Source organism: Muntiacus reevesi, chromosome 13 (assembly GCF_963930625.1).
Source record: "Muntiacus reevesi chromosome 13, mMunRee1.1, whole genome shotgun sequence".
In the NCBI taxonomy this organism is placed as follows: Eukaryota; Metazoa; Chordata; class Mammalia; order Artiodactyla; family Cervidae; genus Muntiacus; species Muntiacus reevesi.
The window spans coordinates 53677127-53738074 of NC_089261.1; the positions used below are offsets into that span (position 1 = coordinate 53677127).

Consider the following 60948-nt stretch of genomic DNA (forward strand, 5'->3'; position numbering starts at 1 on the left):
ACATCTTATTCCTTGGTTCCTGTGAGTGTTACCTCACATGGCAGAGGAGGCTTCTCAGATGGAACTAAGGTTGTTATCTAGCTGACCTTAAAACAGATTACTTTGGATATGCACGTGGAGCCAATACAATCACACAGGCCCTTAAAAGTGGAAGAGGAAGTCAGTGAGAGTGGGCAGAAGAGATCTGAAGAGTGAGAGGAACTCCACCCACCAGAGAGATCTTGAAGATAGTGGAAGGAGGGGTCATGAGCCAAGGACTGTGAGTGGGTCTAGAAGCTGAAAATCACAACCTTCAGCTGATAATCAACAAGGAAACAAGAACCTCAGTCCTACAACCAAAAGAAATTGAATTGTGTCATCAATCTGAATGAGCAAGGAAGAAGAATCTCCCCAGAGCTGCTAATAAGGAATGCTGCCTTGTCAACACCTGATGTCAGCGCAGTGAGACCTGGGTCAGACTTCTGACCTATAGAACTGTGAGAAAATAAATGTGCGGCACTAAGCTGCTAAGTTTGTGGTAATTTATTAGGACAACAATGAAAAACTAATACTTTTATTATTCCTGTACTTGATTCTAGCTTCTTTGAAACAGTTTCCATCAACCAAATCTTACTTGGTAAGTGCAACAGCTTTTTTCAGTCCTATTGCCTATGGCTGTCTGTCGACCTTGCTGACTGCTTCTTCGAAGCTCTCTCCTTCCTTGCTTTCCATGATGCTATTCCTGAGTCTTGACTCCCTTCATCTTCTCTGCCCCCCCTATGGGGTCTCTCTAATCTCCTGTAAGTGATGCTGCTCCTTCAGGTTCTGTCCCCAGGCTTTCTCCTTACATTTCATACACTCTTGACCTCTACCTAAAAGACTAACTAAAGACTCCCAAGTGTTATCCACAGCACAGAAGCCACCACTCTAGTTTCTTCAAGGATGCATCAAAGTCTCTATCAATTTGAGGCTCATCTTTCCACCCAAACCGGTTCTCTAATCTCAATTCCCCTCCTCCATTAACTGCACCTCTGGTCAACCAAATCAGCCAAGTTACTCTGTCACTATCTTAAGATTATTCTTTGCTGATATTCTCTATCATTGGTAGCTAAACCTGTTTGGGTGTTTTTGAATGTGTCTTTCTATATCCATGCCACAGCCTTAATTTAGGAATCCAGAATTTCTGAAAAGCATCAGTAAAGTCCCACTTTGCTTCTTCACTTGCAGTCTTCCCAATCCATCTATCTGCCACTTTCTCTCCAGCATGAATTTTCTAAAGAACAAGTCTAATGGTACTATCTGTTCATAAACACGTTCAACAGGTTGTCTACAGTTCTCAGCATAAATTCTGCCCTTTTAAGACTCATTTCTTACTCTTAACACTCACCTATTCACTCTCATGCTTTCTATCTGCTATTGTAACTGAGATGTTTCTGGTATTCAGTTTTAATGGCTGACTGAGGACTCACCAGCACGGCTAAGCCTCCAAAGCAGTGTTGGAAAAATCACTGAAGTTTTAGTTGTCATGTAACTTCAGTAGCTCAACTACAAAGTGATAAGATAGAAAGTACACTGAGTCTAGCACCATCATACCAAGTTTCATATTCTATTACTAAAAAGGAAAGGGCTAAAACTGTTCTAAACCTCTCCCCTCCATTTATCAAGTGAAAGGATTAAGCTGGATGATCTAAAGGTCTATTAGAGTTGGCAATTCTAGCTTTCCAGTTAAGAGCACTAAAACTTACTAGGAACAAGCAATAAGGTTAATTTATAGCACTTGAAAACCCACTCCAGTATTCTTGCCTGGAGAATCCAGGACCCAGGAGCCTGGCGGGCTATATAGTCCATGGGGTCACAGAGAGTCCATCTAACACGACTGAAGTGACTAAGCACAGCACTGTTCAGTTTCTGAGGATCTATAACATACACCATCCATACACAATAATCAACTTTATCAACTAGATGAGGGCTATCTTCCATGGATTTACAGATAAGTTCTAAATGTGACTGGAAAGCATTAATCTCTCAGTCATATCTGACTCTTTGCGACCCCATTTGACTGTAGCCCGCTAAGCTCCACCGTCCATGAGATTTTCCAGGCAAGAATACTGGAGTGGGTTGCCAGTTCCTTCTCCAGAGAACCTTCCTGACTCGGATATTCCTGACCAAGGGATCGAACCTGGGTCTCCCCATTGCAGGCAGATGCCTTACCATCTGAGCTACCAAGGAACGGCCTTTAATGTGATTGGAAGATCAAACCCATTGCATGTGAAGACAAAACTGTAAACTGAAAAGAAGTCAAACAATTGCCAAAAGGAAGGTTACGTTCAGTAATCAAAATACCTAGAGTGACGTAAAAATTTTAGAGCAAGCAAAATCGCAAGGCTAGATCAAGGTTTTGATGGCTTTAAAGCATCAAAAAGTTTCCATACAGACTAACTTTCCTAATCCAAGAGTTCTTCCCATGGCCACTCGATTGATCTGCTTTCTCCCTTCTGGGCGTCGTTGCCATTTGCTTATACATCCAAATCAAACGCCTCGGATCCCTGTTGCTCCGGCAGGTGCTATAAATAAAATCAGCTAAAGTATCTGACCGTAAACACGCCGTGGGCGATAATGAGTCTCAAGTCATTAGGGCTCCGTGGGATTCACCACAACCCTCCCTCCCCAGCGGCGCGCACCGGGCTCCAGGCGGCGCGCCGGGGAAGCGGCCGGGAGTCGCGGGCCACCGGCGCCCTGAAGTCAGGTCCCTTCGCCTCTACAGATCCTGGCGGGCAGGGCGTGAACTGAGCCTAGCTGGGTTTGACTCGCCTGTCGGTGCGAAGGAGCGGGCGGAGTGAGCAGCGCGGAAATGAGACCGGCCCCCTCGCCATCCCTCGGGAGCGCGCACCGCGCTCGAGCGTGGAACGGGGCTGAAATGGCAACCGCTGGAGTAACGGACCCGGCTCCCCGGGGCCTCTGAGCCCTCCGGGACAGGCCGGGCTGAGGGGCCACCTGGCCCTGCCCGCGCCGGCCCCAGCGCCGCAGGTGGCCATGCACACAGAAGTTCCGGGGCCCCCAACCGACCCCGAGGGGGCATCGCCCCGCCGCCGCCCGCCCGGGCCGGCCTCCCTTCCCCCGCGGCCCGGAGAGCCCGCCCGAGAACCTCGCTGGCCGCGTCCCCATCCCCAAACCCCACACCCACCTCTTCGCGGGTCCCTACCGGGTCCGCCCGGTGGACGCCCAAGAGAGGGGCGCAGCAGGAGCCCCCGCCCTGCGGGGGAGAGCTAGGACTCGGCTTCCTCACCCCCGGCTGCAGCGCAGAAGGACGCGGAAAAGTGACCTACCAGTGCCCACGCACCTGGCTTGCGGGCCCGTCTTCGGGAGGGGCAGCTCCGATGTCCGAGCCGCTGCCACCTGGTCCCCGCGTCTCCCCCAGCTCAATCCAGCCGCCGGCCGCGCAGCAGCGACTGCTAACCGCGCGTGCGCGTGCGGCCGCGGGCGGGGAGGAGGCGGCGGCCGGGGGCGCGTGCTGCGCGCACCTGCAGCGAGGGGCTCAACCGCCGCCGAGGGGCCTTCCCGGCCGCGCGCCGCGCCGCCCCCGCCGGCCGGCTGCTGCGTGCGTCCGGCTCCTGGGATGGCCCGGGAGGCATTCCTCGCTGTCCATCCGAAGACCCTTCCCTCCCGCAGAGCGCCTGCTCCCTGCAAACAGTGAGGTCCTACCTCCTATTGCACATAATTGGGCCCTGAATTTTGAGTAAATCACTTTTTAACAGCGTCCGGTTAGTACCCCAGGCCTTCCCTAGGGTTCTAGACGTTCTGATGAGAGGTCATTGTGGTCAGCAGGGAGCTATTCTTCCCTGAAAGTGTATGATGGAGATATAGTAAATATTAACATAATAAATAGTACCACATGGTTACATGGTGTCTTTTTAAATGCTACTGACACCAATTGTTAATCTTTCGTTGTTTACTGGGCTCTAAACGAAGAAAGCTGAGCGCCGAAAAATTGATGCTTTTGAACTGTGGTGTTGGAGAAGACTCTTGAGAGTCCCTTGGACTGCAAGGAGATCCAACCAGTCCATCCTGAAGGAGATCAGTCCTGGGTGTTCATTGGAAGGACTGATGCTGAAGCTGAAACTCCAGTACTTTGGCCACCTCATGCGAAGAGTTGACTCATTGGAAAAGACCCTGATGCTGGGAGGGATTGGGGGCAGGAGGAGAAGGGGACGACAGAGGATGAGATGACTGGATGGCATCGACTCGATGGACGTGAGTTTGAGTAAATTCCGGGAGTTGGTGATGGACAGGGAGGCCTGGCGTGCTGCGATTCATGGGGTCACAAAGAGTCGGACACGACTGAGCGACTGAACTGAAACGGTTTTATTATACATTCGTTATGTTATCAAACGTCCCAACAACCCTGGTGAAAAAACCTGAAGAAAATTACTTGCCTTTGGCTTGAAATATTAATAAAGGGTGGAAATGGAGTTCAAATCTTTTCCAGAGCCTGTCATTTTAACTCACACTAAAAGTTAAAATATAGCATAAACGTAGTAGTGAATCACAACTTTCTTTGCCCCATAGATGTTGGATCATATAAGTATAAGCCCTTACTGCTTATACTTGATAGTAAATTTTGACTTTGATTTTGGTATTATCATGCTTTAAATTTTATTGGAATAATAAAATATTTAACTTGTGATACCTCTGTTAAAGAGTCTCAGATTAAGGGCATTGATGGAGCTCCATGCATAAAATGTGATTATTGGTTAGATATCAAGATCGCTGAACATTTTTCACATTGCATGCATAATAAGACCACTGTATCTAGACTTTTGAGACTGTCATCTTCTATGTCAAAGATGATATTTTGGGTATTTGGATGGTATTTATGGGTTTAAAAAAAACACATTCTTTCCAGGTACTTTTAACAGTATTATGCTCTTCTTTTCTTAGGCTTTGCAACTTCTGTTATTTGACATAATTCTGTGGCCCGCAACAAATTTGACTTGTTAGAAAAGAATTTCTGAAGGATCCACTCAAAGTTTGCAATGAAGAAGCTGAAAGCTTAAACTTTAGGAACAAGGAATCTGAGCTAAATGAGCCCTTAATCTGACCCACTGATGTGAAGATTTATTAAAACTCCAAGATTCAGATATATGCTTAATATATGCTTAATACTTATTCAGTTTAGAATGTTGTTTGAGGGAGTACCTATTTATCTGTTATTTTAAAAAGAATTCAGAATGAAAAGCTAGTGTTTCCATGTTCCTGTCACTGAGAGGCTTACCAGACATTTATTGAATATTTATCTTCTGTCTGCTAAACTATGAAAATACTGATAACTCAAAGATGACAACTATATGAGCTCTGCTTTCAAGTAGCTAATAATGTACTTAGAAAAACAGACATATAACCTGTTGACCACCATTCTAGAAAGAGACCCAACTGAGATAAAAAGGCATTTATCTGGGGTCTGTTAGGACTCCAGTCTGGAGACACAGACTCAAGAACTACCTGAATTGTGTTCTTTTTGGACTACAAAATGAGGGAGGCTTATAAAGGCAAAAATCGAAAGCTTAAAGTTACTTGAGTGGTTATCAAGAATTATAATTGGAGCTGGCAAGAAGTAAGGGTGCTTATTAAGTGAGGATTGGTGGGGGTCCCAAATGGTTGCATAGTTACAAGGGGAGAACTTGAGACCATAAGGTTGCAGCTGACAGGTGCTGTTTTGAATACAACTGGTGGTGGTCTTCAGTCTCGCATCGCTCAAAGAAAGTTCAAGTTCTCGGTGGTGCAGAGACGTCTCTGAGACCTGGTCCTCATTGGCCACCCAACTCCATTTTTGTATGCCTGATCCATGATTACTCCATTATAATTTTAATTTATCATCAAATTAAATATCCAATAATGCGTAAGTTACATAATAGAACGGACAAAATGCTGGGAAAGAGTGTGTTGCCATTCATTTTTCCTAAAGGAAAGTTTTATCAGAGAAGTACTATTGGACCCATCCTATAAAAGCCAAGGAAGTGGGCATTCTTGGTATCATGGTTGACATTTTCTGTCTCTACTTGTTATCAATTTGGGTAAACTGTATTACCCTAAGAAATCACTCATTTTTATCTAAGCTTTCAGAAAGAAAATATCAGTAAAACAAAAATCTTTCATCTCATGATTCACTCATTACCTATGAGTAACTACTAATATCAACACAGCATCTAAAAATATATGCTAAGGTAAGTAAGGAAAAAAAAAAATAAGATGATGGTCTCCTTGGGAAAATGCCTGCACAGATTTAGCTCCCATTATTTGTTCATAATTATTTCAATTCTGTCACCAGGTAGAAGATCCATAGAGGAGAACACAGCAAATCCCTAGATAATTTACACACTTACGTTAGAAAAAAGTGTCTCTTTTCCTTCTACCAGGAGTATACCACATTTACTATTACAACTACTATTAGTAGTACTACCATACAACCATTTACTTCCACAGGATTTAAAGCAGATGATGGTGGCTATTATCAATACTTAAGAGACATTCTGGCAAGAGACTTTCACTTACCATGCCTCCAATGTTTACAGAGCTATTCATTTAAAAGTAATGTTGAAAAAAAAAGTCTTATCTGAATCTGGCTTTTACAAACTTATCTGATATATTGAGTCAGGTGCTTAAATACACAATTTGCCTCCATCTATATGTTTGAAGAAAAGTGATTTTTTGAAAAGCAAAATCAGCATGTTCTATAATGAATGCCCCAACCAACCAGAGATCACTATTTGCTCTGCTGTACTTTCAGATAGGTGTCTAAGGTTCTCCAAATCTCCCCTTCCCCATACACTCAGACCAGAGGCTGTGGGTGGTGAATGAGACCCTCCAAATAGCTACCATTTGGGAGCAGGAGGGATGGGAATGGAAGATGGGGCATCTCTCCTGGCTACATTAGAAACATCTTCGAGAATTGCTTTGTGCTGACCACTGAAACCCTCTTGTTCTGGAATCATTCCCTTAAGGACAGCAATCCCTGGGTTGAGTCTTTAAGGCTGTCTTTTAACTTCCTTCTCTGTACCATGACTCCCAGCATCTGCCATGCCCAGGGCGTATCGGTCAGTGTTCAAATGCCTCTTCCTGAATGTCACAGCCGAGTCCCTTGGAATCATCTGGGATCATTCAGGCTTTTCAACAACAGCCAGTGGAATGCTGGACAGTCTCATTTAATACTATTCCAGTTTATTCTATCAACCCTTCAGGTATTTCGTTCCAATTCTGGATGGTGAGCTAAGAAGTCTAGTGGGTACCTTTACAAGGAATTGTGCTGCTTTTTCAGAAATGCTCTACCTGGAATTAGTTGTAATTTTTCATATTAACCTGGAATATGATCTGGTAGATTTAATTTTAAAAGCTCAAAACTGAAGTCAAATTTTAAAAATATATGTCTTTTATTTTTCTTCCCAGCTTTACTGAGGTAATAGTTGACATATAGCTCCTTTCTTTAAAGAAGAAAGTGAAATGGGTGCATATGAATAGTTCATTGCTCATATTCACTTTAGTATGTGACATGGTTCATGTTGATGTAAATGTGCAAAGTTTTGACAGTCAAGGATAATACAGCAGTGTGAATTAAGATTTTCATATTTTATGAAGGATAAGAAAGAAGGAATACCTCATTATTTCTCAAAGTAAAACTCAATAGAATAACAAGAGGAAAAATAGTAGATTTTAATAGATTCCTACACACAAAGGGATTCCTATAAGGATAACAGCTGATCTATCAATAGAAACCCTCCAGGCCAGAAGGGAATGGCAGGACATACTGAAAGTAATGAAAGAGAATAACCTACAACCTAGATTACTGTACCCAGCAAGGATCTCATTCAGATATGAAGGAGAATTCAAAAGCTTTACAGACAAGCAAAAGCTGAGAGAATTCAGCACCACCAAACCAGCTCTTCAACAAATGCTAAAGGATCTTCTCTAGACAGGAAATGCAGAAAGGTTGTATAAACGTGAACCCAAAACAACAAAGTAAATGACAACGGGACCACACCTATCAATAATTACCTTAAATGTAAATGGGTTGAATGCCCCAACCAAAAGACAAAGATTGGCTGAATGGATACAAAAACAAGACCCCTATATATGCTGTCTACAAGAGACCCACCTCAAAACAAGGGACACATACAGACTGAAAGTGAAGGGCTGGAAAAAAATATTTCACGCAAACGGAGACCAAAAGAAAGCAGGAGTCGCAATACTCATATCAGATAAAATAGACTTCCAAATAAAGGATGTGAAAAGAGACAAAGAAGGACACTACATAATGATCAAAGGATCAATCCAAGAAGAAGATATAACAATTATAAATATATATGCACCCAACATAGGAGCACCGCAATATGTACGGCAAACACTAACGAGTATGAAAGAGGAAATTAATAGTAACACAATAATAGTGGGAGACTTTAATACCCCACTCACAACCATGGATAGATCAACTAAACAGAAAATCAACAAGGAAACACAAACCTTAAATGATACAATGGACCAGCTAGACCTAATTGATATCTATAGGACATTTCACCCCAAAACAATCAACTTCACCTTTTTCTCAAGTGCACACGGAACCTTCTCCAGAATAGATCACATCCTGGGCCATAAATCTGGTCTCGGAAAATTCAAAAAAATTGAAATCATTCCAGTCATCTTTTCTGACCACAGTGCAGTAAGATTAGATCTCAATTACAGGAAAAAAATTGTTAAAAATTCTAACATATGGAGGCTAAATAACACGCTTCTGAATAACCAACAAATCATAGAAGAAATCAAAAAAGAAATCAAAGTATGTATAGAAATAAATGAAAATGAAAACACAACAACCCAAAACCTATGGGACACTGTAAAAGCAGTGCTAAGGGGAAGGTTCATAGCATTACAGGCACACATCAAGAAACAAGAAAAAAGCCAAATAAATAACCTAACTCTACACCTAAAGCAATTAGAGAAGGAAGAAATGAAGAACCCCAGGGTTAGCAGAAGGAAAGAAATCTTAAAAATTAGGGCAGAAATAAATGCGAAAGAAACTAAAGAGACCATAGCAAAAATCAACAAAGCTAAAAGCTGGTTTTTTGAAAAAATAAACAAAATTGACAAACCATTAGCAAGACTCATTAAGAAACAAAGAGAGAAGAACCAAATTAACAAAATAAGAAATGAAAAGGGTGAGATCACAACAGACAACACTGAAATACAAAGGATCATAAGAGACTACTACCAGCAGCTCTATGCCAATAAAATGGACAACTTGGATGAAATGGACAAATTCTTAGAAAAGTATAACTTTCCAAAACTGAACCAGGAAGAAATAGAAGATCTTAACAGAGTCATCACAAGCAAGGAAATCGAAACTGTAATCAGAAATCTTCCAGCAAACAAAAGCCCAGGACCAGATGGCTTCACAGCTGAATTCTACCAAAAATTTAGAGAAGAGCTAACACCTATCTTACTCAAACTCTTCCAGAAAATTGCAGAAGAAGGAAAACTTCCAAACTCATTCTATGAGGCCACCATCACCCTAATTCCAAAACCAGACAAAGATGCCACAAAAAAAGAAAACTACAGGCCAATATCACTGATGAACATAGATGCAAAAATCCTTAACAAAATTCTAGCAAACAGAATCCAACAACATATTAAAAAAATCATACACCATGACCAAGTGGGCTTTATCCCAGGAATGCAAGGATTCTTTAATATCCGCAAATCAATCAACATAATACACCACATTAACAAATTGAAAGATAAAAACCATATGATTATCTCAATAGATGCAGAGAAAGCCTTTGACAAAATTCAACACTCATTTATGATTAAAACTCTCCAGAAAGCAGGAATAGAAGGAACATACCTCAACATAATAAAAGCTATATATGACAAACCCACAGCAAGCATCACCCTCAATGGTGAAAAATTGAAAGCATTTCCTCTGAAATCAGGAACAAGACAAGGATGCCCACTCTCACCACTACTATTCAACATAGTGTTGGAAGTTTTGGCCACAGCAATCAGAGCAGAAAAAGACATAAAAGGAATCCAGATAGGAAAAGAAGAAGTGAAACTCTCGCTGTTTGCAGATGACATGATCCTCTACATAGAAAACCCTAAAGACTCTTCCAGAAAATTACTAGAGCTAATCAATGAATATAGTAAAGTTGCAGGATATAAAATTAACACACAGAAATCCCTTGCATTCCTATACACTAACAATGAAAAAACAGAAAGAGAAATTAAGGAAACAATACCATTCACCATTGCAACAAAAAGAATAAAATACTTAGGAGTATATCTACCTAAAGAAACAAAAGACCTATACATAGAAAACTATAAAACACTGATGAAAGAAATCAAAGAGGACACAAACAGATGGAGAAACATACCGTGTTCATGGATTGGAAGAATCAATATTGTCAAAATGGCTATTCTACCCAAAGCAATCTATAGATTCAATGCAATCCCTATCAAGCTACCAACGGTATTTTTCACAGAACTAGAACAAATAATTTCACAATTTGTATGGAAATACAAAAAACCTCGAATAGCCAAAGTAATCTTGAGAAAGAAGAAAGGAACTGGAGGAATCAACCTGCCTGACTTCAGACTCTACTACAAAGCCACAGTCATCAAGACAGTATGGTACTGGCACAAAGACAGAAATATAGATCAATGGAACAGAATAGAAAGCCCAGAGATAAATCCACGAACCTATGGACACCTCATCTTTGACAAAGGAGGCAAGGATATACAATGGAAAAAAGACAATCTCTTTAACAAGTGGTGCTGGGAAAACTGGTCAACCACTTGTAAAAGAATGAAACTAGAACACTTTCTAACACCATACACAAAAATAAACTCAAAATGGATTAAAGATCTAAATGTAAGACCAGAAACTATAAAACTCCTAGAGGAGAACATAGGCAAAACACTCTCCGACATAAATCACAGCAAGATCTTCTATGACCCACCTCCCAGAATATTGGAAATAAAAGCAAAAATAAACAAATGGGACCTAATGAAAATTAAAAGCTTTTGCACAACAAAGGAAACTATAAGTAAGGTGAAAAGACAGCCCTCAGATTGGGAGAAAATAATAACAAATGAGGAAACAGACAAAGGATTAATCTCAAAAATATACAAGCAACTCCTGAAGCTCAATTCCAGAAAAATAAACGACCCAATCAAAAAATGGGCCAAAGAACTAAACAGACATTTCTCCAAAGAAGACATACAGATGGCTAACAAACACATGAAAAGATGCTCAACATCACTCATCATCAGAGAAATGCAAATCAAAACCACAATGAGGTACCATTACACGCCAGTCAGGATGGCTGCTATCCAAAAGTCTACAAGCAATAAATGCTGGAGAGGGTGTGGAGAAAAGGGAACCCTCTTACACTGTTGGTGGGAATGCAAACTAGTACAGCCACTATGGAAAACAGTGTGGAGATTTCTTAAAAAACTGGAAATAGAACTGCCATATGACCCAGCAATACCACTTCTAGGCATACACACTGAGGAATCCAGATCTGAAAGAGACACGTGCACCCCAATGTTCATCGCAGCACTGTTTATAATAGCCAGGACATGGAAGCAACCCAGATGCCCATCAACAGATGAATGGATAAGGAAGCTGTGGTACATATACACCATGGAATATTACTCAGCCGTTAAAAAGAATTCATTTGAATCAGTTCTAATGAGATGGACGAAACTGGAGCCCATTATACAGAGTGAAGTAAGCCAGAAAGATAAAGAACATTACAGTATACTAACACATATATACAGAATTTAGATAGATGGTGGCGATAACCCTATATGCAAAACAGAAAAAGAGACACAGAAGTACAGAACAGACTTTTGAACTCTGGGGGAGAACGTGAGGGTGGGATGTTTTGAAAGAACAGCATGTATACTATCTATGGTGAAACGGACCACCAGCCCAGGTGGGATGCATGAATCAGGTGCTCTTGCCTGGTGCACTGGGAGGACCCTGAGGAGTCGGGTGGGGAGGGAGGTGGGAGGGGGGATCGGGATGGGGAATACGTGTAACTATATGGCTGATTCATGTCAATGTATGACAAAACCCACTGAAATGTTGTAAAGTGATTGGCCTCCAACTAATAAAATAATATTAAAAAAAAAAAAAAAAAAAAAAAAATAGATTCCTATAAGAAACTGATGAATTAATAAAGATTTAAAAGCATTTAACAAATAAATTAAAAAGCTTGATATAAGAGAAACCAGCATCCAATGAAGAGGAATATTTAAAGAAGACATTTATAAAGCACAAAACTAACATTTATAAAAACAAATGAAAAAAGGAAGTCAACTATACCTCAATAAAAATGCAAATGAGTGATGCATATTTTAAAGGGAGTATGTAAAGACTATACATTCTTCTCTAATTCATATGAAATATAAGAATTCATAACTCTCTATCACACGAAGTCTCTAACAACAAGGTAATTAAATTTTAAATCAACAGTAAAAGATGGCAAAACCAAGATATTAAAAAAACACTCCCAAATAACCCGAGTTAAGAATGCAATAATAAGAGAAAATATGAAAACTTTAGAACTGAACGACTGTCAGAATACATATACATCAAGATGTTTGTTAATCAGCTCAAATGGCACTTGGAAGTCTTAGGGTTTTAAATGCATTTGTTAAAAAGACAAGACACTGGGCACTGCCAGCCGCAGAGCTGCTCAGCCTTCTGCTATTTGACGTCTCTTAACAAAACAGATAACAGCACGCACCGGTTCACACGGAACCTGTCCCGGATGATAGCAAGCTTCTGAAATTTTAGCTACTTAGCTAAAATGTTTAGCTATTTAGATAGCTACTTAACTATCTAATTCAACAAAATATATTTCTTTATTTTTAAAAACCTCCCTGTCTTTACTTATTTTTATAAAAAACTGTAATAGTAAGGGTACAAGTATCATAAACAAATATGCAAATTTTTGTTTGCATATTGTATTTGCATATTGCAAAAAATTGACATAGAGGCAGTTAAATACTTTCAAATTACTAGTTTGTTCATTATTCCTTCCTCTTTTATATAATCATTTGTTTCGAATATTAAAATTTCTGAAAGATACCATTGGAAATCACAGTGACCTAAGATTAAAGTAGTTCAGAGCTTCGTCTTGTTGTGCTTCATTTTTTCATATTTCCTGTAATAAAAATAAGAAATCTGTAACATCTAGAAATCTAAGGATGTAATTATTTTCATGACAGTTTCCTGACAATACTCTTTCCTTATTCTGTCCTTTTGCTACCACCTCCATCTGCTCCATCTTTACATAAAAGAGACACATAAAACTTTACATAACAATTTTGAAGAAAATACAAACATGCTGATGTCATTATTCAACAGTTAATGCATTTTGATGGGAACTATTCTATGCCTTCTTCCATCACCTCCAACCAGGGTTAACACAAAACAAATGGGTCACACACACACACAAAAAGCCATTGTTTAACTGACATTCAAAGTTATTTGGGTTTGAAAAAAGATAGAGAAAAGAAACAGAGTTATTTGGGCAGCCTGTATTTTATCCGGCAACCCAGCCTGCAACACATTGAAACACTCTGCCCTGAGCCCAGTGCATTGCAATAAAAGGAAGATGACCTTCCGTGTAGGACGAAGCACTAGCAAATTATCAAACACACTGTCCTCTGGCTTATCAAATAATAGAAACTCTTTAAGTACTTTTGAGTTTTCAGAAGTTATTCATGCTGAGACATTTTAGTTGAAATTATGTTTATTATAGATGTAGAACATGAAATGATAAAGGGCATTTAAATTGAAGACATAGGTAAAATTTTAAAATTTGTAAAACTAAAATTCACCACTAAGATGAACTTTTATTTTATTAGATTATTATTTTTTAACTATAAGTTAGATGAATAGAGACAAGCTAAAAATTATTTTTCTGCTTAAAATTTACATATTTATATGTTTACAAATATATAAAATTACATAAAGCACATAAAAGATGCTCAACATCACTGGTCATTAAAGATATATAAATTAAAATCATGAGATAGAAGGGTTTGCTTGCTTTAGAATTTTATATAAATAGAATCATACAATATGTAGCCTTTTGCACCTGGCTTTTTTCAGTTAGCATAGTATTTTAGTGATTTATCCATATTGGTGCATCTATTGATAAGAATGAGCCTTCAAACTCAGCTCTATTGTCTCCAAATTCATTGTACATCCACAGTACATGATGAAAACGGAAAAGGAAATTGATTCTTCTGAAACAAAATATTAGTGACTGTTAGAAAGCTACATGCATAAAATTTAAAAACATTCCTAAGATAAAGCTATAAAATAACACATTGATGACTATCTGACAATTTTCTATATATTTATATCAATTTTTATACTTACCACCTTTTTATTGACGGTTTAACTTTCTTTAATATGATGTAATCTCTCTCTTACCCACTATGAAGAAAGTTGAGAAATAGTCTAATCCTTGTTATGCCATTTTTTCCAAAGAATGATTCTGATCATTTTTAAAGAAGGTGTTAAATTTTGAAATTCCTAATAATAGATATCCTGTTGGAAATTTTTAAAATAATTTAATATAATCATATTTTACACATGATTAAACTGTTATTTCTTTCTGTTTTATGTGGTATGAAGAAAAAAAAGAATAAAGTTAAGATTATAACATCAAAATATGAATGATTAGATGTACATTCTCCTTAATCTGTCACGAATTTACAAAGATAGGTTAAAATATCTTATCTTGTAAAATAGATATATAAAGGAAAAAAAGAATCCCTTTATAATAGCATCAACAAGCAAAAAGGCATAGACTAATTTCTGTCTGCATCACCTGTGACTATGTTTTATGTATTTTGATGATATTACTTTCTGGATAAAGATTCATAAAAGTTCTTACTATTCCAGATACTTGTTTACCAAGCACTTTAAATCTTGAATTCCACCTTGCCTGATGGCTAACAGCTAATGTATACTGAGTTCACACTCTAAGGTACTGTTTCAAAGGGTGCAGTACAATAAATACCCAGAATAGAAAAGGTGAAAAGAGGGCAGACAAATAATGAATGAAATGATGAGAGGGTGTACATGTGCATTTGTCTCATTTCAACTGAGAATATTAAAGCAATCATTAGCTTTGTTGTGTGAAGAAGCTAAGAAGGATAGCAATGTCAACAGTATGGCAGAGGTAAAAGAAATCTTAAGGCTTGTTAATTTCAACCTCATTTTCTAGCTTTCTTTAAAGCTCAGAAGCGTGGTAGGGCTTGCCCAGTCTCATGTACACAGGTTATCACAACTAAAAATTGATTGTTTTGACTCTGAAGTCTTTGCTCTTTTTACCCCACCAAGATGCTAAGTCAATTATAAATAACATTGTTTTTGAAAATGATGAAAAACTTAGGAATGATTAAAAATCAAATAATGCTAAAACTTTGTTTATTTGGTAAACAGTGACCTGAAAAAGAATGCTGCTACATTTAAATTCAATAATAGAGGCATTTTATTTTTGAATTTTTTTTATAATTCTGAATATTAAACTAAAATAGTGAATTTTACTATAATTTTCAAAACACCTTTTTAGTTTCATTATTTAAATTATAGAGCTGAGAAGAGTAAGGCATAGAAGTTTACATAGGCTGGATTTTTCTAACCATGATAGATAACCTGGATCTTGCAAAGTTGATTGCTGTTCATAACAAATAGTTCTGTCATGAGATGAATTGTGTTTAGACAATTTTTATAGCCTCTCTTGTTCTCATCATTCCTTTTCTAAATAGTATTTTGTAAGTTCATGAAACCTTGTGTATTACACAACTACATGTCAAAACACTTACTTTGAAATATTGCTCTCTTCCAGGGTATGATGACTGTATACCCACATGCTGGAAAAGAGAAGGTTTATATCGAATACGAATATGCTTATTTCGTTCTATACATTTTTCCTGTAAGAGAAACAACAATCTTGTGTAAAAACCCAAATACTCGTTTTTATTGCATTTACTGGTGGCAGAACCTATTATTAGTTTTTGCCTGGATTCTATATTACTACTTTAAAATTTAAACAAACCATTTAAATTCTTAGCTTTTTCTTTGTAAGAATAATGGAACAAAGAAATCGAGATGCAAAAGCATGTATTTTCTTCCATGAGCTCTATTAGTTCACTAGAAAATCAGGTTTGCTTGTTCAGTCTTGTCCAACTCTTTGTGATCCCATAGACTATAGCCTGCCAGGCTCCTCTGTCCATGAAATTTTCCAGGCAAGAATGGTGGCGTGGATTGCCATTTCCTACTCCAGGGGATCTCCCCAACCCAGGGATGGAACCCACGTCTCCTATGCATCTCCTACATTATAGGTGGATTCTTTACCACTGAGTCACCTGGAAAGTTCAGAAAATCAGGCTACTATTGTGTGAACTATAATTTTCCTCTCTCTTTATTCCAGTAACATAAATTTTCTAGTATTTTCCCATCTATCCATTTCTCTTGGTCTACATTATTCCCTCCCCATTTATTAATTTAAAAACCAAATTACTCCCTCTTCAATTTCTCCTTAAAACATATATGACTTAAAAAAAACCAGTATTATACTTCATGGAAAAAGATTTGGATAATCTTCTCAAAGAAAGATGGCCTGTGACATTATCACCCCTATTAAAAACAAGCATTTGATTTGCATTTCTCTGATAATGAGTGATGTTGAGCATCTTTTCATGTGTTTGTTAGCCATCTGTATGTCTTCTTTGGAGAAATGTCTGTTTAGATCTTTGGCCCATTTTTTGATTGGAGAAGATGTGGTACATATATATAATGGAATATTACTCAGGCATAAAAAATGAAATAATGCCATTTGCAACAACATGGATGGGTCTAGAGATTATCATACCAAGAAAGAAAGTTAGACAGAGAAAGAAAAATGTCATATGCTATCACTTATATGTGGAATCTAAAATATGACACAAATGAACTTATCTACAAAACAGAAACAAACTCAATAGACATGGAGAACAGACTTGTGGTTGCCAAGATGGAGAAGGGGTGGAGAAGGGATGGATTGGGAGTGTGGGGTTAGCAGATGCAAACTATTATATATTTAATGGGTAAAAAACAAGGTCCTACTGTATAGTATGGGGAACTATATTCAACATCCTTTAAGAAACCATAATGAAAAAAGAATATGAAAAAGAATGTGTATGTGTGTGTATATATATATATGTATATATGTATGTATATGTATAACTGAATCATTCTGCTGTACAGTAGAAATTAATACAGCATTGTAAATCAACTACACATCAACAAAATAGTTTAAACAATTATGATTGCTATCATTTATGTAATGTATACATATAAAATTCATTAAAATACATCTCAAATTTATGTGCATAATAATGTTAAATAGCAGGCTTATTTAAATTCATTTCTACTTATGTTAACATGTAGGAAAATACTGTATTAAAAATGGTTTTTAAAACTGTAAAGTCATTAAATAATGTACAGTTAATTTGAAACTAAAGTTCAGATAAAGTTAGTTGAAGACTTAAAATATAGGAAATATAGTAATACCTTTAATCTATTAATAAAAGTTTCAGTAGGATGGTATTATCAAATTCTTGCTTGCCCAAAATACCACTCAAATAACTTGTTGATGAAGCAAAGTTGAGTTCATTGCTTACTGCAGTAAGGGAGAAAATACCTTGATAAGACTCTGTTCAAGTCTTGTGCCTATTTTTCAACTGGATTGTTTTCTTGTTGTTGAGTTTTGAAAATTCTCTATATATTCTGAATACAAGTCTTTGTTAGATATGGAGTTTACAAATATCTTTTCTATCCTGTGGTGCCTTCTCTTAACAGTAAATTTTGAAACACAAAAGGTTTTAATTTTAGTGAAGTCCAATTTATCAACTTTTAAAAATGGATCAAGCATTCTGTGTCATGTCTAAGAATTCTTCACCTAATCCTGGGTCCTAAAGATTTTTTTCCCATGTTTTCTTCTAAAAATTTTGTAGTCTCATCTTTTATACTTAGGTGATATACTTTGAAATAATATTTGTAACAGGTATATGTTTACATCGATTCTTTTTTAAAATATATATAAATATCCAGTTAAAAAAAATCAATGCACTAAAATTTGTAAACAAAATTTAGGTAATTACATCAGAGAGGTAGTATTTTCCTAAAAATACAAAGTAAAGAAATACTCACAAGAGCTTCTCCTGGGGTACACATCTTTACCAGAAAAATGTCCCCCAAGAGCAAATCTACGGGTTTATCTTTGTAGAACATTAAAAAAAAACGTACAAAGTCAGTTAAATCTTCAGACTTAAATAGCTTTCCTATGGAGAAAAAGTAAACAAAGCCCAATAACTCTTCAGTGTTTATACCACATATCAAAACATCACTCTTATATACAGTTATTCATTCCACTGACATGGGAAAGAGTACAAAAATATTAAAAAATTAAATATATCTATTCCTTGCAAAGCTTAAAGCATTAATGAAGTTGGAGGATGATGAAGAAAAATCATATATCTGCTTCAGTATTAAGAATTACCACTTTTGGTGGGATAAGTAAGAAGCAAGTTTAGAATCGTGCATACTCTCAGGAAATTAACTTTGATAACTAAGGAGGATCAACTGTTCAAACCACTTGCAAGATATATAAATAAAATGGAAAGTTTAGGACCTGTAACCTTTCACTTAGTTTTTCAGAAACCATAACTTGTAAGCTCATTTACATAGAACTTTATCAACATACTACATTTTTCACTTTTAGTGCTTAATTTTGAATAAAATAGAGTATTATTTCAATATTTGAACATTATTTTATAAGAATGTTATTTTCTTTTGTATTTATGATTCTTAAAGATTTACTGTATTTTAAAGTATGACTTCATTACATCTAATTATTTATTTCTAACATATTGCATCTTTAACTTGAAAAATAAAGCTGAAGGTGTAAGATTCAGGTAAATTTTCACCTTAAACAGTGTAAAACACATCTAGCCACCTAATAAATATGATAGTAGGATATAGGAATCTCATTTTTCACTAAGACTTGAGTCTATATGGGTCACTTGATCAAGTGTATAGTTGTATTTGAATTTTAGGCACCTATGTACATAATAACCAAAACAAGTGATTTAATGACAGAAATAGTTGATTCAGTATCTGTTTTCTTTATCGGCTGCCAGCATTCTGAAAATTCTATTTGGCAAGCTCATATTTTTGGAAAATACTGAACAACAGAATTGTTATTATGATAACAAAGAAAATGAAGCCTTTATAGAGTTAAGCTTAAATAAGAATTCAGTATCATATATACAGTGTTTCTGTATACTCTCAGTGAATACTCTCTATCCTTCTACTACCTGACTTTTCTGAGAAAGGCAAAAAGAATTTAAAATTCTCAAAGTAATAAACCAACAAAATTATCTCTCCAAACTTTCAGCAGGTATTACTGTCACCCACAATTTTTCTTCTTATTGTAACCAAAGCTGAGGAAAAATAGAAAAAACTTTCAGAGTTTTAAAATTGGATTCCACACCACTTTAACAGAAAGTTTGAGGGGGAAAGTGGTCAGAATATGAAGTAGTAGATATAGAAGAATAGATGGAGTTTACTAGCAATCAGAGAAACGCTTTATTCTCCTCCCCATGGCAAACAAAAATTTTAATGGATAAAATCAAACGTTATCAAGTATATGGGGAAGCAGGAACTCAGATGCACTGCATATGAGAGTATATACTACACAGTCAACCTGCAAAGCAGTCTGGCAGAACTTTTGAGACCTGGCTATGTTTACCCAGTGATCCCATCCCAGGACACACATAAATCACTCCATTTCTTTGTGGCAGCAGACAGCTAGAAGCAGTCAAGGTCCACCACTCTGGGAATGGACAAGTCAAATAGATTATTATGTAGCATATATGCAACGGTAAGGAAAATGAACATAAAGCAACATATAGACAGCTATATAATCTAGTTTTGTGGACAAAACATAAGGAACAGAAATATGTTTATCAAATCACCATTTATGTAAATTTTAAACAAGTACAAACACAATGAACACCAGATCTTTTGCATGGTATCTGGTATTTATATGTATATTCTGGATGAAATATATTGAGTGCAAACCTATCATGAGAGTGGGTGGAAGGGGGGGGGTGCTTTAAACAGAAGAATAAAAAAAGGTCTCCTGCTTGTAAACAAAGATGAAATGCAATATGAAGCGAGTTAGGTAACTTGGCCTCCTGCAGTGAGGGTTAAATAAGAGAAAACGGGATAGAAGGATGGAAGGAAAAAATGGAAGGAAGCAAAAGGAAAGTCCATAAAAGAATTATAAAAACAATACATTACGGGCACAATTTTAGGAACTTCTCTGTGCTGGGTATAATTCCTATGTGTTTACATTTTTTAAGCATGTTAGCTTCAGCATACTAGAAATTGAAAGGCCTTCAGAGTACAATAGTCCTGTTAAAATTCCTTCCTCTGTAACTTTAATTATTTGAGTTTCAATATTTTTCTATGTAATATAGAAGTACATCTTAGTCACTGTGCTAATACGTGCCAGACTCAGAGCTAGCATTTAGAAGTAGTAGCTGCCTTATGCTTTTATAACATGTGAATATATGTCAATCTGCTCATTTACACTGTTTATCTACAAAAAATTTGGTTTAAAAACACATTTTCTGAAATTCAGGTCCTCGAATCTAATTTTTCTGCTAAACTAATAGTATCTTTATAGAAATTATGCCATTCCTTTCCATTGAGTAACAATCTCTTTGATAAGTTCTTAAAAACTTTTGTACTGAAAATGTTGACCCCACAAAAATAGATCCACTGCTTACCTATAAATCCAAGAACTGAAAACTCAATATAAAGCCAATTATTTGAAGTGATGTTATGTACAAAATCTGTGATTTTTGTAAGGTACATCTTGTTAGCTATGATATCATCTTCCAGCTTAAAAAAAAAGGGGGGGGGGTGGTGTTAGTACCTTTGATGCTTCCCTGGAACAAATTAGCTTGAAAATTGAAAATACAACAGAAAAAAACCCACATTTTTATGATGTAGTAGATTGCTTTTTTAGCTCAATTCATGTTGAGGTTATTTCCTGTTAGTCAATTTTCATTTTCTAATTCTGAGACCAGAGATTATCAGTTTCTTTCCTAAATACTAATAAGTAACATTCAATCTAAATCCTCTTCAGAAGAGTCTATCCATCTGGGTTCATTTTCACACTCACAACTATTTAGTTTCTTGGTTAGGACTAGCTGGCTTTATGCTTAGTTGATAAGCGCCACGTTCTGGTGCCAAATATTGTGCTTGGCAAAAGGTGACAAAAGGGAGCTGGCACTCTCGGCCCCACCTAGCTGGTTAGAAGCATGGTGCCAACAAGCCTAGAAATAGGTCTGCATGAGGTGGTGGGGAGGAAAGGAAATTAGAATTTCCTTTTTAAGTTTAATGTGTATTATGTGGAATCTATAGATGAAGAGGGGTTCTAAATGATTTGGGAAGATGTGCAAGTCCTCAGGCACAATACCATGGCACAAAATAGAATCCTGTTCTTCCCAAAGGGGATGAGTACATTGGCTGCATCTTGTGTTTCTATTACATTGCCTCTAACTAGGAATCGAAAGGGGTTTTGGTTTTTTACCATAAAAAGAGAAGATCTGGCTTCAGGCCTTTTTCGAATTCCCTCTCTATTCTCCAGTGACAATCTGCAGACTCCTGTCACAACTGTGCACTCTCTCATGTGTGGTATATACTTACTGTTGGAAACGTGGTATTATTATTTAACACCATGCAGGAATTTAGGAGGTACAAATTATACACAGTTGATTTATTTCATGAACACATAAGACACTGCAGAGCTGTGTTACTCATAAAATGGGGCAACACAGAATAGCAATGATAAGTGTACATATAAAGTGTCTAACATAAGTGCCCAAAATATGTGTGCTTAATCTAATATACTTGTGAGTAGAAAAAATGCAAGTAATATAATTTATTTTCTTGCTAATTTGAGATTTTTTTTTCCCGTTTGCTTCATGCAATTATAATTTCCTCTGTTAACAGTGACCCAGAAAGAAGACTGACACAGAACGAATTTTAAGCTTCCTTTTGGTGTTTCAATATAATGGATATTTTCCACTTTTTAAGTACAGAGTCAAGTGGAGGGCTACAATGAGGAAGGAAGTAACTGAAGGAGAGAAGGAGGATATAATACTTCCACTTTCAATTATGTATCTAAATAAGGTCTTACCTGTAAATAATACATAGCTTTGGGCTGGGCATACAGCATCAAAAAACAAAAATCTAATACTTGTTTGATTCTCCAACTAGAGATAAATAATAAAATTTGTTAACATTTTTCATTTTATTTAACTTTTATTTATAAGCATATATTAGTAGTTAAAAACAAACTTCTTTCACACTTTACTCACAGAAAGTACTCTCCACGTTAAGTGAAACTGAATATCCCGTACTAAAGTTACACTAAAAGGTTTCCCAACTTTATCAGTGGACAGTGTCTGCCACTGTTAAACCAGGATAAGCATAATCTACTCATTTTATGTTTTGGTTAGTCAAATTACCATTTATATAATAAAGTTAATATTCTTCCTGATCTTAGGTCTTGTTTAAATAAAAGTATGAAGAACCATTATACTAATTTAATACTAAACCAGATACTAGGTTGGGCTTCCCTAGTCGCTCAGTGGTAAAAAATTTGCCTGCCAGCGCAGGAGACTCAGGTTCAATCCCTGGGTCAAGAAGATCCCCTTGGAGGAGGAATGGCAAAACACTCCAGTATTCTTGCCAGGAAAATCCCATGGACAGAGGACCCTCGTGGGCTACAGTCCGTGGGGTTGCAAAGAGTCGGACACAACTTAGCAACTGAACAACAACAGATACTAGGCCAGGTCCTGAAGCTCCAGAGAGCAATACACAGCGTGGTTCTTGCCCTCCTGGGTCTCATAATCTAGCAGGAAAATAGAAAAATCATAAACTGACAGCCATTAGACAGGTACTACATAAAGATATGGACAATGATGACTTAGGGCGGAGCAGAAGGAAGAAGAACATTCAGTGTAGAGGAGCAGTGCTGCAAAGGCATGGATGTGTGAAGGAGCAATCCACCTTTGAGAACACCGTGAGTGGATGGAAAGGAAGTCGAGGATAGTGAGATCAGCAGGGGCCTGCTCATGAAGGGTCTTTCATGACATGCAGGAAACTATATATCTCATATGAAAAAGGATTCTTCTGGCTAGAATATGGTGAATGAACTGGAGGCAAGGCTAGGCTAGGATTAAGGGAAGCCAGTAAATCTCCAATGGTCTGAACTAAGCTCAAGGCAGAGGACTGGGGATGAGAGGGATAATGTAGAGAGAGAATCTAAAAATGAAATGATGACGGAGTCATAAAGGACAGAAGTAAAACAAGGATCTAGAATGTCTCTCAGCTTTAGGACTCTAAAAACTGAGTAAAATGTGGGTCATCAAAAGCAAAACAAAATCTTCAAAAGATATCTAGATTTGGACATACCATTTATTACTTAAAAAAAGAACCCAGTGCCAATAAGCTTCCTGAATAAGACCTTTTTCTGAATCTTAATGTCTTTTGCTCTAATGAGTTTTGAGGAACCAAATTATTATACTTCTTGTAATACATACCACATTTATAATCAAACAATAGCAATCCTTTGTATGGGTATAGAGCTTTTTATTTTTTAGAATTCTTTCATAAACACGACTGTATTTTATTTTCACAATGCCTTCCCCATATACATAAAGTGGATTTTATTATACACACTAGAAAGTTGGGGAAGTTAAGGAAAAAAAGGCTAAATTACCTGCCTCAGATGATCAGCAAATAGAAAAGCTGGGAGTATTAATAGAATCTAGGTGCCAGCCAATAGAAGCTGGCTCCAGCACACCACTGTGCATCAAATATTAACTACTACATGCAAAGTCTAACATTTTATCAGATGAAGCCAGTTATTTAAGGATACCACTTTTCAACATATCATACCTCTCTAATTTTTCTGAGTCGTCAGTTGATCTGGCGGCATGTGATATGTTTGGATAAAAATAAGCAGGTATTGAAATGACTTCTAAGGATCCAGATGTCACCTGCCTTTTGAATCTATAAACAGAAGTAGAGGTGTATAATTGAATTTGATTTACCAAAATCATAAAATTAAAAAGAAGTTCCTTATGTATATCCATACAGTATTTTGATCTGATTACTTCATGATGTATCTGATAGTGACATCATAAAACTAATACTTTTTAAGCAAAAATATTTCTTTTTTAAGTCAGTGACACATGTAAAAAATTACAATATACAATATAAAATTAATTTCCTCTTATAAAAATTATAAGTACTTTGAATTTTTCAAGTTTTCAATCAGATATGCACTCTAACAGATGCAAGTTAATTGCCTAGTTAACACAATATAGTAACTGCAAAAAAGCAAGAACATTAGAAGATTTAAACGAATAACTTTAGTTTAATAAGAGTCCTACCAAATAACAATGTGGCTCCTGAAATCAGACTGTCATAGAAAGGATTAAGTGTGACTCTTGTCCACAATTCTTTGGAGGAGTATTTTTTAGTCTCTTTATTTTTAAAAGTTAACATTTATAGACCAACAAGGACATCATTAAAATGCATAAAATACTGCTCACAAAAACTGTACTATAAATCTTGTACCATCAAGGTAAAATAATGAGAGACCAGGTAGAGCATTTTAAATGGTTTTCCATAAGAGAAAAATAATGTGACTTTAAATGAGATTTAAATCTAGGCATGGCATTATTTATTAAAATGGAAGCAGGACAGAGTTTATATGCATGATTTGAATTAGGTGCAAACTAGGCAGTCCTAGTTTGCACTAGCGACTAGAAAGTCGCTTTGAATTTCAGTTACATTTTAATTAAATAATGTCCGTTTTCCCCAACACTTTTCAAATGTGAGTCTTCATGGAATATCAGCTGAATAACTGCATAAAGTACAAACTTCCCTTCCCAACTCCTCAGTTCATAAATCACTACGTAAGTAACAGATGCACGTCATCTCGTCACTTCTCTCCAAGTCTGCTGGTAACTGGTCACCATGCATCTGCTTCTCAGGTCACTGATAGCCAGCAAAACATGCAATTGTGTTGCCTCCTGGTCTCCTAGTAATAAACAAACCCACACGACACTGAACAAAATAAAGAGGGGACTGGCTAATAGGTGAAAGTACAGACACTGATAACTTTCTTTGGATGCAACTAAATGACCACAGACCCTGGGAATGTTGACACCTTCGCTCTCCAGAGACCCGGGGTGTGCAGCACAACTGCGAAGTGAAGGTGAACTTGCCTGACGTAAATGAGGAAGATGCTTGTAGCAGAAAGGATATTCCGTAGGATATGATGCTGGCAAAAAACTTCACGTTAAAGGAACACTCAGATGTTTCACGACATTGAAAATGTAAATGATAAAATGTAGGTGCCTGACCCAAACTCAGAGTATGACAATTTGCCAAGGCATAAAAAAAAATGTTCACTCTGAATTTTAAGTTATAGGACAGGAAAAAGGCAAACAATGCTTAAACTACTCTTAATAAAATTTCTAAATGAAATACTTTATTCTCAATGATTTCCATGTTTTATTTATTTATTTTTTAATTGAAGTACAGTTGGTTTACAATATTATATTAGTTTCAGGTGTACAACACAGTGATTCAACATTTTTATAGATTATACTCCATTTAAAATTATTACAAAATAATGGCTATATTTCCCTGTGCTGTACAGAATTTTCTGGTTGCTTATTTATTTTATACACAGCTGTTTGTGGCTGCATCTCACTCCTCCCCTGTCCTTTCCCCACTCTATCTGTGCATCTGTCTGTTTTGTTATGTGCACGTTTATTTTTTGGATTCCACATGTAAGTGGTAACAGGATATTGTCTTTCTCTGACTTATTTCACTAAGTGCAATACTCTCTAATCCATCCATGTTGTTGCAAATGGCAGAATGTCTTTCTTTTTTATGGCTGGGTAATATTCCATTTGTTGTGGTGTTATGTTCAGTCTTCTCCGGCTCTTTGTGACCCCATGGACTGTAGCTCAATCAGCCTCCTCTGTCTATGGGATTTTCCAGGCAAGAATACTGGAGTGGGTGGCCATTTCCCACTCCGGAGAGATCTTCCCAACCCAGGTATCAAACCTGCATCTCCTGCCATTGGCAGGCGGATTCTTTACTCCTGAGCCACCTGGGAAGCCCAGTATTCCATTATATTCGTATATTTCACATCTTTTTTATCCATTCATCTCTTGATGGGCACCTAGGCTACTTCCATATCTTGGCTATTACAAACAAAGCTATGAACACTGGGATGCATGTTTCTCTTCTAATTAATGTTTCCATTTTCTTCAGATACATACCCAGCAGTGGAATTGCTGGATCATGCAGCAGTTCTACTTTTAGTTTTGGGGGGACTCTCCATAGTTAGTGGCTGCATAAATTTACATTCCCACCAACAGTGCACAAGCATTCCCTTTTCTCTACATCCTTCACCAATATTTTTTATTTGTAGACTTTTTGATGATAGCCATTTTGACAGTCATGAGGTGATATCTCATTGTGATTTTTGATTTGCATTTCCCTGATGTTAGTGATGTTTAGCATTTTTCATGTCTCCACATTTTAAATTACAGTGTACTAGATGAATATTAGTTTTACTATATTTTTCATTTTTCTATACATTTATAGCTGTCAGAGAGTATTAAACATTTTGACCAATGTTTAATGGTCATGAAACAATTGCTTGCGATTATGTAGTCATATCCACAGGAAATGTTTGTAAACCTGTGTATTCTTTTTAGCTGATTCTGTCAAGAATCGCTAATAAGGATATCAAACTAGCATGGATTAATGCCATTTCAGGATAATGTGTTGTCTCTGAACAGTGGTTTATCATTCAGAGTAAAGCAACTGGTAGGATAGCATGGGATATGAGGGCATTTTAAAGATTTGCATATAACACAACTTTTTTCCTAGGAAATCTTCTTTGGGGAAAACTAGACATCCATGGTGTTTTATTTAATCTTGCTCAACTCTGTCTCCTTTTACACACATCAGCTATTTCAAGCCTTCCATACTGTTCTCAAGTTTATAGGCTGTCAGTTAACTCATCATTCTCAATGTATGATCTTTACCTCTCTCACAGAGAAGAGAGAGAGCTACCTTTAAGGAGGGGACTGTTTCATTTCACCTTCCTTGTCCAAACTAATTTTGTCTTACTCTTTCACCCATTCTCATCTTTTTTTTTTCACTTAGTCCTGCCTATATCTCCATGTGTACCTTGCATTCAATCCCCCGCAGTCCTTGCTCTATCAGCTTCCTCCCTCTTCCCCTGAGCACACAGAAAAACCCTCAAGTTGCTCCCATCTCAGAACACCCCAAACATGTCTCCCTCGAGCTAGTTTTAACTTTTCTCCCCATCAGTTAAGCTCATTTAGAAGAGACTAAATTTTGAAAATTTTACTATGAAAATTACCCAAAATATGCAAATCCCTAATCACCTGATTTCAACAACCATTAATTTTTTAACTTGTTCATCTATGCAGTCCACATTCTTTGCTTAAGAATTTTAAAACAAATCATAGACATCATATTTTACCCTTAAATTCTTCAGTGTGAAATTGTAAAAGGAAATTTATATTTATGTAATGACATGACAGGATCACATCCCACAAAACTAAGAGTAATTACTTAACATCACATAATATTCAGTGGATATTCACAAATCCCTAGTAGTTTAAGTACAGGGTCTAAAGGTGGGGGGTGGAGATGAGACGTTCAAGTGAGTATCCACTTAAGATCCTCTCATTGTAATTGGTTATCTATTATTTCTTTTTTAAGCTTATTATCTAGATCAGTCACTTTAGTTTTTCTTTCTTTCTTTCCCCCCCATGCAACTGTCATTTTGAAGGAAGTGGGTCAGCTGTCCTAAAGGTCCCACATCCTAGGGGTTTGCTCCAGATTACTTTCTCCTCTCACTGTATATACTCTGAACTAGAGCTTAGCTCTAAAGGCTTGATTAAATTTAATGAGCTAAAATGTATACTTTAAGGCAGGACAAAAAAATTTAAGCATAAAATTCTTTGTCCCAACCCTCTCCCCCAGTGTACCACGTGCCTCTGCATTCCATACACATTAACCAGACCCCCTCAAAGATGGGAGTGCCAGCTAATCCATAAAGATCCTTTTTCTTCTCCCTTTCTTCTGGCATAAATTTCTTAGAAGATTAGTATCCTTTCTCAACTCTGTAAGGGTTTGTAGTGACTTACTGCTCACTTTGTATGTGCTTACCTGGACTATGTATCTTTGAGGAACTTTAGGTAGACCAGCACTCTGTCATTTTGATGTATGATCCTCTGTCTCAAAAATGTAACTGACTTCTACCAGAGGGAACGAATAGTCCTCAGAGCTTCTGACAGTCTGTCTCCAAGGTTTTAATCTTAATTTGGCTCTACTAAAATTCTCTTTTTCATTAACTTGTTAATTAAACTTTCATTGACAGATTCAAGGTCGTTTCGTTTTGTTTTGAGGTTGGTGACCAAGTACACCCTACAGTTATTTCTTGGTGCATTTCCTCTGCATCATAACAGAAGGCACAAATGTCTGACTCTCTAACTTGCAGTGACACGGCCCCGATTAGAGGGTCAAGAAGGGGAACTTGATCCCTTCCCGCTGTTAATAATTATCCATCTGTTCTCAGCCCCCACTTCCCCACTTCCACAGTGCCAGATATTGTAGGGTGGGGGTCTGCAAGCCACCATTCCAAGACCCGTTGCCTGCTCCTTCCAGGTAGTCCCATGGGAGGCAGGAAGGGAAGAGACCAGAGGCAGTAGGAGGATATTGTCCACACGGCTGGTTTCTGGAGACGTCTGTGGCAGCGGCCTGGAGCGCGGCGACCTGGCGGCACCGGCAGGAGCAACGGGGCTGTGCCCCGGCATCGAGCACAGCGCAGCGGCCGCGCACGCGGCCTCAGACTCGGGGCACAACCCCCTCTTCCGTTACGATTCTCCTGTCTCCTTTCTCCTTCTCTTTCTTCTCTCAGCTCTTGTCAACTTTTCTGGCTAATTTTATCATTTTACTTTTTACATTTATTTATTCGGCTGCACTGGGTCTTAGTCAGGCCAGGGCATGTAGGATCTATTAACAGTTCCCTGAACAGGGATTGAACCGGGACCCCTGCATTGGGAGCAAGGAGTCTTAGCCACTGACCACCAGGGGAGTCCCTTGGCCAATTTTTTGTATTAAATTGTCTCTATTTCCTCTCTCTGAACCACCAAGAGTTTCCCATTTGGCTGCTGACTGATACACCTTCCCTGAAAGCTTCCCCTCCACCTGTCAGTCACTCCATGATATGCCTGAATCGGTTATGTTTCAAAATGGCGAGCTGCCAATTCTGTTCATTCCGCAGGCACCGACTGGAATTCTTTTAACTAGAATAAGTTGGTTTCATCCGCTAGAGCTATTTGGTGAGGGAAAAACAAAAAGAGCAAAGCACTGCTGGCTGAAACAAGCATGTCTGCTAGCCAGATTCAGCTTGAAGGCAACCCTAGCTTGTAGCACAAACAGCACATAGCCCTAGCACTGATCATAAGGCTTTTCATGATCTCATCATGACCTGCCTTATCTCCCATCAGTCTTTCCTCCTTAATTCCAAACATCTACTACATTCAGGAAACATCAGTCCTTAGAGTCCTTCCCCCACATACTCCCTCTTTGGCCCTTCTGCCTTCCCAAGCAATTCTATTTGCCAAGCATTCTCTTCTCCTTCTATCTGCCCAAAACATGTCTAATTACACTTGCACGCAGTCCAATTATTAAGTTCTCGTGAAAGTCCTTCTTGGCTGATCCTAGAGTTAAATGCTTCCTACTCAGTGTGTTCTCACATTGCCCTTCCCATTTCACCAGCTTCCTTGCTGGGCCTTGCTTTTTTTTTCTCCCCAGTTGTATGGCCCACTTAAGCATAAGGATTTGGAAGGCTGGGTCCATTCCACAGCATCTTGCTTGATAAAAAATTTCATATCAGTTCATCAGCACGTGCTTGCATCTCCTGGGCTGCATGTAGCAGGAGATTTTAAGCAGAAGCTGGGAAAGTAACCTCATACAGTAAGGAACACAAGAATGCTTTAAAAATAATCCAGCAGGCTTCTCTCGGAGGCCATGGATTTCATGAAGAATAGATACTATAAAAATAATATCATGACAAATATGAACTTTAATAGGTAGATGATGTACAGAATTGAGGGGAAATTATAAGCTACATTTCATCACAGCATTGATAGAGCTACATGATATTTTTTCTGCACAGTTACACTCATTAAATAGAATAAGACACTAATAAAATCATGTAATTGGACAGAAAAATGAAAGAACAGTTATTTTTAAATTTATCATACAGTACTTACTTTTTTGTAATCATGTCAACCACGGATTTTACATAATTTTCGTTACTCTAAAAATGAGAGAAATATTTTACTAAAATGAAGAAGCAAGCCTCATAGTTCTACTAATACATGTAAATCTAGTTTATGTGTGGAATGTTACTATGTCTTAATATTTCTACTGTTTCTACTTTCTATGAAAGAATTTAAAATATTCATGCATCTAAAAGATCTGACTGAATACTGAATACTGAAAACACTTTATTCTCCCTTTGTCATAATACGAAATATCACTACACATTATTTACAATTAGAAATTAGTACACAAAAACTTATGTATCTAAAACAGTTTTGTCCTAAAAATGGGATGGCTTATTTCAATGAACTGCCTTTTTTTGAAAATGTCTTCATTTTATGAGTATTGTACTACAAGGAGTTTTCTTCAAAATTACACCACATTTTTCGAGACAGTATTTGTTGGCTTGATTCCCAAATTTCCTTCCATCAGCAGACTGTGTGTATCTACTCTGCTATGTTAGGTGACAGATTCATTTGTAAGTAGCTTTCGATGGTTTATACTTTCAGGTAATTTTTTTTACATAACCTATGGCATTTATAACATGTAGCCTCAGGGCCCACAAGCATCCCCAACACAAAATTTTGAGAATATTTGAATACTTATAGTTCTACTACTGTCAAATCCGAGTAATCTGAAAGGCAACTTTGAATGTATATAGTTAGACTGCTTGCTTAAAACGCTCAGCCATGATACAGACCACTCTATTATAGTACTTCAGTTTCTTAAGATAGCCAAAAATGGAATCACCAGCTATTTTTTTTCCCATTTATTTTTATTAGTTGGAGGCTAATTATTTTATAATATTGTAGTGGTTTTTGTCATACATTGACATGAACCAGCCATGGATTTACATGTATTCCCCGTCCCGATCCCCCTTCCCACCACCTCCCTCTCTCGCCAGCTATTTCTTAACCACTGAAACACATGTTAAACATACTACTAAAGTTATACCTCTTAAGCATTTTATATTCCATTTTAAAATTTGTCCCCCAATATTTTATTATTGGTCTAAACATTTTAGGCAGATGTGCCAACAGTAAAGAAATAAAGATTGTAATATGTAACACACGGTAATGTGATAAAACATTTTGGACATTATGTAAATGCTTCCAATATTAAAAAATTAAACTTGGACAGAATGATTATTTAATCTTTTATTTCTATGTTCCTATTAATTCTTCCGCTTGTTCTGAGTTTTTCTGCGTTCTAAGACATGTTTTTCATAGAAAATTCAAACAACAGAGGAAAAAATTTAAAGGACAGCAGAAATCCCTTTTAACTCCCAATATCCATGCCCATCAGCAGACAAATGGATAAGGAAGCTGTGGTACATATACACTATGGAATATTACTCAGCCATTAAAAAGAAATCATTTGAATCAGTTCTAATGAGATGGATGAAACTGGAGCCCATTATACAGTGTGAAGTAGGCCAGAAAGAAAAACACCAATACAGTATACTAATGCATACATATGGAGTTTAGAAAGATGGTAATGCTAACCCTATATGCAAAACAGAAAAAGAGACACAGATGTACAGAATAGACTTTTGGACTCTGTGGGAGAAGGCGAGGGTGGCATGTTCTGAGAGAACAGCATTGAAACAAGTATACTATCAAGGGTGAAACAGACCACCAGCCCAGGTTGGATGCATGAGACAAGTGCTCAGGCCTAGTGCAGTGAGAAGACCCAGAGGGATGGGATGGGGAGGGAGGCAGGAGGGGGTATCGGGATGGGGAACACATGTAAATCCATGGCTGATTCATGTCAATGTATGGCAAAAACCACTACAATATTTTAAAGTAATTAGCCTCCAACTAATAAAAATAAATGGAAAAAAAAACTCCCAATATCCAGAGATAACCATTATTAATATTTTGAAGATCATCATTCTGAGGTTTGTTCATTGTCTTTTTTTTATGTATTCTATCATCTATTTTTCCTTGCTTCCTTTCTTCTATCACAGTTTCTATAGATAATATAAAGTCAAACATGACACTTTACAACTTTTTTCAGTCAACAATATGATACAGACATCTTCTATATCACTGAATATGGATATTCATTCTTTCAATGGTTACAAATTATTGCAATGTAGACAAAAGTACTTACCCTCTCACTGATACCTATTATGGCTGTATCTAATATGCTGTATTATAAAACAACAGTGCACTGAAAATCTTTGAAATTGTCACTTACTGAACACTTTACAGTGTGACATACATCACTGTAAATACTCCCCCAATACTAGCTAATTTAATGGCCAAAACATCTATATACTGTAGGCAATATCATCACTACTTCACAAATAAGGAGAGTGAAGCATGGAGAAGTTAAGTAACTTGTTCACGTTCACAAGGCAGGAAGTGGAGCAGCTGGCATCTGAACTTTGGCAATCTAGATCCAGGCTCTGTTCTCAATCATATTGGCACATTTTGTATTATATCATGTACGACAAACATACTGTCACTGTCTACGGTCACATTTTCATTATTTTGAAATTCTTTCTTGATTATCTCTTTAGGATAACTCCCAAGACTTGAGATTTCTGATTCAAAGGATAGACACATTTAAAATCTGATATCTTCTGCCAAATTCCCCTCTGAAACACCTTTTATGGTGTTAATATTTATACCACACTTTACAATTTTACATGGCATTAGAGGCAAGACAGAAAACTTTGGGCCACTAGAGAGATGCAGATTTGAACCTGCTCTATTAAGTGCTGGGAAAACTATTTACTTTAAGATCCAGGTTTTTCATCTGGATACCTACTTTACAGGAAATGCAATGCAGGTTATAAATAATGTATATAAAAATTGTCCACAATCCTTCAGACATAGAAAGTAGTCCCTCAATTGATCATAGTTACTGTGACTTAATACAAATTATCTCTTGATTCATATACCAACCTTTTCTTGGGCTGGGCAGGTTTTATTACTATAGCACCCATTTAAATGTCCTGTTTTTAAATATAATTTCTGTACCTTATAGTAGTATACAGGGCTCCTGGTAACATATTTAACGATATAATCATATTTATCCACATAGAACTGTTTCATTTCCCTTAAACTGATAGTGGTATCAAACAAGTATTAAATACATTGTTATTCAAAAAAGGCATCTAGCAGATGCTTTTTAAAATTTAAGATAAAATTCAACATGATGCAATGATTACCACAGAGGAAATTACCACTGTGATTACCACAGTGTTTAGAGACTATGGGTCAGGAGTGAGGGGACCTGTTCATTTTTCATACATACATCTGCGATAGAGACAATCACCACAGAGTCCTTCTCTTCTGGAAGAGTCATCCTGGAGAGGAGAGAGGTCAGTGTTTGCTTCAGGTAACTATAATTTCCTCTGTTGACAGTGGAAATACCCAGGGCAAAGGTAACTGCAGGCACAGGAATATGGTATCATTTCAAAGCACAGAGAAAAACATAATTTAGCATTAATATGTATGCTCATTACTATGTTTCGGTTAGTTGTGTGGTCATCAAAAAAGTATTTGAAACTCTATTGCAAAAATAATCCAAACTGCTGTTAAGTCTTATCACATATTTTCTTTTTGAGGAAATTCCAATTTGCAGAGGATTGTTAGCAAAGGCATTAAATAGACTCTATGATGCTCTCATGTGAAGAGTTTCAATGTACTGAAAAATAAAACTAGCCACTCTCCATTTATTATAGCTTTCATCTAACTGGGTACAAAACATCATACACTGGCTGATTTTCTATTCTTCTTCCTAAGGAGATGCTGGAACCTGAAATAGGAAAAATACTCTGAAATATTTTCACCTGTGAAAAAATTGTATGACGTAATTTCTAAATAACTGATGGAATCTATCAGGCATGGATCCATGCCTTTAAGTGACTTTTATTGCATATTAATGACTGAAGCATTAGGAGAACAGATCCCATGTTATTCCAATACATGTTAATATTCTATCAGCAAAGTCTATCCAAACTCAATCTTCACTGTACCAGTGCTCAGCTATTTGAGTTGGGTTAAGATATACAGTCAGTCAGTTCAGTCGCTCAGTCATGTCTGACTCTTTGGACTGCAGAACACCAGGCTTCCCTGTCCAGAACGTGTCTGACCTCATGGACTGCAGAACGCCAGGCTTCCCTGTCCATCACCAACTCCCGGAGCCTACTCAAATTCATGTCCATCGTGTTGGTGGTGCCATCCAACCACCTCATCCTCTCTCGTCCCCTTCTCCCACCTTCAATCTTTCCCAGCATCAGGGTCTTTTCCAATGAGTTGGTTCTTTGCATCAGGTGGCCAAAGTATTGGAGTTTCAGCTTCAACATCAGTCCTTCCAATGAACATTCGGGACTGATTTCCTTTAGGATGGACTGGTTGAATTTCCTTGCAGTCCAAGGGACTCTCAAGAGTCTTCTCCCAACACCACAGTTCAAAAGCATTAATTCTTCAGTGCTCAGCTTTCTTTATAGTCCAACTCTCACATCCATACATGACCACTGGAAAAATAATAGCTTTGACTAGATGAACCTTTGTTGGCAAGGTAATGTCTCTGCTTTTTAATATGCTGTCTAGGTTGAGCATAGCTTTTCTTCCAAGGAGAAAGTGTCTTCTAATTTCATGGCTGCAATCACCATCTGCAGTGATTTTGGAGTCCAAAAAAATAAAGTCAGCCACTGTTTCCACTGTTTCCCCATCTATTTGCCATTAAGTGATAGGACCAGATGCCATGATCTTAGTTTTCTGAATGCTGAGTTTTAAGCCAACTTTTTCACTCTTCTCTTTCACTTTCATCAAGAGGCTCTTTAGTTCTTCTTTACTTTCTGCCATAAGGGTAGTGTCATCTGCATATCTGAGGTTATTGATATTTCTCCTGGCGATCTTGATTCCAGCTTGTGCTTCATCCAGCCCAGGATTTCTCATGATGTACTCTGCATATAAGTTAAATAAGTAGAGTGACAATATACAGCCTTGACGTACTCCTTTCCTGATTTGGAACCAGTCTGTTTTTCCATGTCCAGTTCTAACTGTTGCTTCTTGACCTGCATACAGATTTCTCAGGAGGCAGGTCAGGTGGTTTGGTATTCCCATCTCTTGACGAATTTTCCACAGTTTATTGTGATCCACACAATCAAAGGCTTTGGCATAGTCAATAAAGCAAAAGTAGATGTTTTTCTATCCTGTCCTGCCTTAATTTCCACACCTTTATAATGGAGATAAGTACTTCGAGAATGGCTCAGTGAGGAACTCAGAAAAATCCTCTCTCTAAAAAGCAATAATGAAACTGTAAAACAAAGTTGTCAAAACCATCAGAGCCCTGGTATACAAAACACTGAGAGGTGTTTACTTGAGAAAAATTATTGAACTTCAGTGACAGCAGTAAGAATCAGGATTTCCCTGATTACTATTGTGTTTGAACATATTTTCATGTTTATTGACCTTTAGATATTCTTCTGTGAAATCCCTGTTCAAGATTTGTCTGTTTCTCTATTAACTTGTCTGTGTTTTCCTTACTGATTGACTGATGCTCTTTATAGATTCTGAATATGAACCCTTTGTCAGTTATGTGTATTACACATACCATCTTCCATCACGGGTTTCCTAAAATTAAGAAAAGACGCTCTTAACTTTAGCATTGTGCAATTTATCAATCATTTCCTTTATGGCCAGTGCTTTTTGATTCCTGCTGAGAAATGTTTGCATATCTTGAAGTCCATAAAGATGTTTTTCAGATAATCTTCTAGCTGATTTATTATCTGTCTGTTATATTTAGATCTACAATCCACCTGGAAATGATTTTTATGAAGGGTGTGAAGCAGGAGTCAAGTTTCAAATTTTGGGATCTACTCTTGGAAGCAATTTCTTGAATGGCTTCCCATGTCTTAGGATAAGGAATACATTTACAAAAGTCTGCAAGACCCTTAGTGACCCAGTCCCAACCTACCTCTTCTGTTCCAACTACCCTCTCTCGAAACCAGTCTTCCTTGGTGTCTTTTAGCTTCCCAGACTGATCATTCAGTCCTCTTTCCTCTCCAGGCATCTGCACGTGCCATCCCTTGGTGTCCAGAACACTCTTTTTCAGGCACCTGTGCTAGTTCTACTCACTCTTTCTAAGTGGATTCTGACCTCGTCTCTCATACAACTTGTCCTTTTTGTTGCTACCCATGTGTCTTCCTACCTAGACTGCAAACTGAGTGAGGGTAGACTCTGCTTGTCTTGTTCACCATTATTATGAATCCAGCATTAATATAACGACTGCCACATAATAATGTCCAAAAATCTGGGGTGGATAAACACAGCCAAACTCCTCTATTATGTGGCCTCCATTTCATGTTTTAGTGCCGACAGTCACCAGCCCCAATTGCACACACAAACCACATCTTTTTTCCAAGTCCTCTTACTGTTAGACCTCTCACATTCTTTCTTATCCTTTTCTGCTATCCACCATCTGCCTTTTCTCTAATTGTATGCATGCATGTGTGCTAAATTGCTTCAGTTGTGTCCAACTCTTTGCAACCCTATGGACTGTAGCCCACCAGGCTCCTCTGTCCATGGGATTCTCCAGGCAAGAATATTAGAGTGGGTTGCCATGCCCTCCTCCAGGGGTTCTTCCCATCCCATGGATTGAACCCATGCAGGAGAACCTGCATCTCCTGCATTGGCGGGCAGATTCTTTATCATTAGCACCACCTGGGAAGCCCTTTTCCTTACTCATCCCATTGCAATTCTTTTTACCCTTTATGTCTCACTTTAGATGTCACCTCCTCCAGAAAGCCTTCCCTAATTCCTCAAGTACAGATTAACCTTCCTTAAATCCCCAAGTAGATTTGGCACTACCTTTGTATATCCTTGTCAGAGCACTGATTAATTTCTATTGTAATTGTTTCCTCATTTGTCTCTAAGAGGATAAGTTCCACGTCTGTTCACCACTATCTCACTAGAGCCTAGTAAGTGTTTGGAGCTGGGCAGAAGCTTGTTAAAGGAGGAAACATGGAAGACTTCACAAAGAAGTTGTCAGTTAAGCTGAAAAGTCATATTGGATAAGCGATATGACAAGTTAGTTGTGGGTTGACAGGAGGTGATATGTTCCTTATAGGCAAATATCAACTGATCACTTGTAGGGAATGCCTGGGGTTGCTGCAAAAAAAAGGAAGTGGCAGAAAATGAGATTTGAAAGATATAAACTACTGTGCATATACCATATCAAGGAGTTAATGTCACTCTATATGCACTGAGCATCTACTGAGGGATTTTAAGGAACAGTTGTGCATGATGAGTTATGCACTTAAGTATGTACCTCTGAGGAAAGTATTAGGAATGAACTGACTCTGGCAATACTAAAGCCAAGAGAAAAATGACAAGTCTATTTCAATAGACTGGGCAAGAAAAGAAGGCTGAATGAAAAGTAGTTACAGAGGGGCTATAAAGAGTAGAAATTATCTGAGATTTATCAGAATAGAGAAGATACAAGCCTGATGACAGGTTCCCCAGGAGGCCATGCTACAGACTTCAGCACTCTTGCAAATGTTTTATGTCATCTTTAAGGTAACTAAAATCTCCCTTTAAATTACTTCTGGTGATGAAGGTTTATATGCAAACCTCTCCTCCCAAGAACCTAGGAAATCCTAGGTCAATATATTCAGCACTGATTATATATCAATATAATCAAACCTGATCAATATATTCAGCATTGACTGGAAAGAAGGAAATAGTTGGGGGATTAGACAATTATTCAGGATTTAATACAGCACCGATAACTGGTTTATTTCAACACCCCGAGCTCCCACACAAGGAATTCCATTGCTCTTCCCAGTTACCAACCTCTCTCTCTCCTTGCTTTCACTCTACATCATGGGCTTTGGTTTATCTTTTCTGATGCTTATCCAAGGCTGGGCTTCTCCTTGGTATCCAGTATCTTAGAGTTACTGGGGACTGATTTCATCTTTTCTGTGTCTTTCAACTCCTCTTTCTGTATAATGTAGTTTTGTCTGGTGTGCACTCTCTCATACATTCACGCATGTGTATGCACATATTTATAGGCCACAATTAAAATACTTCTAAGAAGAAATATGATTCAGGTGAAGACCTCTACAAGTGTGATCTCAGAGAGTTCCATCATCTCTCTAGGCCTCAGGTAAGAAATAAAGATAATCACAGCCCCTACTGCATTGGATTGTGAGAATGAAATGAGATAATGAAAGAAAACATCAAACTTGGTATATGGGACACAGAATTCAGTAGATGGAAAACAATGTCACCTGGCTTCTCCATCCCAACACAACAGGTTTGTTAGAGGCATGTGACATAGACCAACACTGTTTATTCCCAAGGAACTGCCAAGAGCAGAGGTCAGCTCACTTTTTCTACTGAAGGGCCAGATAGTACAATTTTCAGCTCTTGGGCTGTATCATCTCTGCTGAAGCTACTTATCTCTGTTGCTGCAGCACAAAAGCAGTCAGAGACAACAAGTGAACAACAAGCATGACTATGGTCCAATAAGGCTTCTTAAAGACAGGCAAATCTGGCCTGCAGGCTCTGGTTTGCTGACCTCTGACCTGGAATGACTCACTCATTGGAATGAACGTGGTTGGTGGGAATGGCAGGTGTTCTAACCTAATATCCTTGCTTCCAATGCAAATACTTTTTCTCTTCTCCTATACCTGGTGAAACTGAACTCATTCTTCAAGGCTTAACTCAAGCATTACCTCTTCTGTAAGGCTTTTGTTGACTTTGCTCCTCAGAAAGATGAGGCAATAGGAAGACAACCAGATAAGAAATAGATTTATCAAAAGCAAAGGAGAAAAGAGTTGCCAAGCACGTAAAAGATGTTTAATGATGTCTGGCTTATATTGACTTATTTCCAAAGCATCTTCATTAAACTTGGATTTAAATGACAGTCTCCAAATATTTACTGAATGATTTTTTTCTTCAAGACAATACATTGATTTCCAGTAATACAAATGAATGCCAGATAGGCTGGGGGGTCTGTCTGAATATCATATGAGTTGATTACATTTTAAAATTTAAAAGGATGTTTCCAATGATCAAAATGTCTGTATTTGATTTTCCAAAGCTAAGTTTTCTTACCGCCTGTTTTCTCTCTGCCCTTGATTACATTAGGATAAATTCTGTCTACTTTCCTTAGATGAGGGAAAAAGAACTTTAAGACTTCAAATGCATCAGACACTGTTTCATTCATATCTGAGGTATTCACTTTCTTCTCAACTGAAAAAGAGAAAAGATAAGGTTTTTGAGTTCACAACTATAGGGATTCTTCTCTTTCCAGTACAATTTTTTAACATAGTAGTTAATAAGTTAATTCACGATTAATTTAGTATTCAATATATAGGATACATACTATTAACTGTGAATTAACAACATTGTGAAGCTATAAAATATAGCTCAAAGATTATTGATTCATGTTTATTTTGAAGTGAAAGTGTTAGTCGCTCAGTCATGTCTGATTCTTTGTGACTCCATGGCCTGTAGCTCACCAGGCTGCTCTATCCATGGAATTCTCCAGGCAAGAATACTAGAGTGGGTAGCCATCGCCTTCTCCAGGGGATCTTCCCAACCCAGAGATCAAACCCAGGTCTCCTGCATTACAGGCGGATTCTTTACCATCTGAGCCACCAAGGAAGCCCATTTATTTTCAAGGTATTTAAGGTAAATCTAACACTATGAGTGACACAACCAGATGCTAACAGAACAGACAGTTCCAAACGAAGGAAGGAGAACCGAAACATGCTCTAGCTGGCCTGCTCTACCACTTTAACATCACATCATTAAAGCTTGTATTTTTATAACTTTGTTTTCTAGCCTCTCAACACTTAATGACTCCACTCATTCAAATTTGCCCCAATAATTCTGAAAAAGAAGGAGAAAGTTGAAGGACGTACACTACCCAATTTAATTCATAATACAGTAATCAAGGCCGTGGAGCACTACAGAATAGACACACAGGCCTACGGAACAACAGAGATACAGACATAGAGCCACACAAATACGGTCAACTGATTTTTGAAGACAATGCAAAGGTAACTGCAGAAAGAAAAACCTTTTCAACCTACGGTTCTAAAACCCTTAGGCATTCACATGAAAAAGACTGAACCTTGCATTTCTCTAATAATGAGTGATGCTGAGCATCTTCTCATGTGCTTCTTGGACAGCGGTACATCTCCTCTGGAGAACTGTCTATTTGGTCTTCCACCTATGTGTCAAACAGATACCTAGTGGGAAGCTGTGGTATATAGCACAGGAAGCTCAGCTGGGAACTCTGTGATGACCTCAGTGGGTGGAAGGAGGGGAGGCAGAGAGGTCCAGGGGGAAAGAGATACATGTATACATGCAGCTGATACACTTCATTATACAACTGAAACTAACACAACTTTGTAAAGCAATTATACTCCAATAATATAAACTGTGGTGTTTGAATGTGGTGCTGGAGAAGGCTCTTGAGAGTCCCTTGAACTGCAAGAAGATCCAACCAGTCCATCCTAAAAGAGGTCAGTCCTGAATATTCATTGGAAGGACTGATGTTGCAGCTGAAACTCCAACACTTTGGCCACCTGATGCAAAGAACTAACTCATTCGAAAAGACCCTGATGCTGGGAAAGATGGAAGGCGGGAGGAGAAGGGGATGACAGAGGATGAGATGGTTGGATGGCATCACCAACACGATGGACATGAGTTTGAGTAAGCTCCAGGAGTTGGTGATGGGCAGGGAGGCCTGGCGTGCTGCAGTCCATGGGGTCGCAAAGAGTCGGACATGACTGAGCGAATGAACTGAATAAAAACTGAACTTTTACCTATACTTCATACTATTTATAGAAATAAACTCAAAAGTTTCATAGACCTAAATGTAAATCCTAAAATGATAAATTTTTTTAAAAACCTAAAAAGAAAATCTTTATGACCCTGAGCTAGATAAAGAGTTCTTAGATACAACATCAAAGGCATAAAACATAAAAAGGAAAACTCGACTTCATCAAAATTGAAAATTTTTGCTTTCTGAAAGACACCACAAAGAGAATAATAAGACAAATCACAGCCTGGGAGAAAATATTTCCAAATCACACACCCATGAGATATGTATCCAGGATATGTACAACTCTCAAAACTCAACAGTTCAGTTCAGTTGCTCAGTCGTGTCCTATTCTTTGCGACCCCATGGACTGCAGCAAGCCAAGCTTCCCTGTCCATCACCAACTCCTGGAGCTTGCTCAAATTCATGTCCATCAAGTGGGTGATGCCATCCAACTATCTCATCCTCTGTCATCCCCTTCTCCTCCTGACTTCCATGTTTCCCAGCATCAGGGTCTTTTCCAACGAGTCAGTTCTTCGCATCAGGTGGTCAAAGTATTGGAGTTTCAGCTTCAACATCAGTCCTCCCAATGAGTACTCAGGACTGATTTCCTCTAGGATTGACTGTTTTGATCTTCTTGCTGTCCAAGGGACTCTCAAGAGTCTTCTCCAACACCACACAGTTCAAAAGCATCAACTTTCTTGATGCTTTCTTTATAGTCCAACTTTCACATCCGTACATAACTACTGGAAAAACCATAGCTTTGACTATATGGACCTTTATTGGCACAGTAATGTCTCTGTTTTTTAATATGCTTTTTAATATTCAAAATTCAACAACAAGAAAAAAACACTCAATTAGAAATGTGTAAAATATCTGAACAGGCGTCTCATCAAAGAAGATATATGGAGGGCCAAGGAGCACATAAAAAAAGTTCAACATCATTAGTCACCAGAGAAATACACCTTAAAACTATGAGAGGCCATGACACCAGAAAGGCTATAATTAACTGGAGTGACTGTGACTCTCATACATTGCTCCAAAATGGCACAACCACTCTGAAAAACATCCTGGCAGTTTCTTATAATGTTAAGCATCCAGCTATCATATGTCCATCAATTCTAGATATTTATCCTAAAGAAAGGAAAATTCCCTTCATACAAAAAAATCTGTACACTGAATGCTTATGGCAACAGATATTTGTAATCACCAAAAAAGAAACAAAGAAACCTGAAAAACAATCCAAATGTGTCTTAATTGGTGAAACAATCTCTCCACTGCACATCCATACAGTGGAATGCTATTAAGCAACAAAAAGGCAACAAATAATTGGTCACATAATGACTTGGATGAATCTATGCTAAGTGAAAGAGTCCATAAAGGTTATACACTGTGTGATTCCGCTTGTATGGCAATGTGGAAAATGGAAAACTATGGAGAATTGATCAGTGGCTGCCAGGGGCTGAATTCAGGGGAGGTACTGGATTACATAAGGGGAAGCAGGTGGCAGAACTTTTCATCCTGAAGAAATGGGGAGCCACTGAAAATTCATTTGCAGGACAGTGTAGCCTTCACTTTGGCTAACATGAGCATAAACAGGTGGGGACAAGACTGGAGAGAGAAAGGGGGAAAAAAGAAGTATGTTAGCAGTCATTCAGATGAAGCATGAAAGTAGCCTGATTAGGGTAGTAGAGATGGTGACAGAAACATGTGGATAGATTTGTGAGATACACAGGATTATCAATGAATAGGACTGCTTACTGACAGTCATGGGAGAAGTATGCTAGAGGAAGAGGAAGGATTCAGAGAGGATGTGCAGGTGTCTGGCTGCTTCTGTCAGATGGATCATGGATGGTGGTGCCATTCAGAGAAGGAAAACAGAAAAGGACCATTTTCGAGGTACAAGTGAGAGAAAATTTATCAGTGATGCCTCTTACCACACTTTTGCATGTTTCATAGTAAAAAGAATGAGTACTGATTTAGTTATATCTACTGGAAAGAAAAGCCCTAAAATCAGAAAGCATAAAATCTAAATTTCCAAACACAAAAGATTACACAACAAACCACCATACACAAAACAAAAACAATGCAAACCTGCATTTTGTGCATCATGTTCTTTCTCTGAAATGTCAAGCTTCATTTCCTTGAAGGCATTAAGCAACTCTTGGCGATTTCTTTCTGTTTTGTTTTTTAAGCGTAGTATACTTTCCTTAAACTCCGAGATATGGTTTCTACAATTAGTTAATTGATTACCTACAAAGAAAACATGTAGTTATTTATACATGTAGCAATATAATTTTCTATAATATATGGGCTTCCGAGGAGGCGCCAGTGGTAAAGAACCCACCTGCCAACACAGGAGACATAAGAGATGCAGGCAATATCATACAATTTTCTATAACAAAATGTAAAGTATATGCTTCAATACAGTTATATATAACACTACACTTATATGTGTGTGTGTGTGTATATAGTGCATGGAGAAAGAAATGGCAACCCACCCCAGTGTTCTTGTCTGGAGAACTCATGGACAGAGGAGCCCAGTGGGCTTCATGGGATCACAAAGGAGCCAAACGCGACCTAACTACTGAACAGTAACGGCATCCACAGTGCTACGCTGCGCTTTGTCGCTCAGTCGTGTCCCACTCTTGTGACCACATGGACCGTAGCCCGCCAGGCTCCTCTGTCCGTGGGGTTCTCCAGGCAAGAACACTGGAGTGGGTTGCCATGCCCTTCTCCAGGGGATCTTCCCCACCCAGGGATCGAATCCAGGTCTCCTGCAATGCAGGTGGATTCTTAACCAGCTGAGTAACCAGGGAAGCCCATATAGTGCTATATATATATAATATGTATGTACACGTATACATAAAAAAAGAATGAAGTGTTAAAAATGGTAATATCTAGAAGGTGAGATTATCAATAGTTTTTTGCTTTATTATTTTGTGCTTTTCTGTATTTTCCAAATTTTCCACTTTGTGCATGTATTAGATTTGAACTTAGAGGGAAAAGCAAGTGAAGGCAAAAAATTCACTTCTAGGAATTTTTCTGAAGAAAATGACCAGAAATATGTACACAGATTTGGCTCTAAGGATGTTCAACATAGGCAGCATTATTTATCACTGTGAGAAAACTGGAAACACCCATAATGCTCAGGGATGGAAGTATCCTAAATAAATCATAGAATACCTTTTAAGAGTTCTGCTGGCTCTCGGCTGAATATTTGTGTGACGCTGGGCAAGGTACTTAATTTCTGTTAGCCTTTGCTCCTTCAGGTGCAAATGAATATATAAAAATTCCTGCTGCAGAGCTGTTATGAAGTTGTAACGCTATTATACATGTAAACCATGTGGCAAAGCACACACACACAAAATGCTTGACAAATGTCTGACAAATATTATTATTGATCAATTGACAACTCTTTCTTCATTTATCAATTAAATATTCTGTAGCAATGAAAATCACCCTATAGAAGAATATTTAAAGTTTTATAAAATTGTTTTTTAAGAATAAAATCTTATAATTTCCATTTAGCAAAGAAAGTACATTAATATAGTAAAAAAAAGTGTACAAGTTTATATTTTGTTAATATATAATCTTTGGTTTGTTGAATCACTTTTTATTTCCTATTTTCACAAAATTCTTCTGTTCCTAAAATCATTTTCATTGGGTCTATAATCAGAAAAAAATTAAGAAATTAAACACCTTTTATTTACCAAGGACTCTGTCCATGGAAATACAAAATAGAGATGGTCAGTTCCGGCTTTCAGGAAGTTTATAGGCTGACTGGTAGAACTAAATTAGTGACTGAAATCAATGTGCATTTTCTGATATTATAGATTCTCTTCTCCTTAGGTTTAACTAATTAAGCACACACATTGACAACATCAACTCCAACGGGGACTATGAGTTTTACCTGCAGCTCTGACAATGGGATACTGCACAAAGCACTGGGATGTCCTACTTCCCTACCCAAGTTACCCCTACTCTCACCTCATTACTGCAAGAGGAGGTGGACAAGAGAGGCCACATCCACAAAGGGGACGGCTTGCCACGTGTGCTTACTACCTAGGAGGAAAGAGTAAAGAGGAAGCCTTTTCCTTCTTTCAGACAGTTATTATAAGAGGACAAGCCAGAGATGGCCCAAGTTGACTTTTTAAGGAAGCAATTCTGCCACCTTGTTAATCTGGCCCACCTATGCTAGGTCTGAACAATCTCACCATTCAGAAGAACCCTCAGTCTTCTGAGAAATGTAATGAGATGCTGGGCGAAGTTCCAAGGATTCCCTTTCAAATGCCCTCTCTAGGAGGGTGAAATGAAAGATATCCCCTTAAGGAAACATGGGCAGAGAACAAGTTCAACCCCCGGCACGCAATGACAATAGTATGCACAGAGGACAGCAGTGAGACGGTCGGGGGGTGGGAGGGGAGAGCAGGCTGGGGGAGGATTCTGAAGGATGAGATTGCTCACAGACTCTTTTTTTTTTTTTTTTCCATTTATTTTTAATAGTTGGAAGCTAATTACTTTACAATATTGTAGTGGTTTTTGCTGTACGTTGACATGAATCAGCCATGGATTTACATGTGTTCCCCATCCTGAACCCCCTCCCACCTCCCTCCCCATCCCATCCCTCTGTGTCTTCCCAGTGCACCAGCCCCAAGCTCTTGTCTCATGCATCCAACCTGGACTGGCGATCTGTTTCACACTTGATAATATACATGTTTCGATGCTATTCTCTCAGATCTTCCCACCCTCGCCTTCTCCCATAGAGTCCAAAAGTCTGTTCTATACATCTGTGTCTCTTTTGCTGTCTTGCATATAGGGTAATCGCTACCATCTTTCTAAATTACATATATATGCGTTAGTATACTGTATTGGTGTTTATCTTTCTGGCTTACTTCACTCTGTATAATGGGCTCCAGTTTTATCCAACTCATTAGAACTGATTCAAATGTATTCTTTATAATGGCTGAGTAATATTCCATTGTGTATATGTACCACAGTTTTCTTATCCATTCGTCTGCTGATGGGCATCTAGGTTGCTTCCATGTCCTGGCTATTATAAACAGTGCTGCGATGAACATTGGGGTGCACGTGTCTCTTTCAGATCTGGTTTCCTCAGTGTGTATGCCCAGCAGTGGGATTGCTGGGTCATATGGCAGTTCTATTTCCAGTTTTTTAAGGAATCTCCACACTGTTCTCCATAGCAGCTGTACTAGTTTGCATTCCCACCAACAGTGTAAGAGGGTTCCCTTTTCTCCACACCCTCTCCAGCATTTATTGCCTGTAGACTTGTGGATAGCAGCCATCCTGACTGGCGTGTAATGGTACCTCATTGTGGTTTTGATTTGCATTTCTCTGATAATGAGTGATGTTGAGCATCTTTTCATGTGTTTGTTAGCCATCTGTATGTCTTCTTTGGAGAAATGTCTGTTTAGATCTTTGGCCCGTTTTTTGATTGGGTCATTTATTTTTCTGGAATTGAGCTGCAGGAGTTGCTTGTATATTTTTGAGATTAATCCTTTGTCTTTTTCTTCATTTGCTATTATTTTCTCCCATTCTGAAGGCTGTCTTTTCACCTTGCTTATAGTTTCCTTTATTGTGCAAAAGCACTGGCACAAAGACAGACATATAGATCAATGGAACAAAATAGAAAGCCCAGAGATAAATCCACACACCTATGGATACCTTATCTTCGACAAAGGAGGCAAGGATATACAATGGAAAAAAGACAACCTCTTTAACAAGTGGTGCTGGGAAAACTAGTCAACCACTTGTAAAAGAATGAAACTAGAACACTTTCTGACACCATACACAAAAATAAACTCAAAATGGATTAAAGATCTAAATGTAAGACCAGAAACTATAAAACTCCTAGAGGAGAACATAGGCAAAACACTCTCTGACATAATTCACAGCAAGATCCTCTATGACCCACCTCCCAGAATATTGGAAATAAAAGCAAAAATAAACAAATGGGACCTAATTAAACTTAAAAGTTCACGGACTCTAGAAGGAGCTCGAGTTATTAGACAGTCGAGGGAAACAGGGAAAGATACTCTGTTGGGAAGCAGTGTGAAAAGGTGACGAGGCATTCAAAAATACGTCTCTACAAACCCAGAAGCTGTTCATTATTTCAGCACAACACAGGGAAAATTCATAGTGAAGGTAAAAAAGGGTCTCATTATACCAGTCTTCTTGATAAGCTATGAGAAGGAGCTTGAACTTTTTCATATGAACCAGTGTTTCTCAAACCTTTCTTCTATAAAACCTCTAGAGGACTTCCCTGCTGGTCCAGTGGTTAAGACTCCAAGCTTCTAATACAAGGGGCATGGGTTTGATCCCCAGTCAGAGAACTAAGATCCCACATGCCATGCAACATAGCCAAAAAAAAAAAAAAAAAAAAATTTTTTTAAGTAAATAAAATAAAACACCGTTAATGGCAGTGAATTTGAAGAAAAGGGATACAGGTGGAGGCATAACTTGAAATGCCCACAACATTCATGGAATTTCTGAAACGTTTCTTTAAAATGTGGGCAAATTTTGTAGCCCATTCCCCAGCACCTTTTTGTTTTAATAGAAAGATAATGGAATCACTCTTTTTTTGGGGGGTGACTTTATATATCTTAGAACACCACTACAGACTATCATGGGAACAACTATCTCAATTGTGAAGTATCACTGAAGACTATTAGGTAATCACTACCTAACAATTTTAGAGAGATCATTCTGATGACCCCATTGAAGACTGTTTCAGGAAAGCAAAACTAATGCCAGAGAAACTATCGGTTAGGAACCTATAGTGATATTAGTTTCAAGTGAGAGATGATAAAGAATAAACCAGGGCACAAAGGATTAGGAAGTAGGAGATGGATATGAGAAATATCTGAGAACTTTTATTGCAAAGACTTAACTGATAGAGGGGCTTCCCTGATAGCTCAGTTGGTAAAGAATCCGCCTGCAATACAGGAGACCCCGGTTCAATTTCTGGATCGGGAAGATCCACTGGAGAAGGGAAAGGCTATCCACTCCAGTATTCTTGGGCTTCCCTTGTGGCTCAGCTGGTAAAGAATCCTCCCGCAATGTGGAAGACCTGGGATCGATCCCTGGGTTGGGAAGATCCCCTGGAGAAGGGAAAGGCTACCCACTCCAGTATGCTGGCCTGGAGAATTCCATGCACTGTACAGTCCATGGGGTTGCAAAGAGTGGGACACGACTGAGCAACTTTCACTTTCACTTTCATCTGACAGAGAGGAGAACAGAATCCCTCTCAGGATTCCAACATGACTCTAGATTTCTAACCTGGTATTCAATCTGTATTGGGAAACAGGAAAAGTAGCGGGGCCAGAGGTAGTCATGATGCTTCTGAGGCATCCAGATGTGAGGCAAACACATGGCTCAGAGAAAATGAGCGCACCGAGCAGTCTCCAGTCTTGGCCACTTTGCTGAAATATGGAAATATCTCCTCCGAGAAGCAATACATAGGTCAGCATTTTAGAAAAAGGCGCAGAAAAGGAAAAAGCCCCACTGTAATTTCACTGCTTAAAGAGAACCACCATACATGTTTAGCTTTACACAGCTCTAGACTTGTGCTTACTTTTTTCCCTTCGCTTCAGTATAAAAATGTAAAAAACAATCACACAGGGGAAAAATGTATTAAGATAAAGTGGCTCATTTTATGCTGAAAAAGCCTTCTGCTTTCATCATAAACTAGAAAAAAAACAAATTCTTTATATATTATACAGTCCAATATCAAAATATATAAGGAAAACTATTAGAAACACAAGGATATGGGGAAAAATTATATTTTAATTAGCAAGGAAAGCATAGAAATTGGCTGTCAGTTGAGGTAGAGTAAAAGAGAATTCACCCCTTGGAAGAATAAATTCCAGATGAATTTTTTTTAATTAAGGCAAAATACAAAGGTATAAAAGTAATAGTGATATATCTGGGCTGAAACATTTGATATTTTGTCACTTGTCTGCCTTTTATAAACAAGAATACACATATATGTAGCCTGTGGCAAAGGCTGGGTAATGCCATTCCCCTGCTCCAAACCCTTCAGAGATTTCTCATCACACTCGGACAAAGAGCCAAAACCTTACCAGGATGGAGCCCTTGGCTCCCTCTCTGGCCTCATCCCTGTCCCTCCCACCTGATTCTGGGGAGCAGCTCCAGACACACTGGCCTCCATGCTGTTCCTCCTGCAAACCACTCTCCCCACCTTACAGCTTGACTCTTGCAAATTTTCTCAGCTCATCTGTAGATACTGAGTGGCCAGAGCTCCCTAACTTCATTCACTTTTCTGCTAAAATGCTGCCTCCTCAGAGAAACTTACCCTAACATCCTTCATGAAATAGCACATCCCTTTCTCCCCTCATCCTTTTTTTCCCCTCAAATCACTTATCATTGACTTCCTACTACTGTTTATTATTCCTATTACTGTTATTATTCACTGTTTTTATGTCTTTCTCTAGAGCTCTATAGAATGAAAGCTTGAGAACAGCAAGAACTTTGGATTTTTTAAATATTAAATTCTCTATGCCTGAAACAGTAACTGCCACATAACACTTCCACAAATACATGCTGAATGAATGAATGGACAAATTAATGTATAAATGGACTGGCCAGCATAGGAACTAATTTGAGTGACTCTAAAAGTGAATCATGCTTTGATAAAAAGAACTGCCACTATCCAGATAAATCTTGAATATTCATACAGTGGATACTATTTGAGGATGCTTAAACTGTTAAAATGGATGTGGGTTTAACCAGGATAATCCTGTCATTGGGATTCCCAGGGTAATATACTCTTTGCAAAATGCAAAATGTTTGGAGTCATGGATGATGCAACATATCTATACTTCCACAATGTAAGTCAGTCCTTGAGGGATTAATTTGGTAAACAAGAGAGTTTTCTCCAGAGGAAAGAGTAGTTTTAGAAACAACCATACAGAAATATTAAAGGATATAATCTCTACTCTTGGATCTGTTCCTTGTATATTCTTACCTGATAATTCATTAATATTCTATTTAAAATATTTATGTTACTTGAATATTTAGTTACATATTTAGAGGAAGAACCATTAGCAAATTACTTTGCAAAAGTTTGAATAATTTGACGTTTTGAGTTAACTGAGGTGAAATTGTGAAAACAAACATCAGTCCCTGCGTACATTGGGCAAAAGTGACTTCACCCATAAGAAGGGTCCAGGTAGGATCCTTAGTACCACTGACTTTGCTTCTCACAGCAGAGGTACAGCAGAGGTCCAAGGCACTGCTCCCCAGGAACAGTAAAATGCAAGTCACATTTGTAATTTAAAACTTTCTAGTAGCCACATTGAAAAAAATTAAAAAGAAAAAAGTAAATGTTTTATAAATAGCATAGAAAATGTAATCCAATATATCTAAAATATTTTTCAACATGTAATCAACACAAAAGTATTGACAAGTAAAAAAAAAAAGTATTGACAAGTAATAAAACCCAGTTTACATTCTTTTTGTGCTCAGTATTCTAAATCCTGGGCATATTTTATATTTTTACAATACACCTTAATTCAGATGCTAAATTTTGATAGTTACAGTAAAATGCAGTCTCAACAAAACAATAAAATTTTGCTTAATTGAGAAAGAATTTGCATTGTTTCTGTTACTAAATTTAAATTGTTTTTGTTCAGTCACTAAGTCGTATCTGACTCTGCCACCCCATGAATTGCAGCATGCCAGACTCCTCTCTTCTCTACTGTCTCCTGAAATTTTTGCTCAAACTCATGTCCCTTGAGTCAGTGATGCTATTTAACTATCTCATCTTCTGCCGCTCCCTTCTCCTTTCACCTTCAATCTTTCCCAGAATCACAGGCTCCTCACATTAGGTGGCCAAAGTATTGGAGCTTCAGCTTCAGCATCAGTCCTTCCAATGGATATTCAGGGTTGATTTCCTTTAGGATTGACTTGTTTGATCTCCTTGCAGTCCAAGGGACTCTCAAGAGTATTCTTCAGTGCAATTCAAAAGCATAAATTCTTTGGTGCTATACAGTCCATGGAATTCTCCAGGCCAGAATACTGGAGTGGGTAGCCTTTCCATTCTCCAGATTTTCCCAATGCAGGGATCAAACTGGGGTCTCCCGCACTGAAGGCAGATTCTTTATCAGCTGGGCCACCAGGGAGTCCTATCTTAAAATAGGAAGTCTGATGCAATATAGCCATGACCTGACTTTTCCATCTTATTTTACTCACCAAACATTTCCAGTATGCGAAGCAAGCTGATATAGTCATACTTTCTTCCATTTAATACTTAGCATGTACCATTGACCGTGCTATGTGATAGGTAAATAAACACAGATAAAGCCAGGTTCCTGCCCTAAATAACTGACAATCAGGGTGCTCTGGTTGGGGAAAAGAGCATCTATTTAAACAACTAACTATAAATTAATTGTTAAAATGGAATCATCATTAAGTGCTACAGGCAAAGGAAGTCAAGAATGATTCTTTTTTTTTTTTTAAATGACTAATTCTTAAGGAGGACTGAACAGTCGGGGAGGGAAGTGGGACAAGTTTCAGAGAAGAGGGAATATTAGGAAATTTGAAGAATGTGTTTAATTTTGCATATAGCAAAAAGAGAGAAGGGTATTCTAGACTAAGAAAACAACAACATAAATACATAAGTATAAAATAGTATGAGTAGCAAGGGAAAAGCCAGTGATTCAGTCAGTAAGGAAAAGAAGGAGAAACAGCATTAAGTTCAAGTATTGGTCCATTTTAAACTTATTATTCACTTATTTGTATATCCACTGTGGTTCCAAAGAAAGAATATTTGAGGTGGTAAAAAGGTAAATACATTTCAGATTACACCCCTCCATGTACGCTTTGCAATAATCAAATTATACTATGTACCACGCTCTTTAAACTCCCTATGAGTGGTTCCCCTATGCCCTAATTTTATGGGGAAATATTTTAACATTACAAAGAGTATTAACAACCTAAAACAAATAGATTGCTGGTTACTGTCGCTGCTAAGTTGCTTCTGTTGTGTCCGACTCTGTGCGACCCCAAAGATGGCAGCCCACCAGGCTCCCCCATCCCTGGGATTCTCCAGGCAAGAACGCTGGAGTGGGTTGCCATTTCCTTCTCCAATGCATGAAAGTGAAAAGTGAGAGGGAAGTCGCTCAGTCATGTCGGACTCTTCGCGACCCCAAGGACTGCAGCCTACCAGGCTCCTCCGTCCATGGGATTCTCCAGGCAAGAACACTGGAGTGGGCTGCCATTGCCTTCTCCAAGATTGCTGGTTATTTCTCCCGGGGGAAAAAAAAAAAAAGAGCTTATTCGGTATCAGCAGAGAATTGCAATCCAGAGTCCACAACCATAGTGAGCCATATGCAAGTCCCTCCACAGCAAAGGAAGAAGCACTCTTTATAGAGGGGAAAAGAAAGTAGGCAGCGCTACAGGAAACAGAGGCCATGGATTTTCACTGGCTGAGTCCTTGATGTTAAAGAAGCGGGGTCTTGGGGACTTCCCTGGTGGCCCAGTGGTAAAGAATCCACCTACCAGTGCAGGAGACATGGGTTCAATCCCTGATCCAGGAAGATCCCACAGGCTGCGTGCGGAGCTACCAGGGAAGCCCATAAGCCATTGATAAGGCTGCATACCAATTTCAGCTGGTGCTAAGGGTATTATTTTAAATATTTAGCAATCTGTATGGCATGAGTGGGCTTCCTTGGTGGCTCAGATGGTAAAGAATCTGCCTGCGATGCAGGAGACCCTGATTCGACCCCTGGGTTAGGAAGATTCCCTGGAGAAGGAAATGGCTACCCACTCCAGTATTCTTGCCTGGAGAATTCCAATTACAGAGGAGCCTGGCGGGCTACAGTCTGTTCATCAGTAAAAAGAGAATTTGACCATAAGACACTGATAACACTGCACACCAATTTCAGCCCTGACTAGTAGTAGAGTTGCAAAGACACAGGAAATGCATATGTCTCATGATGAAAGTAATTAAATATATACTTCACATCCCCCCAAAGGGGAATGTGTGTGTGAATCCACAGTTCCACATCCTCACCAAATGTGATTTCCTAATTTTAAAAATCTGAATGGTATTAAATAATATCTTGCATTTTTAATGTGCATTTCCTTGATCGCTCATGAAGTTTCTCAACGTTTGTTCAACACTTACGTTACACTTGGTCTTAGAGTCTACTTTGCTGATATTTATTGCTACACTTTCTTTGGGTTTGGGCTGTTGATATATATTTTTCCATCCTTTTCTTCCAACATGTCTGTACTTTAAAATTTAAGTGTGTCTTTCATAAACATTATGAAGCAGGGTGTTGTGTTTATATCCAGTCAGGAAATATTTTAATTTCTCTTTTGAAGAATTTACTATTAATACAATTAGTGATATCATTATGCATTATTTGAACATTATTTTAGTGGTTAGACTAGAGATTTCAACATGAATCCTTGATTTACTACACTTTAATACACATTCTTACACCCTCACTTCTCAATAGTGCTACAAGTTGAGTACTATTTAACTCTATTTACCCGTCCCCTACTTTCTCTTGTAATTGTTGTCATGTATTTTGTTCTACATAGCTTAAATTCCACAAGCCATTTCAACTAGTCTTGAACAGCCCATACTTGGATCCTGGACTCTGCTGACTTAGAGCGACTCCTAGGAGCTATCTTCCTCAGCAGTTCTGCTCCATGCTATTTTGTAGGCATACTCCAACAAGGTTTTACATAAATATGTGCACCCATATACTCTCTCACTTGGCTGGGGAGAAGGGTGCATTCCTTCCAATTAGAATAGAGAGGCCCCCAAAAATTCACTCATAAAGTCTGGGTGCTCCAGAGTGAGGCTTCTCTCCACTAAGTTAAGGCTGGGGAGCATTTCCATCCTCACTTCCAGTATTTCAAGCTCAAGGAAAAACTAGGAAACTGAGAGACCTAAGCCAAGAAAATATTTCAAGAAGAAGAGTGTAACAGTGACCAAAAAAAAAAAAAAAAAAAAAAATGTAGACAGATAAAGTTCTCCAGCACAGTAGTAAAAAGCCACTGCATCCACAATCCTTAAAGCCATCACTCACATGTAATTGGTGAAAGCAGCAGCCTTGATCTCCAAGGCCTCAGTGCTCATGGCTACTTCATCCCAGCTGACCACAGATGACAACCGAGAGAACTTTTGCTAGTGTCTACCAGCTGGACTTCCAGTATCCACCAGAAGGGTAGCTCCCTGGCAGTGTGGTAGGTTATCATATCAGTATGGTTAAGTCCAAGTGATCCCCTGAGAAAGGAATGGCTACCCACTCCAGTGTTCTTGGGGCTTCCCTGGTGGCTCAGAGGTAAAGAATCTGCCTGCAACATGGGAGACCTGGGTTTGATCCCTGGGTTGGGGAGATCCCCTGGAGAAGGGAATGGCAACCCACTCCAATACTCTTGCAGAGAATTCCATGGACAGAGGAGCCTGGAAGGCTACAGTCCATTGGGTCACAAAGAGTCAAAGAGAACTGAACAACTAACACTTTCACTTTTTCTTTTGTTTTCTTAAGCCCAAGTAAGGTAAATAAGCAATTCCAGATTCTCTTTCGTGAAAGTGTTTATTGGGTGATGCAGCCTCCTCAGGGACCCCTGGCCATCTGCTGGCTACCTCCCATGCCTGCCATCCCTGACAATACTGGACCTGCTGCTGCTGCCTGAACCCGTACACTCCAGTGAGGGCTAGTAGTTTGAGGAACCACAAAAAGCAAGGTGACTACTACCTTTGTGCACCCTCTAATCTGGCACAAACGCCTCCCACTGGCAAGATGGAATGAGAACACAGCTGGCCAGGGCATCTAACAGACTACTGGTTTTGATCATGACAGAGAATTTAGAAGGGCGTATAAAGACTGTCAGCAGATGGGAGGTTTAGAGAGCTCAGGGACAAAGCAAACTAAACAGCATATTATAAGGGACATGTATAAACTGATGAAGACTATATTCTAAAAAGCAAAGAAACAATAAACACATAATTCAGGAGAGTAGTTAACATCAATGAGATGAGGTAGGAAAATAATCCACTGTTGGAAGCAAAAGCATGAGTAATATTCTAGTTTTCCTTTCTTTCAGATAAGTACCCAGAAGTGGAATTATTACATCATATGGCAGTTCTATTTTTTTTCTAAAAGTATTTTTTTCTTTTTCAAATTATGAAAGCAAGATAACATATTTACTTGGGGACTTAGAAAGCACAGAACTAAGTTACATATAGTTTCACTATATATTACAATTATTTTTAAGTAAATAAATTAAGATATTTAGTTGGAGTTTCAATATCAAACTCTCAAAAATTAATAGAATGAATAGACAGAAAAGCAGAAGGATATAGTAGACCTGAAAAGCACTATGAACCAATTCAACATAATTGATTTATACATTTTTCACACAACAGGATATAAATTCTATTCACGTTCCCATAGACTATAAACCAGGAGTCACCGGAACATATTGAGGGACATAAAACAAGGTGCAAAAATCTTATGGTCTAAAGGTGTGGAAATCATACAGAGTCTGTTCTCTTATCACTGTGGAATTATGTTAGAAATCAATGTCAAAAGATATTTGAAAATAACCACATTAGAAATCAATGTCAAAAGATATTTGAAAATAACCACATATTTTCAAGTACAATGAGACATTTACCAAGAGAGATTTTTGACTTAGCCATTGAAAGCCTCAATAAAGTTAAAAGACTGAAAAAACACAGAGGTTGACTGCAGTGAAAAAAGCATTTAAATGAGGCATTAATATCAAAATGAGAAATTAATATCAAAGACATTTTTATTTTTTTTATTTTTTTCAAAGATATTTTTAAAACCCCAAGTATTGGAAATCAAATGTCCACTTTTAAATGATGAGTGTATCTAAGAAGTAACAAGAAAAATTAGAAAATATTTTTAACAGAATAAAAATGAGAAGGGAATTTATCAGAATTTGTTGCATGCAGCTGAAGTTGCTCAATGCAACTAAATACAATGTGGAATCTTGAATAAAGTATGAATACAAGTAATGGACACTAGCATAAAATTTTGTGAAATTTGAACAAAATTTGTACTTTAGTTAATACTGTTATCATGTGTTAATTTCTTGATTTTTTTTTTTTACAACATAGTATTTCTTTATATTCTCAGAATTACAAAAGCTTTTTTACTACACTTGATCAAGGCTTAAGAAAGAACAACAACAAAAAGAGATGGAGAAATTGGAAAAGATAAACTAAATTAAATGGGAGCACTCAATATGAAATAGAAAAAGTGGAACAAACAAGATAAAACACCGTCATATAGTCCAGTTGTTTTTAAACATGGCTGCTCATTTGAATCACATCTGGAGCTTTGGAGGCAAATAACAATACCTGGGCATTAGTATTTTTCAAAAAATTCCAAGATAATTCTAATGTGCATCTGGATTTTAAAAAGTGACTACAAGTTTTTCTATTAAATGGTAGTTTTAGTGACATAAAATTATCTTCTGTTGACCAATCATGATATAATGGTATTAAAACAAAAAATAGTTACAAAATAATAAAAGATGTTTATTAGTTTTCACAATCAATAGCCAGACAAAAAATAAAAGATAATTACAATTGCAAGCCACAATGAAAACATGATAACCTAACAATATAAAATAATTACATACAATTTGGGGGAGGGTCAAGCAGAGTGATGTGGTAAGTGCAAGTACAAACGCGTACATGTTTTCATCCATCTATCCAGTCTGGCTTTTGGTTGGTGTGTATAATCCATTCACATTTCAGGTAATTATTTATATGTGTGATCCTATTACCATTTTCTTAACTGTTTTGGATTTATTTTGTGTAGGCCTTTTCCTTCTCTTGTGTTTCCTGCCTAGAGAATTTCTTTAGCATTTGTTGTAAAGCTGGTTTGGTAATGCTGAATTCTCTTAATTTTTGCTAATCTGTAACTCTTTTGATTTCTCTGTCAAATCTGAAGGAGAGTCTTGCTGAGTAGAGTATTCTTGGTTTTAGGTTCTTCTTCATCACTTTAAATACATCATGCCATTCCCTTCTGACTTTTAGAGTTTCTGTTGAGAAAACAGCTGATACCCTTACGGGAGATCCCTTGTATGTTATTTATCATTTTCCCCTTGTTGTTTTTAATATTTTATCTTTATTTTTTTGTCTTTAGTTTTTGTCAGTTTGATTATGCCTGGGACTTTGCATTTCTTGGACTTGGTTGACACCATTTCCTTTTCCATGTTAAGGAAGTTTTCAGTTATTATCTCTTCAAATATTTTCTCCAGTCCTTTCTCTCTCTCTTCTCCTTCTGGGATCCCTATAATGCAAATATAGGTGCATTTAATGTTGTCCTAGAGGTCTCTTATGCTTTTTTGCTTGTTCTGTTTTGTGGCAGTGATTTCCATCATTCTGTCTTCCCAGTCACTTATCCACTCTTCTGCCTATAACTAATAACCAATAGTTACTCTGCTATTGGTTCCTTCTAGAGTATTGTTCATCTCTGTTTGTTTGTATCTTAGTTCTTCTAGGCTTTTGATAACCTTTTTTGTATCTTCTCCATTCTTTTTCTGAGACTATGGATCATGTTCACTATCATTATTCTGATCTCTTTTTCTGGAAGATTGCCTATCTCCACTTCATTTACTTGTTCTTCTGAGGTTTTATCTTGTCCCTTCATCTAGGTCATGACCCTCTGCCTTTTCATTTTGATTAACTTTCTGTGATGTGGTTTTCATTCTGGTGGCTGCTGAATTGTAGTTTTTCTTGCTTCTCTGTCTTCTGTCTGGTGAATGAGGCTAACAGGTTTGTGTAAGCTTCCTGATGAGAAGTTTTCTGGGAAAAATTGACTCTTGCTCTGGTGGGCAGGGCCATGCTCAGTAAAACTTTAATCTAATTGTCTGCTGATACGTGGGGTTGCATTTCTTCCCTGTTAGTTGTTTGGCCTGAGGCGACTCGGCCCTGGAGTCTACAGGCTCTTTGGTAGGGTTAATGGTGAGCTCCAAGAGGGCTCACCCCCAGGGTCACCTCCCAGGACTGCTGCTGCCAATGCCTCATCTCCTCGGTCAGCCACCGCTGCCCCACGCCACCCCAGGAGATCCTCCAACACGAGCAGGGAGGTCTGGTTCCATCCCCGGTGGGGTCACTGCTCCTTACCCCCGGTACTGGTACATGCAAGATTTTGCTTGTGCCCTCCAAGAATGAAGTCTCTCTGTTTCCCTGGTTCTGTGAAAGTCCTGTAATCAAATCTCACTGACCTTCAAAGTCAGATTTCCCTGCGAAGTCCTAGTCCTTTTGCTGGATTCCCAGGCTGGGAAACCTGATGTGGGGCTCAGAGCCTTCCCAACACAGGAAGAACTTCTTTGGTATTATTGTTCTCCAGTTTGTGGGTTGTCCACTGGGTGGGTATGGGATTTTGTTTTACTGTGATTGCACACCTCATACCATGTCATTGCAACTTCTCCTTTGTCTTTGGATGTGGGCTATCTCTTTTCTGGTGGTTTCTAGCGTCCTCCTGTCAATGGTTGTGAAATAGCCAGTTGCAATTTTGGTGCTCTCACACATTCTTCTACTCTGCTATCTTGAACTAATCTCCCTGATAGTTCTATTTTTAATGTTTTCAGGATCCTCCATTACTATTTTCCATAGTGGCTGCACCAATTTACATTCCCATTAACAATGAGGAAGGTTTCTCTGCTCACCACATCTTCACCAACACTTGTTAGATGGCTTCCCATCTCACTCAGAATAAAAGTTATAACTCTTACTGTGGTCTCCATGATCTCTTCCTTCTACAGTTCTCTTCCTGCTTGCATTGGCCTGTTACTACTAAGATTACTTAGCGTGCACCCTGAGTCATACATAAATGTGTCTAGTAAAAAGAATTAAAATTTAACCAAAAACAATCTAAGAATAATCTTGGAAGGCTAAGTTAATATATAAGAATAATCTTGAAAGGCTGAGTTAATATATTTGCTGAATTCCTGAGTCTTAAATTCAAAATTCAACTATATATATGCCCACTAAGGACTACAGCTGAAAGAAAAAATACTGGAAACCTAGTTAACTTTGAATTTCAGACAAATGATAATATTTTCTCTATAAATATATCCCATGCAGTTTTTGTGCTTCAAACTAATGCATTCATTGTTCATCTGAGATTCAAATTTAACAGGACAACCTCCGTTTTTACGTGCTAAATCGGTAACCCTACAGACAACCATAAACTAAAACACATGGTCCATTTGAGGAAGATCAGGTGCTAAACCAGCGCTCTAAATTCATAGTGCCTCTCTCCCAGTCACCTCATCTCTAAACAAAACAAAACAAAACACGCTAGGGAGCCCTGAAGTGTGGCTCAAAACTATGATGTTTTGATAGAACACGAAAGAGGAAAGAGGCTGGCTGTGTAAAAGGAGTTCCTGAAGTCAGACATTCATTTTTTTTTTTTTTTTTTAAAACGATGGGGAAAAGGACGACGAGCTGTGGGGAATGCGGGGCACGGAAGGGGCCCTTGAGCCTCTGAGCCCGCAGAGGTGAGAGGACCCGGGAGCCCCGCGGACCGACCATTCGCGCGCGCCCCGCAGGGGTCACGACCACCCGGTGAACCAGGGGCGCTCTTTACAGTTTAACCGCTGGCCGGTTAAGGGCGTGGTGGTGGTTGGGTGTGGGAGTCACATCTGAAAGTCCCTAATATGAGAGCGAGAGACAGCCATCATGTTCCCACATCTTCCCACTCTTCTCCAACCCGGCCGCTCCAGTCATCATGGAGCCCAGAAGCCCCAGAACCGAGAAAAAAGGCGGGAGAAGCCAGGCGCCGCTTACTGGTTTGAGTCATCCTGGAGATGCAGAAGCAGGAGAAGCTGAAGAGCACCATAGCGATGAGCGTGATGAGCAGGTTCACGTGCCTGGTCCTCATGGTGCCGATTCGACGGCGGCGGCAACCGGCAGCTTGGCTGGAATAGCAGAGCACGCAGCAACCACCCCGCCGGCTGAGGACGGGCACGCGCTGTGCGCTGCGCGCGCCGCCGCGCAAGGAAACTGGCTCCCCCACTCATCCCACCCACCCCAACCCACACACGCACCCAGCCCCCTTCCCCGGCAGCAGTTTCTGCCTTCTATCCTCAACCGCTTGCCAGGGCTGCTGATTATTAAATGAAATAAACTATGCGAAAGCTCCCACTCCAGGTGAATGCTCAGTAACTTTATTGTCCTGTAAGATGTCGCTTTAGCCAAACTGGCCTAAACAGTTGGCATACATGACCTCATTAAGTCCTCACAAAATCTCAGTCTTTTTTTCAAAGTATAAAATGAAAATAACATCATCTTCCTAATATGATGAGCAACTAGCTGCAAGTTGCACAGCTGGAAGCGGTTCCTTTTTTCTCATACAAAGTACAAACTTTGTACATGGACAAGAATTTCCTAAAGAAAATATGTCTTTACTTGGAATTTGCTAGCCTTAAATGGACTTTCCTGGTGACTCGGTACAAAATCCGCCTGCAGTGTGGGAGACAAGGGTTTGATCCTGGGTTGGGAAGATCCCCTGGAGGAGGGCATGGCAACC

General features: G+C 38.3%; 1 protein-coding gene across 1 annotated transcript; it reads right to left on the reverse strand.

The window, feature by feature from the left end:
* Nucleotides 1-15653: 15653 nt before the first annotated feature.
* On the reverse strand, nucleotides 15654-60300 carry MGAT4D (MGAT4 family member D). Its single transcript, XM_065904224.1, has 10 exons — nucleotides 60207-60300; nucleotides 43466-43624; nucleotides 39655-39792; nucleotides 33842-33975; nucleotides 30523-30569; nucleotides 24077-24190; nucleotides 22311-22386; nucleotides 20893-21007; nucleotides 18248-18378; nucleotides 15654-15987 (listed from the first exon to the last, which is right to left on the reverse strand). The coding sequence occupies exons 1-10, from the start codon at nucleotides 60298-60300 to the stop codon at nucleotides 15835-15837; spliced, it is 1161 nt and encodes a 386-aa protein (XP_065760296.1). The 3' UTR covers nucleotides 15654-15834.
* Nucleotides 60301-60948: the final 648 nt, after the last annotated feature.

Excerpts from the sequence above, each read along its gene's own strand:
- MGAT4D (XM_065904224.1), bottom strand. The coding sequence starts at position 60,300 with ATGAGGACCAGGCACGTGAACCTGCTCATCACGCTCATCGCTATGGTG. Across the intron at positions 39,793-43,465 it reads ACATGATGCACAAAATGCAG|TTGAGAAGAAAGTGAATACC; the intron begins GTTTGCATTGTT and ends TCTCTTTTTCAG. Across the intron at positions 22,387-24,076 it reads GACTCAGAAAAATTAGAGAG|TTGGAGAATCAAACAAGTAT; the intron begins GTATGATATGTT and ends ATTTATCTCTAG.